This window comes from Sceloporus occidentalis, unplaced genomic scaffold (genome assembly GCF_023333645.1).
Source record: "Sceloporus occidentalis isolate IW3139 unplaced genomic scaffold, rSceOcc1.0.p SCAF_166, whole genome shotgun sequence".
Taxonomy (NCBI): Eukaryota; Metazoa; Chordata; class Lepidosauria; order Squamata; family Phrynosomatidae; genus Sceloporus; species Sceloporus occidentalis.
In genome coordinates, this window is record NW_028317146.1 from 1249596 (window position 1) to 1321684 (window position 72089).

Here is a 72089-nt window from a genome sequence, read left to right on the forward strand (position 1 = left end):
AAGAGAGAAGCGACTGAGACTCCCTAAATCCATAGAAGAACCGGGGTCAGATGTCGAAGACAACCTACAGTAACTGCAAGAGTACTTAATAAAAAAACAACATCCATTCTTTTATCTTTTTATTGTTTTTTTAATAGATACAAAGATACACAAATGAGTTAAATGATGTAAAGTAACAAAGTACAAATATACAAATGACATACAAATTGATACCCAAGCTTCCTACGTGTATATGGCGTTATTAAAAATACTTAAAGTGAGGGATATGAAGAGCCTCGCTTGTCGAGCCTTGACATGAATCACTTCTGTTCTGTCACAGTTTTTTAGAGACCTATCTTGAGAGCGGTGGCTCACAGTGGGGGTTTTGTTGAACTATATTTGGAAGAGAATACTTTGCAGCATAACAGACATGGGTCAAAATAGTTTGTACATTTTGAATGGACACCAATATCGCAGTACACACAAGTCAAGATCATACGCTCATCATCATCTCAGGTTCTGAAACGTATTACTTCTTACTAGGTTATTAGACATCGCTACATCCAGACAAAGAATTTCCTATAATAATACAGCATAGCACCATAATACAGCAGAGGTGAGAGAAGTAACAAATTGGCTAAGAGCTTCCTTAGGACTGACCCAGAACAGCGCGCCAGCCACCCTATGCGCTAGCCTCCATAATGTAAATGGGCCAATTCCAAAGGAGATCTCCCCAAACAGGACATGGAGCAGAGAAGGACAATGAAGCCTGATAACCCAACAAGATGATCTACTCCTGGATATGCAGCAATGGGGCTGCCACTCTGCGCCTAGACCAGAATATGCCAATGTATAAGAGATATCGCACTGAGAATCATGGTCCAAGGCAGTGCTCCTCGACCCTCGCCTGACAGTCCAGGATTTCGGTATTACCCAGGTGTGTTTAAGGCGGTTTTGGTTGTTAATTAGACACGCCTGAGTAATACCTAAATCTTGGACTGTAAGTTGTGCCTTGAGGAGCACTGGTCTAAGGGGCAAATCCCTTTTTAATGATTTAATTCAATACGCTCTATCATTGCTAACTCTGCTTACATTAACCTCGTATTCTAATTCATGTAATACATCTGACATAACATTAAAGGAAAAATGAAATCTTTGTATTCAGTAAACATTGCCAAATTCAACATATTGTTGGTAGATAAATATTGTAAAGATGTATATGTAACTATTCAGTAACATGAGTGAATCATTTCTTTACAACAATACATTGAATACTTTAGAGTCCAGTATGCAGTCAATTACATATACAAATTGCATAGATAGTGATCAGAGTATAAGAGTTTGCCTATTGATAGTTTGCGTATGGGAAGTCGTTACTGTGGATGTGGTTTTCCTAAGTCAAAGCTCTTCGTACTTCTCCATCTCAACAGTTTGATGAAATTAAGGCTTGCGTTGAAAACTTTATCATGGTGGAAGACCATTTTATAGAAGGTGTCTATGGGCAGGTCCCCATTAGGATCAGCGTACTTAAGTGTTGTCATCGGGGTGTAAAGAGCATTCGTCTGATGGCGAAAAGGAGGATTTTCAGCCAAAATTATCTTCATGGTGTGCTGGAAACCAAGAAAATTAAAATACTAATTAAAACAGTGTATCCACTGAATGTGAATCTGCTAAGATCGTTATTGTTTAATGCCATACTAAAATGTGGTCATTCATTAACTACATACAAAAAAGAGGTTGTCCTTTGTTATAACGTATGAAGGTTGGTGGACGAGGCAAGGAGTATTTGGTACAATAAATCATACAGGCTGACACAGGGCTGGACTTTCCTACCGGGATAACATTTGCTCATCTGCAGGAGAACTTTTATTAAACTTCTTATGTCTACATTCCTCTGCCATGTTTTAGCGTTGTTTGCAGCTTGACTGAAACGGGTGGAAACTGGTGGGTTTGTGCTCACCATTACTTCTCCATGTGTTAGTTTGGTGGCATATAAAAAGGCCAGATTCTCCAGTGCTAGCAATTTTCACTATTTACCCCTGACAACACACGTCTTTACTTTTCATCTAATAATTCAGATTTGATTTGTTCCGTCCGGAAGTGCTGCTTCCCTTAACCCCTTCGAGACAAAGGCTGATTTTACTTTTTGTACCCTTTGTGACAATGGCCTTTTTAACATTTCTGCGCTGCTTGTGTTTAGCTGTAATTTTCTTCTTTCCCGTTTACTGAACCCACACACATTAGATATTGTTTTTTTCAGGACAAGAAGGGCTTTCTTTAGATGACATTGTTTTGATTGTATCATATTATTTACTATTAAAAAAATTATAAAATATGGTGAAAAATTTAGAAAAAAATGACTGTTTCTAACTTTTAGTTGAAAAATCTTTTACTCATCTATAAAAGGTAATGAAAAAACCTGCTAAATAGATTCTACTATTTGTCCTGAGTTTAGAAATACCCAATGTTTTTATGTTTTTTTGCTTTTTTCTACCCATTATGGGGCAATAAGTACAGGTAGCGTTTTGCTATTTCAAAGCCATTTTTTCCAAATCTGGTAATTCTTCCCCCCATGTGCCATTTCGGGTATCTTTGAACCCGGCCAATGCAATTTACCCCATCAAGTCATATATTTTTGAAAACTAGACAGCCCAGGGTATTCCAAATGCTAGTATTTTAACTCTTTCCATGCACCATATCTACCACCAGTCTTTGTCAAACTTTATGGTAGTCATTTTTTTGCATTTGTTTTGTCATACACATTTTACTTCAGGTATGAATTAAAATGTTCTAGTTTATGTCACTATCACAAAACACCCCAATATGTGTTCAGCAACATCTCCTGAGCGCAGCGATACCCCACATGAATGATTTTGCCTGGCTGTTTGGGGGCAAAAGGGCCACATTTGGGGCATGCGCATTTTTCAATGTTGAACTTTGGCATATGGGGATCCACTGCCCATGCCCTATTTGGTACATCTTTGAGCCGGGCCATTTCAGTGTGCCCAATAAACCCATATATTTTTGAAAACTAGACACCCCAGGGTATTTCAAATGCTAGTATTTTAACTCTTTCCATGCACCATATCTACCACCAGTCTTTGTCAAACTTTGTGGTAGTCATTTTTTTGCATTTGGTTTTCCACACACATTTTAATTCAGGTATGAATTAAAATGTTCTCGTATATGTCACTATCACAAAACACCCCAATATGTGTTCAGCAACATCTCCTGAGTACAGCGATACCTCACATGAATGATTTTGCCTGGCTGTTTTGGGGCAAAAGGGCCACATTTGGGGCATGCGCTTTTTTCAATGTTGAACTTTGGCATTTGGGATCCACTGCCCATGCCCTATTTGGTACATCTTTGAGCCAGGCCATTTCAGTGTGCCCAACAAAACCATATATTTTTCAAAACTAGACACCACAGGGTATTTTAAATGCTGGTATTTTAACTCTTTGCATGCACATATTTTACCACCAGCATTTTTTCAAAGTTTGCAGTAATATTTTTGTGTGTGTATTTTTCCCACACACACCTACTTTATGTATGAATTTACAGCTCCTGGTATATGCCGCTGTCACACGACACCCCATAATGTGTTCAGCAACATCTCCTGAGTGCAGTGATACCCCACATGCATGGGTGTGTCATTTTTGGGGGGAACTAAAAGGCCACATTTGGTACGTGTGCATTTTTCTAATTGGAAATTAGATGTGTGGCCATCCTTCCCCCCGTGTTAATTGGGACGTTGTTGAACCTGGCCCATTCAATTTACCCCATCAAATCATACATTTTTTAAAAGTAGACACCCCACGGGCATTTAATATGCCAGTATTTTAACTCTTTCCATGCGAGAATTGTTTTAAGCTAATATGCTAATTTTAGGACTTGCTCACAAAAATATATTTTTTATATATATATATTTTTTTTTTATTATTTTTTTTAAAAAAAAATTTAACATTTTTTTTCAACTTGGAGGTTCCCCTGATAGTGACATCAGTGGGAAATGATTTTTACATTTTACTGTTTTTTTACTATTTTTTTCTAATTATTATTAATTTTATTTTATTTTTTAATTTATTTTTACTAATCACACTGTGATTAGAAAGCTGGGCTCCATTGACTTGCATGGTGAATGCAGTACCTGTATTCAACCTGCAAGTGGAGCCAAAGTTCTCTAGATGGTCTGGACTATCTAGCGAACTTTTAAAATTTGTGGTTCCTGTTACAGGACGGCAGCCATCTTCCTTGATGGCGAAGATTGCCGGCAGCTGCGGCTGTGACCGCTCTCCGGAGCGGTCACAGCCCATCAAAAGGTTAGTGTTTGGTGTCGCTGGATGCCTCCTGATCGAGGCATTCCAGCGACACCATTTAAGTTTAGGAGGCGATCGTCGATCGCCTCCTAAACGCTTTTAAAACGGGCGTCCGCCGCCATACAAAGTATGGCGGATGTTGACGCCCCGTGGAGGGGCCAGAGATGGCCCCTTCGTGCCGATCGCGGCGTTGCTGAATGCCTCGAGGTCGAGGCATTCAGCAACGCTTTTTGGGTGCAGAAAGCGATAGTAGATCGCTTTCTGCACCCGTTTAAAGACGTGCCGGTCCTGGCACGTCAATTGTCGTAAAGCACATGCTTTTCCGTGCCGTGCCAGGACCGGCAATTGTCATTAAGGGGTTAAACAGTATAATTTCTTCCAACTCTGAGGAGGGGTTCCCCGCTTGGTTATACACACACTGCTTTTCCAGGTTCTGCCCACGTCCTACCCATTCCTTGCCCACTACCCACCCATTGTCTAATTCCATTCTTTAAATGAAGCCATGACCCTACAAAAGTGGAGCCAACCGTGGATCGTTCCTGAATACACACCTCATATCCTTTCAGAAGCCATAAAGTGAATGCCACCTTCATAACATCATTATCCCGTTCAGTATCGCAACAATTCATCATCAAAAATATCCTTACATTGCAACTATTTCAAATAAATTAACAATCTTACATAATCTGTGTTAATTTTTCAGTAATTACTGCTGGTTGCTGTCAAAATAATTGCACTCAAGCCACATTTAAGTTTTTAGCCATTGGTGGTGCTAAATCTGGATTTAATTTAGGCATACTAATACATTTAAATAATATTTAGGAATACTACCTCTGCCACATCCTCTGCTGTCTGACCCAGACTTTGGAAGATAGATTTGTAATTTTTAAGATACACATTAGTGAACATTTCCGCGGTTTCCTGGTCGACAGCAGAAAGGTCCATTTTCATTCCATCGTCATAAACTTTCCTTTCAAACTCTGTGATAACAGGTCCGGGTTCAATGAGACTCAGGCTGTGGAACAGAAAATGAACACGGTTAATGAAAGCTGCATTGCAATTCCTAGGTTTAGGAATAGCGAGGTCTGAGTTTCCACAAGTTTCACACTAGTTGCACAACCCAAAGAGACACTCCATGCATTTCAATAGAACTGGGTCTAACCCAGCAACGGACCATGGTGTGTGTCGCCCGGAAGAGCGTCTGAGTTGGGCCATCTAAGTGTGAGTTGGGGATTGGGGAATTTCAAAGGCTTGACCGGGTTTACTCCAGCATCTTAGCACCTCCAACAACACGACTCGTTGACGTTAACGAGTAAAGCCTTAATGTTCTTACTTGACAATTGACATTTGGTTTGATGGATAGTGGGAATCTCAGAGTGTTCTGACAATCAAACTTTGAGGTTTCCTCAACATTGCAAACAACTCCAGAGATTGTCTTCTTTATTTGGTCAACTATCTGATTTTATATGGATAATTGTTTTAAGAAATGGCCTAAAAGCACACAGAGAGCCAATGACTTACTGCAGTTTGAACTTCAAAGCCTGTATTGCTAGACTTTCACAGAAGCCTTCAACAGCAAACTTGGAGGCGGCATAAACATCGTTAAACAATATACCTGAAAAATACGCAGTGAATGCAGAATATTATCTGGCAATTTAGAGAATATACAAAGTATGCTTATAACGTAAACTGATTTAAAGGCTAATAACTATTTTAAATGATATCCATTATATTAGCTGTCAGAGGAGCACACTTTCATACTTCGTATCTTTTAGCAAAACAAGCAGTGTTACATGTGCATGTGTTCATGCTCTGACATTATAGAAACATTCTGCCAGAACAAGACACAGGATTTTATTGGTTTTTAATTTAAGTAGATTCATATAAAATATACTGCATGCCTATTCCTGTAATACAAATAAATCCCGTAAGAATACAATTTGTGATAGTCCAACCTGATCACACTTGGACATTATTGCTGTAAATGCAGATGCTATGGATTAGAGCACCTTGGTGCACATATCTAAAACACACAGAAGATCAGGGATACTGCTCAAAAATTACTTTATTCATTCTGTCCAACATTGGGTAAGAACAGAGGCATCCCAGGTGACACGGATAAATGCTCTAGCTCTTATATATTCATTTAATTAATATGAAAGCATCAGGAATTAATAATCTGTATTGTAAGATATACATGTGTCCCCTGGAAACTTTACTAGGACTGGCCACTTGGCCTGCAATTACATGTTTTATGGCGCTTAATAATGTAAACTGCTTATACAAATAATTTGGACATTTGGTTTTGTAAACCAAAAAAATGTTACTGTACCTTGTATTCCCATAACACTGCTAATAATTACTATATGTCCCTTTTTCCTCTTCTTCATGTCAGGTAGTATTTCTTTTAGGAGCCGAACTAGACCAAAGAAGTTTGTGTCCATCACAGTTTTCATTTCTTCTATGCTTTGGCATTCAACTGGACCAATAAGCCCCATTCCAGCATTGCTGACTGCAGATATTAAAATGAGACGTAGTTACGGCAGGGCAACAACCAGCTTCACAGCCTAATCGGGGTGCTATCTCTGAAAAGAGATCGCTTATTACAAGAGAGATAGGTTGAAAAGGCCTAGAGGGGAAAAGGGATTGACAAAAAGGGTGGAAATCCTAGGAAAGTTAAAGTATTTGGAAAAGGCAAATAAATATTGTCTTTATCAGTTTTTCGCCATGATCTTCTAACACCCACGTAACAGACATGGCTTGCCCAACAGATTTAATATAAGTACTTGGGCTCCTCTCCTTGTTTCTGTTACTTCAAAAATGGGGAAAATAAATAATAAATGAGGGCTAGGAAAATACAATTAATCACATCACAAAATGTAGAACTTTAATACATTAGAAAAACATAATTTTCTTTCTTTAATCTGGTTCACCCCCCCAAAAACCACATTGTCTTTTAATGATTAATAAGATTATATCTTTTGTGAATGATAAATGTCCCCATGACCTTGAGGATATTCACAAAACCGTAAAAAGCTCTATTCAGACATCAACATCCACTAAATGGGCTCATGGCTTAAAGGGGAGATCAGGATAAGGATTCCTAAGCTTCAGCTGTCGCGACTCAGTACTAATTTGCACTATAAATTATCATTAGGATCAGGCTATTTGCCATCTGGTGGACTGTGCGGGACGGTCTGTCTACTGGAGTACAAGATCTGTTGTGTCTCTGTTACTTGCATGCTGCTACCAACCAAAATTCCCCCCATCACCGCTTTTGACCACGTTTCTAAAATACACATACATTTTGTATACCATAAATTCAAATGACAAACTTGTAATTGAGGTGTGCCTTAAAATAAATATTAATGTTCTTAATTTCTTATTAAATGTATATTATATGCAGAACATAGGGACGGTGGCCCAAATGGGAAACTTATTAAACATTTCTACGTGTATACAGTTAACCAACCCTCATCCTTATATTGCGATTCAAGGATAAGACACACATTGGTATAAAATAATGCATACCCATCAGCATAAAACTATTTTATTAAAGTATTGTAATGGAATATCAAATCCTGGCCAGAGGAGCATCAAAAGCTCTGGCTTCATAGCTCTCATTGACGCGGTTATGAGCAGTGGAGAATTCTGGGCTTGGTCAAGACCTAGTGGGGCACGTCCATTGGGACAGCAGTCCCTGTCCCACATAACAAGGAGCTTGATTACCCTCTTGGATGATCAAGCTGCCTGTAGCAGAACTGTTCAATCTCCCAAACTTGCCAATAAAGGATCGTGTCGGTAGAGGTTAACCTGGGGGTCATCTGTGGCAGAAGATGACTGCTGTTACTAATACTTTCAGCAGATTGGTTTCCTTACCTAGAATATCAACTTTTCTGTCCGGAATGCTATTAACGCAGTTCCTAATGGATTCTTCGCAGCAAACGTCAAGCTGTTTTACTTCCATAGTTTTACCCATGCATTCTTCCGCAGCTCCAACAAGAGCATTCTGTTTTGCCAGATTGCGCATGGTGGCATAAACTATAAAGAAAATGATAGTTAACCAGGATTATGGATTGTTACAATCATTTGGGGATATTAGTGTAGTTCCATGCTATCAAATAAAATTTAAACTTAAAGAATGTGTTTTGTGAGTGATGCAACATCACAACACCTTGAACGAGGTCAGAGTGCATTGTTGCCTTATGAACTATGCCGAGTGTGATGTTATACATAGAGTACAACAATTCTCCTCTATACTATATGGTGTTATTTAAGTGTTGCTCCCCAAACGTTACTACCGGTGCTTAAATGTTGCTGCTATTTGTGTTGATCTCTGGATATTTTCCTAATGGCTATAAAAAAATAATTAAAAAAAAAAAAAAATATATATATATATATATTATACAAGATATATAATATATATATATATATATATATTTACAAAGAACAGTGGTCATGCAACATGTTTTATTTTGTCATTCAGATGTAGTAACCATGTTTGTAATTTATAGAGCAAACAGAACACGGATTTTCAGTCTATTTGAACTCACAATAGCCATATTATCTCAAGCAAGGGTTGCTAGGAAACCAGTTTAAGAGCAGGTGGCATCTACTTCTCCATCCGATTTCACAACACGAGACACAGCTCAGTGGAAAAGCATATAGCAGAATTTAAAATGAGTTAAACAATATTCGTACATATACATTTATCAATGTATATTATTTATTATTTCTTGCTGGAAATATGGTAATAGAGAACCTGTCACTTTATTAATAATCTGTCTGTTGTATGTTTTATGACCAAATGATAGACTGTTACAATATTTTTAATTGATATTGATCATAGCAAAGCCTGCGTCATGATGTCATAAAAAAATATTGCTTAATGGGTCAGCTGTTTGAGTGGCAATGCTGTTGGCATTGCTTTGCAGAACACTCAGCACTCAAGGGTTAATAAAAGGTGAATTTCTTTGCAAATTTATTTGCAATTTTTCTGTCTCACATGAGACAAACATTTAAAAAAAAATAATAATTAAGTATATTACAAATGATACCTTTGCTTTTGTGATGGAAAAGGATTTTGTACCCCAGTGCCACATGTAGATCATCATTTAAAAAGGGCAATATATTGTTATTGTAAGAGTGAATTGGCTAATTCTTTGAAAAATGTTATAAAATTCTGTTGTGATGGGAGGAATATAACCAACATGTCGTGAAGTAGGTTTCGTCATACGTTTGACAAAGCTGGTGCTCCGATACGATTGCCAAGTCGGCCATCATTAATGGAAGTACACATCCATACGCTTGGTATAGGGAACCAATTAATCCCGGCATTTCCTAAGAGATCCCCACCCCATAAAGATTATGTTGGGGCGATTATTATTATTATCAGCTTTATCTATACAGCGCTGAGAATATTTTACATTTACGACTTGGTGTCCGTCTACATAGTACCATGTGCTGTTTTGAGGAGATACAAAAAGTGCAAACTATACATACTTTACAAGCAATATTATCGCACAGACATATCCTGTGATGTGTAAATTAATTTATACAGTATACAAGGTCTCCTGTTTTTAGAGTATTATTCCCTGTTAACCTAGATGAGGCCATTTTTACAGTTACTAAGACAAACAAAAACATACTTAAAAATAATACTGTGTCTTTCTGGTAACCTTATTGTGTTTGGAATATTTCTAAAAAAAAATATATTGGCATTTATTTTTGAAAACGTCAGCTCCCCTCACCTGGAATAAATATAATCAGTTAATTCTTAGCGCATATAGATAGGACTTTTACACACCTGGACTTTTAGGACTTAATTGTACGTCAACATACGACATCATATTTACAAAAGTAATTCCTCTAAATAAAACACAGAGCGTAGTACAGATCACCATGCTGCCCATAATTAATGGAACTAATGAGCGACTTTAATACGATATATACAATACATACTGGTACAAAGCGTGATCTGGTATAAAACACATAAAATGTGACAAAGCGATTACCTTTGAATCTTCTCTGCTCATCCCTGGCCAGTTTTACGGCAATAGCCAAACCTATTCCAGAAGAGCATCCCGTGACAAGGACGTTTCTTACAGGCATCACGGGCTCCGCTTGTTCCTCAGCCTTCTCTAATCATCAAATGTGAATCTTCAGAAGAGCCTAAGGGATGCCTGTGGGGCTTAAGACGCTGCTTTATCTGTGCCCTGGCTGTGTCAGCATGTCTTAAAACGCAATCATGAACATTCTGTGACCAAAGCTGGATAATCTCGCGTGACATTAATGAGAGTCAACAGCATAATCACTGCGAGGATGAAGATGTAAAGAACAGGTTGATTTGGACGCCAGCCTTTTAACGTTCCTAGATGGTATACTTCCACTCAAATAATACCACCCAAGAACATTTTACCCTCCATGTACCAATGGGACTTGGACACTTACAACAGTTGATAGACATTACACTCAATACCAATTGCTTAATAGGGGGCATTACCCATGTGACTAGGGTACTTTATAAATCGATTTTCATTAAGAAATCTTTAATGGAGTTTGCTCAGTGTTTATGTAAACTATGTAAAAAAAAGGCTGATTTTAGCAATGGTCAGAACCCGGTTTTTTATACAGTAATTCTGATATGAATTTTACTACTTTGCGCCAGTTTCCATTATATGGTGTTTATGGTATGTATAGCCTAGCATTAATAAATGAAACACCTGGTATGTACATATAACTGATCAATACACGCCACCTGAATCTGTCGCCCTCAGGGCCGGCCCAAGGCAAAGTGCCGCCTGGGGCGAATTTTAAAATGCCGCCCCCCCCCCTTATCTACCCTTCCTCTCCCTCCGTCCCTGCCGCCCCCCCCCCATTATCTACCCCCCCCCCCTTGTACTTACCTTTCAGCAGTCCTGCGGCGAGTCTCCCTGTTTGGTCTCGGTGCCGGCTTGTAATGCTGAGCGCCGGAAATCTTCCGGCACTCAGCATTACAAGCCGGCACCGAGACCGAACAGGGAGACTCGCCGCAGAGGAGAGAGAGAGGGGCGCCAAGCGGGTACTGACAGTTTGGTAAGCGAAAACCACTCGGAGCCCCTTTCTCTCTCTTTCGCTTTAAAATAAATAAATAAAAAAAATTTTTAAAAAAGGGAGCGGTTGCCCCACTCGGCTCCATTGTCGGGCCAGCCCCGGTCGCCCTCAAAACGGTTGTCTTGCCAAAAAAATAGACTACCTATTGTGTTTTCAATTTTAACTTGTGTGGAAGGCCTGAGACGTGCGTTACCTCCGTCCCGTGCCTTGTTGTGTAATTATTCGCTCACCTGTCCTGACTTCACCTCCCGATAAGCCGCCAGGATGTATCAGCTTTGGAAGACTGGAATAAATTAACGTGAAAGAATAATTACACTGCTGTAGCGAAAATCTAAAATGTGGGTACCTACCAGCCACCTCACACACAGGACGACTTATCCAAACCTCATTAACACCCCATTAAAAAGGACACTTTACTGTTACATACAGCCTCGCTAAAGAAGAATAAGTTTTAAAGTACTTTGTAAGTATACATTCTCTACCAATATAAAACCAAATCAGAGGTAGAAGCTGCAGCTCCACAACTGCCATCCTCCTCAGTGGTCTAACAATTCTTGTCACCGATTGGCTGCTTGATGAGACCCTAGGCATCATTGTCCACCAACTAATGCTGGATCTAACGGGAGTGCATGAAAATATATTCTACCAAGCACATCTATTGCACTGAAAACGGAGGTAGGGGAATGCTTTAGTGGATGCACCACTTAAATGGACCAGAAAAACATGACCAGAAATCACATGCATTAAAGTGCATACAAGGGGTGACGCGTGCCTTCGGCTCCCATGTGGCCAGAACATTCAATGTAAGTGACCCACAGCAGCCGGCCAGGTCCCTCACACATGCACCGTATCTATACACAGATGCATACATCTGCACCCCTCCAAGCACCTTGGGCCCAAGGCCGGTGCCTAGGGTGTGTTGGGTATGATACAGCTGTGGCTTCTGAGTGTGCACAAGGCAATTTAACAGCTCTTTTCATATTCAGTAGAAATGGGCCAGTGTTTTCTGGTAAAAGACACTGGTGTAAGAGCAGACAATTGATTTTTATTTGCGGATGTAACCAACCATGTTTATATGTGTGGACTGTCAAATTATGTTTCCATACTTTAATACATTTAATTTATATAGATACAGAATAGCAGAGATGTGGCCTTTTAGGAGACAATTCCATTAACTTAACGACTTACCTTGCTGAAGCGTGCAATGGCATAATGATTTCTAAGGCATGCTTTAAAAGATATACTCCCTTTCTATACTTACTGTACACAATGCTAAAACAGGACATTTAAAAAAAAAAAAAAAAGCCGAAAAAAGGGAAATGATATTACACTTCCTACCCGAGCAGCCAGGTCATTAAGGAAAGGGTTCGTTAAGGTCACCGCATTTATCTTGATACTCACCAGGTCAATGGCTGGGCATTGAATGGACGTGGAAGTCAACAGCTGGGCAGTTTAATGTCGGCTGCCCCTGCTCTAAAGCCAGGAGTGACCTTAAGAGACCTGTGAGGTTCTACGTCTAAGATGGGATTCTGTTAATATTTTTGCTATAAGCCGGTCTTTGGACAAAGCTCGTCTGTGCCACCGGACAGTAGGAAAGAATCCATTAACCAAAAATCCTCCGCCTAAAACACACGTGGAGTTTGTGAAAAAGAAAACGCTTCTCTGATGTGAAATTACAGGAAGAATTTAGTTATGTGATATATATATACGGTATATATATTTATATATATATATATATATATATATATATGCAAGTAAATGTGAAGCCATAGTTTGTAAACAAAACTTTAATATTTAAACATGATTCACTATAAAAAGTATCAAAAAGGTAAAAATTACTTATAAATTAAAATATTTCTACAACAAAAACACATCCAAATGTTTTCTACATAAGGCGTTGAATAATTTCCTTTGTGATTGCAGATCCAGGAAAAATTTAACTCTGGAAAGAAAAGAAAAAATGCTGTTAGATGGACATATTATGGGAATAGTTTTACAGTAACAACGACAGCACAGTTGAAAATCTCATTAAAATAAAAAGGTACGTATAGATAACATTTTATGATTAGTAACTTATTAGCTGGACCCTTGTAAAAAAATATTCCCACTAAACATAATCTTGATGACATGTGAGGGCCCAAATCATATATAATATATATATATATATATATATATATATATATATATATATATATATATATACATACACACACACCAAAACCCATGCTAAATCACATGGATTTGAGGCTATTTAGGCATACAATAAATGTTTATCAAAGATCTAAAAGTACAAACCTGTTTTCCTTGGCATCTGTCACCATCCCACATATTCTTTGTAGGACTACGTGCCGTGGAGACGGCTGATAATCTCATCTCTTTCTTAATATATTTAAGCATTCCGCTGAGAGTGTCCAGGTTTGTGCAGTCGGAGGCAGCCTCGCATTTATCATCCACCGTGTACTCAAGAGGGTTAAACGAAGAGTCGTTGATACTGTCTGAAGACATGTGGTGCGGCCCATCATTGGGATTCTTTAGCGAATCAGGCAAAATGTTCCTGATATCCTCCAACATGCTTTTGGGGAGATCCAGTGAGCTGAGGTCGGTCAGACTTACATCGCTTGCGCTCACAGACCTTCGTATCTTCCATTCATTAGATGCGTCCAGTGGCTTGAATTCATGAAACGCCTCAGACTGCATAACAGATGTATTTTGTTGTTTGAGGGCTAATGTTCTTTCATACCCTGAAATGTGGGTCTTTAACCTTGTTAACTCAGATTCCTAAAATACAGCAAAAAAGATTTATGAATTAGTCTCAGACATAAGCAACAAAGCTGATATCAATAAACATTATAAAGATTAGGAGCCCCCCTCTTTGTCTTCCTTTACCCGAATGGATCTTCTAGAGCCCCGGCGTCCACCAGTAAGACTAAAGGTTTTCTGATTGGAAAATGAACAGCCTGACTAATAGACAGATTTTTACACTACATGCTACGGCTGAAATACTGGAAATATAAAGACCCGAGGTCTGATAACGAGAGAGAACTCATGAATTGAATGAGAGTTAAGGGAGGAACGTGAAAAGCTCCACAAGCCTTTCAGGGGGCATCAGTAAGACTGTCACAAGCAGTTGGATTTTCTGTGTGTGAATTGGGACTTACACTTAATCAGAGGTCATAATCTAAAACTAGATGGTCAGTGGTTTAGATGTAACGTAAGGAAATGTAATTTACTGAGAGGATGGTTGATAAGGGGAACAGCCTCCCAGCAGAAGTGGAAGAGGAAAATGTAAACATGCACGGGATATGCATAAGACTGCTGAATGTAAGATGAGACTGAGTAAGGTTTGAGTCTTTAAAGTAGGAAAACAGGCAAACTAGATGGGACAAATGATTCTTGTTTGCTGTTAAATTCTGTTTCTATACTACTCTATGTCTGCCAGCAAGACTATCATGTGCATCGTAAGACCTTAACTCACCTTTAGGATAAGAACGTCGTTGGTTGCTTTAATCACCTCATTTCTGGCCTCGAGCTCTATCTTTAGATTGCAGATTGTGTCTTGTGCTTCTTCTAATTCTTGTTTTAGGTGTTCTAGCTGCCAGTGCAAAGAGACAGGCAATTTAAATCAGCGGGGTTTTTTTCTAACTTTAGATATCTTTGTATTATCGTATACTATGCCAGTATCTACTTAACCTCTTCAAAGTGTTCTCCTAAATCTAGATAGTCAAACAGATCTAGATCAGCTCTGGAGTGAAAACAGTCAATGCATTCTAACAAGCCATTCAATTCTATAACATGATCAATTTTATCATTTTCCATATGTTTCCATTATACGTCCATCACTGACAGCAGGCAAAAGATAATCCGGCCCAGGCGGACCTAACTGCATATCTTCTGAATACCGGAGCATACGCGGTGGTCATTTTATTTATTGGGCCCTCCACTAGGCAAACCACTCTCATCACTCATCTCCAACCAAAGTACCGTTGAACGGAATTAAGTTACGTTCTGTAGGCAAATATGTATGGCCTGGCCCACTGCCATTCATATAAATAAATCTGCGTAAATATGTAAGAATATCGGTTATATTTAATGACAACTACAATAAAAGAATTTAAAAGGTTAAGATTCTACTTATTATGTTAGTAGAGTATTATAAGTACTAATGTCCGAAAACTAGGAGTGCCCCAATGAAACAACCGAAAACAAAGCAAAGAGGGTGGGAATTTTCTTTTGCGTATTGTTGGTGTTTTTCTCTCTCACTACCTTCCCCGCCAACCGCTTCCACGCACCCGTCTCCTTTTCGCAGTTCCACTTGTCGTCTTGCCTGTTTTTGTGCTTCTGTCTTGGTTCGCTTCTCCCTACTATTGGCTCTGTTAACCTGGCCTCCCATAGCGCTTTGGCAAAATGGCGGCACCTCGGTGCACTCCCTCACCACCAAGGAGGAATGGGGAAAAGCTGTCCTCATGGTAAGCATGGTACTACAAGATGCCATAAGATTGCAGATAATCCAAGGGGGAAAAAGAAGCGTTTCTGCACCTCTCTTTCTCTCCGAATCCTTCTGTAATATTCTGGCATCTTGGAGTACTTCCACGAAACAGTGGCGCCACTGCGCTCCCCGCAAGAAAAGCCTCTCCCCACTGCTCCAATCGGGGGAAGAGGGTGAGCGTGGAGGCTCCAACCTTTTGCTGAAGTGCTCCGGGTGGCAAGGATAAGGCAGCAGATAGCAGTGAGAAGCTACCAAGAAAGAATACAGAAGACAAAAGAACAAGAACCACAAGAAGTGGAGCTGCAGGAAAGGAGACGGGGACGCAGAAGCGGTTAGCGGGTAGGGTGGGGAAACATTGAGAGAGAGCGTGAATGAGGGCGAGTGAATGAATGTTGTCCAACCAAAACAAAAAGAAAAATGAATCCAAATAGTTATTGGTCCATGTGCAGAACCCTATTATTTATATTGGTACCAACCAATAGTCTTAGGAAAGACCTGGCAGATTGGGAATGTATACCAATGTTCAGTTAAAAGGAGTTTAACAGCAACACCCAGACTGAATACAATCATACATCTGTTACTGGGGCTGAACTAGATTTTTCTCTCTAATCAGACTGAGTGAACATTCTGGTCAAGCTGGAAAAGCAGTAAAATGCACACGTATTTGATCAAGCTATTTGTTCGTCAGGGAGAAGTCAGAATTAAAACAAGGGAAGAGGGTTCTACTCTGTTTAAGAAAATGTGACCTTTTTTTACGGAAAATAAAAGTTTTGTTTAAACCTAGCACCTTACTTATTTACCAATTAATAAAATGGGACATTTTTCTCAAGCATGCTAATTTTTAATAAATAATAAAATGAATCTGTAGGCTGAATGAGCTGTTAAAAAGTAGAAAGTGAAAAAAAATATGGAAATTCCTACCAAAATGTATTACTAATATCGGATAGAAGTTTTGTGCTGTTTAATAGACAAACACCCCGAATCCTTATCATAATGCCTCTTGGTTATAATTTTGGTCACCAGGCCTGACCCTCTGGCTATGGAGGAGAGGGTTTCATTGAACAAACATCACTTCATTAGCATTATTATAAAGAATCAGCTGTGTGGTGTTTGAGCAGGGAAACCTATCCAAAATATCATATGACTGACAGTAATAGTAGCCTCCGGGTCTGCAGTTAAAGGATGGCTAGTGGAATCAAATTTAATAAAAAGTTAAAAAATGATGCTATATATTGCTGTATAAAGAATACAGGGAGAAAAGGGAAAAGTAAGCCAGCCTTTCAAGCTTATGACTACATTACTGAGATCATAATGATTCTTTTAACCAAGACCACTTATGAAGAAATACATATACGATATTACAATTTAAAAAGAGAGCACATTTGTGAGTTGTAGTTTAGCTCTGAAAGTGTCTCAGATGGTGTCCTACCTTTTCTCTGGAGCGGTGATCCGTGTCTTGTGATTCTTTGCGAGCCTCGGCCAGCTGCTGTCGGGTCTCTCGGAGCTCGAGGTGAGTGAGCTGCATGCGCTCTCGTGCCGCCCTGACCTGCTGGCTGAGATCCACGCCGTCCAGGTGCTGCTCGGATATACATTGCTTCTGAGCTTGAAGTGTCTAAAAACACAGGGTTACAGTTATATATACAGTATATATACAAATATACACCAGTGTACACCATTATGTGTAAAGACACAATCGGCATTTATTACGGTATTTTATTTATAGCAGGTATGTACTTTTAAGTTTATATTGGCTTTCTTTTGATATCATGCCCATGTTTTTGTTTTTTTATTAACATTTACCTTTTCTAAATCCCCAATAGTCAGTTGATGTTTCTCGATGTTGTTTTTGAGCTGATGGATCACTTGATCTTTCTGCAGAACCTCAAAATCTTTCTCCCGGAGCTGATTTCTTGATTCTTGCAATTTTTCATCTAAAGATGTAATCTGTGGAAAAGTCGTCAATGCATTCTATATTAAACTGACTTTTTTTTCACGCAATAATCGATCTTCCTACTCTTTATATATAAAGTTATGGGTGATTATGTATTTTTTCATTAACATGTTTTTGTATTAAAAGTCATAAAAGTTTTTCTATAGGGAGTTATAGGGAGACAGGTTAAACTCCTGTGCTACTTTCTGAAAGCTATTTTACCATCTGATCACAGGGCCAACTCACTTGTTTAATAAGATCCTTGGTTTCCAACTCTGATTTTTCCAAAGTGCTTTCCAGTCGAATAATTTTTTGTTGCATTTCTTCCTTGTGCTCCCGGATACTCATGTCCAACTGGGTTAGCTACAAAGTATATCAATATATAGAAATTCTAAAATGAAAAGCTTAAAAAAACAAACATAAGTGAACATATGATATGGATATAAGCGACAATAGATATGGAAACGGTCTATTGGCAAAGTTTCAAAACTTTTTCTTTCACCATAGTGATAAAGCTTCTTTTTTGTTTGCATCAGAAGCACAAAAAAGGAGTATATATTTTTATGTCATACCTGTGTAGCTCGTTGCTTCAGCTCCCAGTTTCTGTCCTTTAGTGCTTGATCCATGTCAAGTATTTCATGGTCTCTTTCCTCCAGTTCCCTTCTACACGTTCTATAAAAACAAGAGACGTTTAATCCTCCAAACAGTAAAATTCACAAGTGAAACACACTGGTTAGGACACTAAGTGCACCAAAGATGATGATAATTCTCACTGCTGGTTTGGTGCCTAGGTAGTCTAAACGATACAATGGTCTTAGCGGATATTCGGTACTAAATGTGTCATCTCTATATTATATAAAATTTCACTTTTATTCACAAAAATAACCATATAAGATCACCAATTCTCTACACGTAAAACATATACCCTGAAATAACTACATAGAAATATAGGGAGATCAAAATAAAAATCCAGTGGTGTCTAGTGGTATTACTATAAATAAAATGCTCCCTCACTTAATAAGTAGTAAGACTGTTATTCAGGGACATATTATTGCGACTGTCCACCATAGGTCCCCCGCATAAAGGGACCTCGGCAGGGAGTCTTATTACATATTTTGTAAAGGAGCAATTTAGATATAGTAATACACTAGATTTGTATTTTTATTTTGTTCTCTGTTTCTTTAAATGTAATTTTTTTCAGGGTATGTGTTTTTTTGTAGGGATTTTGTGGTCTCTTACTGTAACTTTATTTTTTATGAATAAGAGTGAAAGTTTATATAGAGATTGCATATATATATATATATATATATAGTATCTAATATTAGTTTTGATGTCATGAAGGTTACTCCTGGATGTATATCTTCTTATTGAAAAAAGGTGGTTGTTAATAACCCTTGCCTTAGCCATAAAGCTTCTGCACCTGCTACACTAGACGTGGCCATCTGCGCACACGTTCAATAAACGCCCTGGTTTTAGTATCCAATACAGATAGCAAAGAGAAAATATTAAGCATCGACTGGATTGAGACACCAAAGCAAATGTCCCACCACATCATACACTGCCACCTGAGTAATAAGGGGGATGTAGATCTGCTACATTGTGGAGACGTCACATAGGGGATAAGCTGCCTTCATAAGATTCAATTGTTTTTGATTGATAAACGCTTAATGTGACCTGCTCAATGTGCTTGCATACAAACCCTTAATCTGTAAATCCATTTCTCAGTAAAGGACCGTTTTGGATCATGACTTGCCTAAGTTCTTCTGTTAGACCTTGCACGATTGCTTGCTTCTCCTCCAGGGATAAGTGCGTTTTTGTCAACGTCTCCTGAAGCTCCTGTATTTGTCTTGCATTATCCTGCAGTTGTTCTTTCATACGCTGTATGTCGGACTCCATCGCACCTTGTATTTTAACAGTATTCTCTGCACCGTGTAATCTCTCTTCTAACGCGGCCACTGGAAAAAAAGTTGGGTTAAAGAAAAAAACAAAAACGCAAGATATCAAAGCTCCCTTTTAATAGTCTCTAAACATTCATTCATTCATCTCCACCATTGTTAAAAGGCACCAAATATACTGCTACTATAATTAGTATAATCGAGTTGAGAATGAAGAGTCATTAATAATTTTCGGTATACAAGTGGCCTTGAGTCCTCTTCCCACAGGGGCAGGTAGAGGACGGGCCTAAGATAGGTGTACCTAGGTGGAGGAATTTGGCCCTATGGACCAAAATGTCAAACACTGAGTATGGAAGAAATCTTGAGTTTTCCCAATTATGATTGTCAATAACAGCAAAAGTAAACCCAGATACTTGGTCTCCATTACAGAGGTAACTATAAATCATGATTAATGTCTTACAGTGATGACTTTTCTTCTCAAGTTCCGCTTGTGCTTTTCGCCAGTTCATCTCCATTTCCGTCAATGTGTTGGACTTTGTGTCTGCTTGACACCTGGCAGATGCTAGTTCCCCCTCCAACTGTGTCAGCTTCTCCTTCGAACGGTCTAATTCAAACTGCACCTGCCTGAACCACAAACAAAATAATCTGTGATACACACATAAAAGCAGCTTTTATCCCAGATTTTAAGCAACAGACACAGCGCTGAATGAGCATTCCACGTGGATTGTGTTAAACTCATTCAGGCACCTGTGGCCAAGCAGATACCTTAACTGTCTAGTTTACACAACCGTTTGGCCACAGGTGCCTGAATGCGGCTTTTACCAAGTGCAAAATGTTTTAAAGGAAAGCATATTTTTTACACAGACAATTTAACAATTGAGACACAGGTGCAATTTAGATCCACAGTTATATTAAATTGTGAGATACGTTAGATATTTTGCTGCGTATAATATCCAGCCACTCTTCCAGCATTAGGAGTAAGGGACCCACATTTTTCTAAATGTGTACGAAAAGAATTCTGAACACGTTTGTCCCGCATAGGCACCGTGAAAGTGAGCAAACATGCTTTTACGGCAGAAATGTAGTTTATACTACAGACATTAACAGGTTTTATGAAATTATCCTAAAAGACGGTGTTTGTAATGCACACTGCAATTATGCATATGCACAACTAAAAAGTACTCGGCAAAACCAAACAACACTTTTGTGAACCTACTTGAGGGTACTGCAAAGATCAAGAACCTGCCGAGTCTTTTGGTTTAGCTCCTGAGTGGCGGCAGTGAACTTGTCCCCAGTCTTTCTCATCTCTTCTTCTGACTTACATCTTTGCTTCTCCATTTTGAGTTCAAGATCGGACACCTACGTTTTTAAAAAACGATTATTATTACACGTATGTTCACGCGGTGGTGCGCGCCTCTGCAGGGTAACCTCACAGCAGGACAGGACATGGAGATTTCAAAATAAAGCCCCTTCCTTTACTCTACAGCCCACTAGACACAGGCTCCTGACGTCGGAGACTCTCACATAGAGGGTATACAATCACATGGAATCCGCCAACCTGGAGACTTCTTTTCACACCGGTCTCTCTCTCAGCTTCAAAACTGCGGCACTTTTGAAATGGATCTACTGTATCTGTACAGCTGCTGTCTCTGAATTTTAAAAGCCCACCTTCCAGCCCTCATTTGGAGGCTTTAACCCCTTGGTGCCTTGTTAGGGAGAAGTGCTTACACACTCCCATCAGTACTTGTGGATTACTATCAAATATACCAGTAGGGTTTGGGAAATTGGCCCGGTGTGGTGCTTGGGCACAACCCTCTCTCTCGCTGTCAAGACTTAAGACCACTCTGGCAGCCAATATAATTCTCTAGCATACCTGTGATCTATAGGCTGAGGGCGCATTCTGCATCCCAATACAATCCCAATGGAAAAGTTATATTTGGACAGAGACAACTATTTTAGTGGAAGTCTCACTTCAGGCAAACGCCTGAAGATTTCTTTCTAAACCGAGCAGTCCCCGTTCCTGATTAGTGCTGTACCTGCTTTTCTAGCACCGACTGCGTGTCTTCCAAGTCCCCAATCCGTGAAGTTCCCTGTTGCAACATCTGCTGCTGCCTTTGGAGGGTTTGTTGAAGACGCACATTTTCTTCATTGGTTTCCTGAAGGTTCTGCGATCGGAGTTTGACTTCCTCCTGTAACCGCTGCACCTTGGTACATTATCCAAAAACCTAGTTTTAGTTTTTATTCACATCACTCTAACTATTACTGCTTCAGTATTACAGGAACAGGGTGTAAGTTTCTTAATACTACTCCATCTTTAATATTGGCTTTTGATTCTCATTCTTTTTCCACTGATTACTTAACAAAAACTCTCTCTCATCGTTTTATTTCATCTGCTTTAGATATTCAGGATAAATGCTTTTAAAGGCCCCCTCCCCTTACTATTGCACAGAAAATTAATATAAAAGTGCCACAATGCTAGACTAAGAAGTTTACTCACGAAAGCAGCAGTTAACAGGAACGTATGCAGGAGAGTTGTGGTTTCAACTTACCATGCCTCTCAAAAAGCCATCCCTGGCTATTTTTTTGGCAGAAATTCAGGGCTGAACTGTCCCTTTAATTTGAAGTCACATTCTCTTATCGCTATTTTTTTCACCAATATGCACACAGAAAAAATGTATTCTTAATGTATGTGACATAATGATGGACTACAATATGCCTCGGTATAACTGGATTATACAAATAAATTATGAGATCTAAACAAATCTATTTAGAATATTAGCCATTCACAATAAAATGTACGGAACAATAGCTACCCATAGCTCCTAGTGTCTGTTAACAAAAACATATATATGTAACCTATTCAAAATGTTAATTACCTCTTCTGATTTCCTCTTGATTTGATTTTCAAAGTTCAATCTGTTTTCTTCTAATTGTTGCAAATATAACAACAGTTCTTCCTTACATAGGGCGAGAGCAGACTCAAGTTGCCGGACCTAACACGGAAGAACAGACAGAAACGTACAGTAAGTACAGCAGTCATTGCTGAATTGCAGTAGTTATTGCTGTTGCCGGCTGCTATGCGTGTTTCTGTTACCCGCTGGGGGTAAAGTGAAACTTTAAAACACTCACCTTTTCGGTTTCCTCTTCTACCTGATTCTCGAGTACTTCCATTGCATCTTTTGTGTTCTTTGCCTGAAGGTCCAGCTCCTGGCAAAGAAAGTCCGTTTAACAATAGAAATGAATGTGCAAGTTTTATATCGTTTTAATATTCTCAGTTTTACCGGCCAGTGAAATAAGATATACTAAAAGTCCTGCATTATCCATGATTACAGGAATTAAAAACAATTACAATTCCCATTCATAGAAATGATGTCAAAGGGACACTCTAGCCATCATATGCACTTAAATCCATTTGATAGCCAAGAGGTCTCTACGTTTTCGTGCAGCCCATTGCAAACTTGTGCATTCGGTCCTTTCCCCAAACCTCCTGCTGTCTGCCGTGCGTGTAATATACTTACTACCCATTGGCTGCTTCAATCAATAATCAATAGCCCAATTCCAACTGCTTTTTAGCATTTTTTTCAATATTTCAATAGTAACTATTTTGTACAAAAAAGAAGGGGTATGCGATAGACCAATATAATGTTTTCCATTATCTTTGATCACTCTTTGTACAGACCCCAAACTGTTTCAGTTGTTACAGTTAAATAGTAACACGACAGCACATAAAATCATACGCACCCTTCTCGTTTCAGCGAGGATATGATCCAGAGATTCCAGCTGCCTTTGCTTTGATGCCGTGTCTTGTTGCAAAGCCTTTATTGTGTGGTCTTGTTCTGATATCTGAAGATTCTTTACATCCAACTGACACTGAAGCTATAAACAAATACAAATCGGGGAAAAAAAAGAAAGAAATTTAACAATATAGACTGTGCAGGTACATCTACTGCAGTATGGCAATTTATAACTACTGTATATATATATATATATATATATATATATATATATATATATATATATATATAAACCTCAACACAGCTCCAAACTTCTAAGCTGAAAGCAACTAATCCGGTGTTAAGAATGAGGTGTTATCAAATACAAAAGATGCCTTCAAAGAGGGTCTTTTTTTTAAAGAAAAGAAGAACATACAGAGTTATAAATAATAGAATAAACATTAATATTTTAAAGCTTCATGATCAAGAAGGAATTACAATTCGAATAATAGCTTAGTTTGGGTTTTTTGCCCTCTTTCGGATCAAAAGCAGGAAGGATAAGTAGAAGGGTAGAACTTGATGTACTTAGGGCCCCCCCCCAACATAAATTATTATGTTACTAAGATGAACTTCTACTGAGTCCAGCCTTCTTCTGGTTTTGGAGTCATAATGAAAACTATTGTGGTATGCTGGTTCCAATTACTAATAACTAAACATTGCTATGTTGTATTTGGTGAAAGCCAGTTAATTGTAAAATGCAGAAAAACCTTCCAGCTGTTCAGACAAAATAAACTTGGTGGCATAATGAACAAAACCCAAGGTAGCAGAAGTCTTGACTACCAAAAATCTGTCCAAAAACACCAGACCTGGAAATGTTTGGTTTATACAGTCGCTAGAGTATGACTGATTTAAAAATGTACGTTATCACAAAATGTTAATCTTACATGCTCAATTTGTTCTTGCAGCTCCTTGTGTTGATCCAAGTGGATATTTTTGGACCTCTCAAATGCCAACAGTACCTCCTGGTGTTCTTTACTTATGGTTTCTTCTAAATGATATATTTGTTCTTTATGGTTCTGAAAACATATGAAATATACAATATCAATATTACATAATGGTTTGAGGCTGTTGAGATAGACAAAGATTATTTAAAACAGAAAGCATTGGTTTATAATATGGAAATAAGAAAAATCATAATAAAAAAATAATGACAACACTACTTTTTATAAGTTATCAGGAGAATTTACACTGAACAATTATTTTTGGAAATCATTTCATTTTTTAAAGAAGTTAAAAACAAACAATCTTAGATTCCCTTTAAAGGGAGAAGTGTATTCCTTTATATTATTATTTTACACTACTATTTTGTTCCAAATACCAATCTATTTTTGTGAATCTAAATAAAGCACAGAAATCATATACCTGATTATAATGTTTTTTGAAAACAAGTCCCATACATCTATTTCAAACAACAAATGAGTCCACTATCTACAGAATGCATGCAGATTACCATGAGTTCTTGTTCTAGCTCTGTATTCCGGGTTACCGCCGTGGAGTAAGCCGCTGTCCTTTCTTCCAGCAGCTTCTGGATAGTGGAGATCTTTAGAGCTTTCTGTGATACCTGAAAAACATAGAGATAAATGCCTTATCATAAAGTGTTTTGGGGCAGAATATAACACTTTTATTACTTGCATCAAGAAAACTATAATTTTTACTCATTTTACTCTCTCAATATTTTCTCTGGGGCAACGTTATTCTGGCCGGTAGTCGGGTGACTCAAGGGGTGGCCACTGGTTGCTTCTGCTTTATATAATTTTCCGCAAGGGGCTCAACATGTGTTTACATTTATAAAGATCAGTTTGTAATGTTAATGTTAATGGACACATATGATTGTGTGGCCCCAGAGCTCAATGTACTTGGGACTTCTTGTGAACACTTACTTCTTGTTCTAAAGCTGTTGCTTTTGAAGCCCTTTCCATGAGTTCTTGTTGTATGACTTGGAACTGGCCGGTTCTCTGGGCCATTGCAAGCTTGGCGTTGATGGCTTCGGTCTGCGTTTTACTCAGCTTTTCCTGCAGTTCCTTGACACGCGCAGAGAGGCGCTCTTTATCTGTTTGCAACTGATCACAAATACTTTGGAGCTGCAGATGCCTCTTCTCCTCTAAAGAACAAATCCAGAAAAATGAATGACAAGAAAAATAATAAGTATTTCAAAATTCCTTCGAAAAAGCTGGATCTCATAAGTGATTCTAGCTTTTGGTTGGGTGGATAGTGAACTGCATGGAATAATACTTAACCAGATCATTTTAAATACAGTTTGGACTATTCACAGGTTTTCGTGTGACTTTTTATTGCTTTGTGATAACAGCTGGTCACTACTAACTTCCGAAAGTAATACGCTTTACACTCAGAGTGTGACCTGTGAAGACTAATCCGTATATTTGGTAAAGAAAAAAAAGACATTGCAAGCATATACCTACACACCTGAATGCTGCGAGATTAACTTGACTGGTTCGGTGTCCAGCGCTTGCAATGCAACATTCCCCTTGTAATTATCAGTATTATGCAATCTGGCCTGAAGTTCTTGATCTTCTACAACTTTAACCGGCGACTGTGCCCTGGGGAGGGGAAAAAGACGCATGCTTGACAAATTAGTTGAAACATGGCGGCCGTCACATTTGCATTAAGCTCCTTTATTTGCATGGACAAGTACCTAAGGTCTGCGTTGACACGTTTGCTGGCGTCTGCGGAAGAGCCGGAGATTTCATCAGCTGAGTGTTCAGAATTTTTCTTAAAGACAAAATTGTATAAAAGTTAAAACATGCACACAAATCTTTATTAAACTTTGTGTATCTACTCGTTGTGTGGCTTTTGAAAATCAATCCCCGTAGCACATTACTAGACTCTCATATGTACTGGGCTATTATCATTCAATTATATAGCAGCATCATATTCAGTGCTGCACAATGAGGAAATCGCACAGCCCTGTACAATGAGGAAATCGCACAGCGCTGCACAATGAGGAAATCGCACAGCCCTGTACAATGAGGAAATCGCACAGCGCTGGACAATGAGGAAATCGCACAGCGCTGCACAATGAGGAAATCGCACAGCGCTGCACAATGAGGAAATCGCACAGCGCTGGACAATGAGGAAATCGCACAGCGCTGCACAATGAGGAAATCGCACAGCGCTGGACAATGAGGAAATCGCACAGCGCTGCACAATGAGGAAATCGCACAGCGCTGGACAATGAGGAAATCGCACAGCGCTGAACAATGAGGAAATCGCACAGCGCTGTACAATGAGGAAATCGCACAGCGCTGCACAATGAGGAAATCGCACAGTAATAGTCGTACATAACAACGTGGACTTTTGGAAACCAAAAGGTGAGGAGGCGCCTTGTCAAACCTAGACCAATCTAGACCAAACTACAGTCAAGTCACAACACACGTTTCCTATACACCTCTTTAATGGGACATTTAAATGCAAATGAATAAATGTGCTTGCCAATTAAAGTCTAGTCCCCATGGATTTCTCATGTATATCACTCTGTGGACCTAATGGTATTCAAGACCACTTCACGGTAAGAGAACAATTCTCTCAAAAAGCGAATCTAATTTGCAAAGGTCGGTGTGTTCTATTTTCAGAGACTCAGATACTTGCTTATTGCTTAGAGATAAAGGACGAGACAAAAATGTTGATTGATTAGGTACGTCTTTCAGTTAAACTGATTCTCGCTATCATTAGAAGGGTTCATATAACCACTAAATTAAAAACCAAGAAAGAATGGCAAATGCGCGATAAACCTACATTGATTTAATTGCAGTTTTACTGCTGTATGAGAAGGCAGTTAATGAATAAAAGCACTACAAACACTCCGGTGGAATGACAGGAGACAGAAGTTGATGGTGTATATTTAAAAGAAGGTGTCAATTATAATGACACAAAAGGTTTGCAACAGGGGAAATATTTGGGGTGGAATAAAAACATATAGCTAATGATTTAAGTTAGTTAGAAGAACGGTCAAGCGTATTTTGATAGATTTTAAATGTAGAACAATGCCCTTGGGGCCTACAAATCCAGAGGCAGAATATAGCAGAGGCACTTGGACTACAAAGTAAGCAGGAAAAGATACAAAGCATCAGAAAGAAAGCAAGCAGGCTGTTGAGTTGTATATTTCTAGAGCTGTTCTATGTTTCTAACAGTATATGCATTGGGTTAACACATTTAAACACGGTAAAGACTCAAACCCTATCCCGTGATTTCTAGTTCAACATAGTGGCGATATTTTATGTTTTATTGATTCATTTGAATTCCTTGTGTATGACAGAGAAGCTGCTCTCACCCAGTGGTTGCAAATGAGAAGGTCACAAAACTCACCGTCCGTACTTTCCCATAAAATATACTGAAAGAACGATGCCTTCCTCACCTGCTCCCGGCTCCTTGAGCCTGTTCCAGAGTTCGTCATTCCGTTCTGAACAGCTTGTTGATTGATAAAGTCTTTCAATTCTTTATTCTCTTGCAGCAGAACAGTATTTTCCTTAAGAATTCTTTCCTTACTTTCAAGTTCATGTTCAAGTTTAAGAATCCTCTGATTGGACTGAGTCAAAAGAGAAATGAGTTCGGCATTTTTTCCCTCCACGCACATCTGCTTTTCTTGTTCTTTATTTTTTTCTGATTTCAGGATCCTAAATACCAAAACACAATTAATATCAGTAACTGTAAAAACACGTTCGGTCAGCAACGTATGTCAAACCATTGACAGATTTCATTATATAGGTTAGACGTATTTCAGCTCAAAGTGGAAGCTTACATTACATTAGACAAATGAAAAAGTTGCAAAACAGCGGATATCATTCCAGTGGTTGCCATTGCGATATGACCTATTAGTTAAAGATCTTCTATACCTTACAAGCTCCTTTGTGCTTTCAAGTTCTTTCTCCAACATTGCATGTTGATCCTGAAGATCCTTTCGCTCCTTTTCGCAGTTTGTAAAATTCTTGTTGATCAACCCTTCTTGATGCTTAAACTGAAAAAAAAATAAAAAAAGAAAATTGTCCTAGAACAGGTGAAAATTTCGTATCACATTTCCCGTATGTTTATCGACAAGCGATAATTTATTAAATTTTTTCACTGTAATTTGCGATTATATATATATCTATCTAATATATATATATATATATATATATATATATATATATATATATATATATATATATATATATATATACACAGTATATTTAACAAGTTGACTAAACCTCTCTCATTAACTCACCTTTTCCACTTTCTCGGCTACATTCTGTTGGTACTGCTGAAAAGCTCTGGTCAGTTCTTCAGCATTGAAAAGTGCCTCATTCCTCTGTTTTTCTGCCCTAAAAAATATTTACACATATATTTATTTATTTGCAACTAGAATGCTTCTGCGAGAAAGGCATCAGAGAGCTACAAAACAGGTTGGGTTGCATTACCAAGCAGCGTGGTTTGGCCCATAAAAGCACCAAATTGTATATTATCGGGCACAGCGATCAGGAGATCGAGGAGGAAGCAGGAAAACCTACAGCTTCTCAATCAAATGAAAAAGACTTTCAACACACACAAGTCAAAGACTTTAGGGTTCATTCACTAAAGTGTGAGTTCATAGGAGTGTTGTATTTCAGCTGCTTGACTTCACTATACATCATGAAGGTCCATCCCCAATAAGCCTTAGCTGCAGGTAGAGCTTGGCTACCCCTGTATAATGCAGGTAAATCAGTGTGATTTCTTCAGTCTCTACAAGCACAACTCTCCTGCCAACTCCCTTTAGTGAATAATTGTGGTTGTACTCTTGTTTCACCTTTTGCATTGCTTGTTGGATTCATACAGGTCAACTTTCAGCTTCTTCACCTCTTCTCTGAACTTTTGTAATATACTCTCCTTTTCGGCCAATATATGGCGACTGTTTTCAAGTTGCTCTTCTGTTTTCCTGAGACATAATTTTGATATATATTAATAAAAAGATAGCAAAATATAAATGACGGTGGCTTTCCCAAGATTGTATTACATTCACAGCTTTTCCTCTAAACGCAGCAATTAATATCCACTATGGGCTAAAACTGGAAGATCATTTTCCCAGGCTATTTCAGAATTCTCAAATTTGCGAGATAGTATTAACCAACGTATGGAACTGGCTGCTTCTGGGTCCACACACATGGTAAGGCAGTGTGGCTTAGATTCATGCTTGGGCCCCTATGTTAATAAGGGTTTTTTACATACAAAGCAGAGAATGTACTTAAATAATTCATCTGAAAGACTGCTGAAATGAAGGCAGCTTTCTAAGCCAGAACATCTATTAATTAGATAATAAAGACATTTCACTATAGCCCTAGATCTGTATATTTAAAAAAAAAATACTCAGGTTTAATCTGAATTTTAAACAGAAGACAAAGCTAAAAAGAAAGATATTGTACTAATCTAAAAAAGTCTGGATTTTATATTTTTACACACTTACCGCAAAGCTTTCTCATTAATCTCTGCTTCAGCTTCTAAACTCACAACACGCTCCTCGAGTTCTGGGACATGAGAAGTGTGGGCTCTGAGATTAGTCTCCAAAAAACGAACCTAAAACACACATTTATAAAGAAATTGACATTAGAAAGGGAACAAAATAAAGAATACACAGAATCTAAATTAAATGTAAAGCTGGGTTACTCGCGTCGAAGCGCGTAAAATGTAAGGATCTACTCTCACGGCTAACTAGGAGCTACAAGCAGAGGTTTTTACGGGAACCCCTTTGGAAGCCACATTGTCAAATAGTATTTTCCTACAAAGGATGGCAATTAAGATCTCCAATACATTCAGCATGATTTTTAAATCTATAAATGCAAATAACAACCAAGATTTATTCCTCCTCCCACCACCCTCAACCCCTATGTCGAAATGCTGCAGGTCAATTGATATACAGTTTACAGGACAATCATAACTAGCGACATAGGTATCTTCCATTGCTCCGCTCCCAAACCACATATTGGATGTGTGAATTTACTCCCCCTTGACATGGCTTAAATGAAATCCATCTCAAAATACTGTACATACCCGTGTTTTGGACTTTATTAACTCAGCTTGAACCGCCTCCATTTTATTTATTAGCGATTGGTTTTTCGAGGACAGGGATGCATTTTGCTCATGCAGAGAATTCAGTTTTAATCGTAACTGGTTGTTTTCTTCTTCAATGCTTAGGAAGGACACGGATTGAGATGAGAACGCCTAGAGATTAAAATGACAACAAATCCATCAAAATATGGAAAGAGCAAATTCATTTTTGCTTGTGATGCCTAATAATAGTAATAAAAAAAGAGCGATAAGGCAAAGACTGTAAAAACATTGCAGGTTATGCATTGTTTGCAATCTACACTACAAACAAATATTACCAATGTTAGGAACCACACTATAATAACACGTTATGATAACCTTATTACTTTAGTACCATTACTTGGTAAATCAGGAAAATATGACATGGTCTCTTATAAGAGGCTACTTAATATACAGCTGAGTGGAGTAGAGACAGCTGACCTGTGGATCTGCAGATTCTATGGTCTAGAAATCCCTCCATGTCAGCGAAGATGGACATCCAGAGCAATAAACTATCTATAGACAAAGTAGTTACCATGATCTCCCTCGATCTGATACAGCATAAGCATCTTACATCAAATATGAAGGGGTGCAGAGTAGGCAACTTTGTAATTAAATCTGTCCTTAACTCTGCATTGGATAACACATGATCATCGTTTGTGGTGATGCCGTATATACCTTTTCTTTTGTTCTCCTCAAGCAATCTCTACTATTTCCGGGTACTTTGTCCCTGCGTTCCCTCGGCTCAGGATGACCAGTCTGCTCAAGATCTTCCATCGTTAGGCCCAGCGGTGCTCTCTTTAATGAACACTTAGAACTGCTGTTGAAAAATACACAACAGAACGTGAATATTTTAAGTTATGTAAATGTAAACCACTTATTACAATATACATCACTTTCAGCAATAGATTAACAAAAATAATATATTATGTTTTTAAAAAAGGTAGACCTGCGAATGTAAAAAAATGCATTATTACTACAACTAGGGTGTACAGCGGTCTATTTCCACTTCTGTCACGTTCTACGCAAACCCATTAAATATATATAATCTTGAAAATGTCTCCGCTATTTGTCACTGTGCAATTTAACAAAATTTGTAGAAAAGGTGATTCTGGCACAGTTTGAAAAGTCATCTTATTACCATAGCAACCAATGAACTAACCCTGCTGGATGGACCATTCCAATGGTTGTCATGTTGACTTTTTGAAAACAATTTGCACCAGAATTATTTTGCCGGTAACCCCACTGTACTCCGCCATAAATCGACGTCTTGGTCATTCATAGCTCTCATCAAGAATCACGCATCTGACACTTCCCACATCTTATTCTTCTATCTCCCATTAGAGGTCATATGAACCAAATGGTTATTAATGCAGTGTTTATTCTGAGGCTTTAATATTCATTTTTTTTAGCAGCATCATGTAGGACGTCAAACATACCTAGCCAACTGGTCAACCAAGCTCTGTAAACACTGCTCTGGATGCACTGATTTGCTCTTTGATGTCCTAACATTTTTCATTAATGGTGCTTCTTGCTGACTTTGGTATTTTTGCAAATACGGCTCCATTCATTAAATCTGTATCTGTTGGAAATATAAAGTAAGGTCCTCGTAAAACACTTAACACGGCAGGAAAAATACGCGTCTTGCACTAACATTATCTACAGGTAGTTCTAATACAAATTACTATAGTATCAGGATTCGCAATGTTCTAGAAGGAACCTCTGCATCAGGGAATAGATCAACGACAAAGACACAGAAACCTACTTGCGGCTCTTAAGAATCACAATGACAGTGGTTGATCTCGTGTCCCAACACTAACAGCCACATAATAGTTCTGAATTAAAATTTTCCATCTTGGGGGAATTTGCTAAAATGTTTGGTCAACTCAAGGAGTAACCGACCAACAGCTCAAACTCAAGGAAGTTCCCTCAACATCTCAAACCCCAGAGAATCTCGCTTAAATGCACAAAGCATTCCAAAATGTAGTAGCCATTGAGATCAGGGAGACTGAACATGGAAGACACTGGTTGGCGCTACTGGTTGGCGCTACTGGTTGGCGCTACTGGTTGGCGCTACTGGTTGGCGCTCCTCCACCCTGCCGTCGGCTCGGTTGGGACACTTTTCTTATGGTTCCTCAGAGAAGATAAAGATTTTGCTCCATAATCTATGACTACCCAGTGTCACTCGATTCCTAGAAACCCACAAGGACTCACTGAGCAGGTCACAAGAAAGTAGGATGGTATTCACTGTCATGACCTACCATGTTCTCTAGTGCAGGACAAACATACCATGCCGGCAAAAGACATATAGCTCCCAACCGTCCTAAATTTGCAGAAACAGTCTGCTATGCAATTCTCAGGATTGGCAGCAGTTTCGCCGGCAAAGGGTCCAAAGCATGCACGGTGCAGGGAAATGACGAACCGCGAAGGATGTGACATTGTCATCTGCATTATGTTAGCAGATTGCCCCTGATACGGAGACCTTTGTGTCAGGGGAGCGGGCTACATCTGCTCATTAATAACACAAACTCATTGAAAGAACACAAAAGCTTCCGTCTGAATTTAATTTCACTGTTTAGTGAACAATGAATGAATATGTGTCTGTAACCAGCCCAGCAAGCCCGATCATAATAATAATAATAATAATTTATATGTAATTATACTTGACGAGTAATTAAAAATTAATCATTGTGACTGTTTTATTTCACTAACCTGGACATATGAAAAGTTACGTCAAACAATCATAAAGGCCGGCAATATTTACCAACACATACCTTTAACTCATCAGATCAGACACAATCTACCCGGTTCCTTTTAAAAATCCTCCATAACACGATCCTTACAACTTCCACAACAAATATGGCTCCGCCCAAACGGACACCTCAATTCCAGGAAGCCGATTGGATAAAACAATGTGACGTTTGCCTCCCGCCTTAATGACAAGCCTAAATTCTCACTCGGTCAGTTACAGATTCTTTGACAGACGCCGTAAGATCTCTATGGCGACAGAACCCCTGTTTGTAAAACTTTATTGACACCCGCTAGTCATAGTCGAAAACATGAATATGAATAGTGGCGATACCTTCTATGCGCGTTACGTGGGTACTATATCTAATGTACCGCGAGTACAAACACGAGCATAGATATCATAAGGGGCGAATACACGAATTTCTACTTCTTATTGTAATTTGCATTATTGAGGGTTGTTTTTTTTAAAGTGGAAGGAATTAAAAAGACATTTAACGTAAACACCGCAGACAAGAATTTCAGCCGAGACGTCTGAAATACCGCGCGTTGTGATGACTAAACATTTTGGGGAGCGCGGTGGTTCTCTGGAACTTGTAGTCCGGAAACGCAGTAAAGAAATATGTTTGACAGCTCTGTGGACTTCATTACCCAGAATCCTATGCAACCCTTTCTTTCATTGAAACCCCTGTGTGTGTGTGCAAGGAATACCCTATGATAGAGGGATCGACCGTAGTTAGCGGGTCGGCTTTGTACCGATCATCGCTGCAGAAACCGTATTGAATGAAAGCCCGTTGTAATATGACCGCTGTTGCTCACACACTAGGAGTGGTGTGTGAGATTTCTGATTGGCTGAACTGTTTCTTCCGGACACACCCCACTTTTGGAGGCGAAGTTGCCTCCCATGCTTTTTTGGTGCCCCTCACTAACCCGGGACAAATCCCATTAGCGGACTAAAATATGGGCACAAAAATCGTGGGCTTCCTGATCTTTACATATTACATTATACAGGACAGTCAGGGGTTCTCCCAGTCTGTAGACAGTGATTTTACCTTCACCCTCCCAGCAGGACAGAAGGAATGCTTTTACCAGCCCATGAAGAAAGATGCAACACTGGAGATAGAGTATCAGGTAATCTCTGGATCTGGTGAAGGTGTCTTTAGGGGTTATAGCTGTATACTATTCTCTGTGTACTTTTATACATATATACATAGAACCCCTAGCAAAAAAAGGAGTTCTACGCAAGCCCTTATATAAAATATATTATTTTATTATACAAAAATTTGAATCCTAAAAAACTTATAATGCATTTCATTGTATAGACAACAGAGGTTTGTTTAAGAAAATAATCAGAGCATATGGAGGCAATATGGCTATATATATATAAAGTGTCTTGAGTGCATGTAAACCATCATAAGAATTATAAAGTGCTGAATCATTCAAGTATAATTATATCTTACTCTATATAGAGTGCACCTATCCATTCTGTAACCATCAAAAACATTTTTTGGTTAAAAATACTCACTATGGAGTTAATAAATATTTAAAGCACTTATTGACATTTATAATAAATATCCAGGCAATTCCAAAATTTAGAATAATATTCAAGAGCAATATGCTCCTTACCCATATTGTCATCCACTTCCCCAACGCCGTTTCGGTTCTCCTTTGTCAAGGGGTCGCTTTTTTTGCTAGGTGTATAAGTTTACAGGAGTTCCCCTGTTTTCAGGATGAGATCCTTTATACATGCCACAATATTTATACCGTTATGTTATTTGTGAAGAGTGTGGTAGGATTCTTTTGTGTTATAATATATACATAGAATCAGAATGCTCAGTTACATCTTTACACCTCTATAATAAGACAGACTTGGGTAACTAGGTGAGTAACGCAGTATGGCATTGCATCCTTTTCAAACTGAAGAGCTCGGTAACGGCTTTAATGGCGTTTTAAAGCTCAATTAACGGCAAAACACCAACTTACCATCAAAGTAACATACGCTGTTGAATATAATTCATAACCAGTGTCACGCCCTAGAGGCAATTTTACTGCCATTTTGCCCTTATGTCCTTGAGCCGGTTTTACTGCATTATACCGAGATTAGCATTTTTGGAAATGTCATGTAGTCTAATACAGAATCTGTGTCGATTTGGCCCCTCAAATAGTGATTTTCTTTTCATTTTGAAACAAAGGCAGTTTCCAGTACATTTAAGTTTTGCAATGAGCTGAAACAAAAGTCAGGGTCAGACTTTAGGTAAGGCTCAATATATATATGTCCAGAGCCCTATTTAGTCCGGGACAATTGGATGCCACCATTTCTACAGCTAAAAAGGCAGCCAAGGTGACAATTCTTCATGCTCTCGCTACCATTTATACATCCTGCACTTTGTATTGTTTTTTTATGATCTGTTTATTTTTTCTTATGGTTATGTTCTCTTACCCAACTTGTATCTCATTTTCTCTGGATTTGCTTTGCGCATTTAAATTATGGGAGCTGCGTTATGAATACCTTGTTGCTTCTTTTGAGGAGTTGTTGCACAATGGGCCATATGCCCAAGACCCAATTTTGGGGCCAAATGCAGAGAATATGTTTTGCTCCATATTTGACACTTCCTCCCAGGAATGCTGTCTACAAATTATTCTTAATGACTGCCACATATCACATACATAAATTAACCAAACAGAGAAGTTCATTGCCTTACCAGCAGATTTGTATATCATAGAGTATTAATGTGTTAAAATTGCCTTTTATAATGATTCGTATTTTGTGTAAGTCAGTGTTGTAATTTGTTGGGGAGGAATTGGGAGCTTTCCACTTTTGCTGCATACAATGTGAAATCTGTAGTCTGATTTCTTTTTTTGATCAGGTTTTGGATGGTTCTAGCCTTGATGTTGACTTCACATTGTTATCGCCATTTGGAGATGTTCTCATCTCTGAGGAACGTCAATCAGATGGTGTCCACACGTAAGTAATATGGTTTAATGAGCAGTGGATTGGGAGGGTGACCTTACTTGAAGCCTCTTCTACATAAACTCTTCTTGCACAGGGTGGAGACGGTGGATGGAGATTACCAGTTCTGCTTTGACAATACTTTCAGTCACATGTATGAGAAGGTGATATTCTTTGAATTGATCTTGGATCACATGGGTGATGAGGGAAATGAACAAGAGGACTGGAAGAATTACATTATAGGCACCGATATGTTGGATATGAAGCTGGAGGACATATTGGTAAATCCTATCATTTTCATTCACAATATATCTAAATAATTGTTAAATAGACATTGTGTCAACCACATACTCACACGTCCTGATTGGTTGTTTGCCACGTGCGCATGAAAAGGGAAATCACACCATTTTTTATTAGATTAACAATCAATTTTCAAAAAGTTTTCTTTAAAAACTATTTTTAGAGAATTTAATTCTTATTGTTATTAGTAGCTGGAATACTGTGGATTGTAGATTGCCAACTCTTAAAAAGGTGTATTGAAAACCTGAAACGCATGAAGTGGTGTCACATATGTTTTGTCTTTCTTTCCTTCGCAGGAAACTATTAACAGCGTGAAAGGAAGGTTGAGCAAAAGTCTTCAGATTCAGACACTCCTGAAAGCCTTTGAGGCACGCGATCGGAACATCCAAGAGAGCAACTATGACCGCGTTAACTTTTGGTCTACCTTCAACTTGGTGGTAATGGTCGTCGTGTCGGTTATTCAAGTATTCATGCTACGGAGTCTCTTTGAGGACAAAAGGAAAAGCAGACCATGATCATCTGTGGGACAATAACCCAACTTTCAGAAGAAAAAAAAATAACTGTGAATTGAATAAAGGATTTTGGTTACATTTGGGCTTTTCATCAATATGAATCAGTTACAAATTGTAAGTTGTTGTTTTTTAAACCAAGAATCTTTTTTTTTTTTTTACTCTCTTCTGTGCTTCGGTGAAGTTTAGGACCTTTTACCTCTTTGGAATGATTAACATATGTTGCACAAGAGTACATTTCATATGACGTGGTATTTGCCCTACTTAGTACTTGTTTAAGATGACATTCTTCCAGAAAATAACATTTGTGGAATCTTTGTTTATTATGTCAGAGTACTAGCAACATATGTAGTTAAAAGGGAACTGTGGTATAATAAAAGTCTAATATACTTTTTAAATGTAAAAACATGAATGCATTTTTTCCTGAAACAATTGGGAAATCTCATAAAACATTGATTCATGAAACTGACAGTTTTTAAAAGAGATGGACTGGACTTTGAAATGCAACATTTAGGGGGGCTGTTATAAAGGTAGGTACTCCCCCTCCCCCCAATAACAATACAAAAACTGAACATTGGCCCTTAAAGGTATTCCTAAGGTCTATGTGAGAACGTTTCTCTTCCATGCCAACAATATTGTCCAAGTTCATTTAGTGTAGGTTTCTTAGGGAGATACAGATCCCTATGTATCTCAGGTATTGAAATATGACTTGTGCTAGATGAGAGTTTAACGCAACATTGTACAAAAGTTGTTCTAATTTAAGCAGCTGGTACCCCTACCCCTTATATGCATTCTGGGGCATAAATAACTGATGACTTACTATCCCAGAGAAAGATTCACACAATTAAGCTCAGACCGCGCTGAAGCTCAATCCGTTACGTCTTTTCACCAGGTTGGACCACTGTTTTTCTTATGTGTATTGAGTATTGAATGGCTGCCATGGTGGCACTTTTATCTCTGAGTTTGGGACAGCAAAGCAACTCAAAGATTTACTGCGATGCCATTAATAGATCAAGTCCATAGAGATGCAATGGAAGGCATTTGGCCCACTGAGCCATCGTGTAATGCTTGCAATTGTACTATATGTGCAATTTATTTGGAGGGAGGGTAATATTGATCAAACAATGGAAACAAGTACATAAATGTTGGAGTTACTAAAGTATAACACACATAGCATTTAATGATTTGCTACTAACCACCTGTGGCCCTGTTACTCTTCAGTCCATATCTCGCATACACCTACATAAATAGTTAGCACATGTGTATTTTTCAATTTTGTTTTAGTGATCAGAGTCGGAATATCTGCCTTTTTCGTGGTGACTATTGCCGATATTTAGCAGACCTTGTGTTTAAAGAAACCCCATCTGCAATAAAGCAAATATGAAATTCATTTCTTCTCTGCAACAAACCCACTGAAAAGGCATGGGCTTTCTCGCATCAAATAAAAAGAAACTTCAGCCATCACTTTTTATATTAAACTTTTTCTGTGCTTAAGTAGTGTGTTTTTGTTTGTTTACAGTGTGCCGAAACTGAGAGATACATTTATGAGAAATTCCATTAAACAAAAATGATCCAGCAGAGATACCAGAATCATTATGCGCACACATTCTATTCTCAAACATGGTTTGAGTATCTAGAACATTTGCCATTGGGTCAAAAACAAACACTGAAGATGATCTATTCTAAAGTACTTTAATGACATACAGAGATAGTAAAGCTGTTAGAGGGCAGCAATTTACTTCATCGTAAATAGGATGAAATGTCACAATCAGTGGAATTTAGAATAAAATAAAATAAAAAAATCATCTTATGAAATGGACATTAAAAATGTACTGTATACAATTTTTACAAATGTGTATGTGGAAATTTATACAATAGAAAACTTGATCAGTAGATGAAGGGGACATTATGATGCCAGCATTGAGACTACAGGGCCCATTAGCCGAGAGGGAGCTGCAGTGCAATCACACGTGGTAGGCCACGGTTGCAGAAGTACTTCCAAACATCTCAGTAACAAGGAAAAGAAAAATGAGGAAGAGTAATGTCAGATCCTTAACCCTTTGAATACCACCGTCGTAAAAAATTTATTCCTCTGCACTCCTGGGAGAATTCTGTTACATATACATATAAAAATAAAAAAATAGCACCGACTCTTCATGGAGAAGAAAACTAATTTTTTGCCTAATTGTTATGCCCGTGGACCAGTTGGGCCGTAGTCCTGCTATTGGGCAATTAACTGCACCAAGAAGCCTGAGGAAGAAAGCTGTTGTGTAAATATTGCAGCCATTACGGAAATATTCTTTGCATTTGTAAGTTTAACGGTTCCATAAAATAGTAAAATATTGCATAGATCACTTTATAAAAAATAAAAATCCCACAAAAACAAGACTAACTACTTACAAAATTAATCTCTTAAATACATTTTGTAAAGCAACAGTACCAACCAGGCTCAAGGATACAGTAAGATGTGTGACGGCTACTTATTTGCTCGTAGTTGATTTGAGATTCTGGGATCTTTCAGACGAGTCTGTAAACAGCATTTCTGCACCAAAAGTACTTTGGCACAGGATGGGGTCTTAATCTGCCATATTAAATGAAATATAATCTTTCTGGGTTGATTCTTTCCAAACAATTGTGCATAAATCTTTCATGCGGCTTTACAACATTTTTTAAAAAAAAAAAAAGTCTTAATGAGAAAAACCTCTAGCTAGGTCATTTTATATCTCCAACCTGAGAAGTCTTGGAAACAAGCTCTTGATAACAGTAAGAAAATTCAGGGGTCTATTAAAGTTAAACATTTGAAAATTAAAAACTCCTTTATAAACTACAAAGGTACCCCTAAAAGATTTACATGAGACACAGTTTTTGCATCTCTGGTTTGTAAACAAAAAGTCTAACAGTGTGTAGTTTCCAGACAAACAATATGAATTTAGAGGCGCCAGGTGGATGTTTTCTTATAGATTTGATCAAGGCCTACCTTAAGCATTAGGCACAAGGTGTGCTCTCTATAGTATATTTGACATTACAGAAAGAACATTCGATAAATGCCCTACAGTTCCTTAAGTATTCACAAAGTGGCAGATACCAGATCTTTGTTTGTCAACCAGACACCCAGATATGATTATGCTTTTGTAAGTAATCAGACCCCCTCCCCACCCTGACAGCTAGATGTTACCATTTCTCAAACCTGCATATCCAGTGGCACTGTCACTTTAAGAGACCCCAAATAAGTGTTCTTGGACTTTTTGAACAAAATTATTTAAACAGCATTCCATGAACATAAAACCCAAATTACATATAGAATAAATCAAACAGAACACTTCATCATGAAATACTGTAAACTGCACACCATTCTCAGATATGTGCACTGTTGCGGATATTTGGTTAGAAGCGAAGGTTCCTCTCTGATAACCAGTGTCAAAATTATTAGCAAATACATTAAAACAGACCAGAATGGAACACAAACCCCAGACAAATTGGACCCACCCCAAAATCACATTGGCAGTATTTCTAAAAGTGGCCATGTAATCCATAAACTTGTATCAGAGCCATTACTCAAGATTAGTCTACCCACATACAGCCAGAAGTCTTACAACATGCATATCTGAAGACATGGCAGGCACTTTGGCTGAAAATAAATGGGTTAATTTTTTTTCTTTTCTTCAAGGAACCTTGATGAAGTGGCCATTAAACTGTTCAGTGGTCAAGAAGCAGTCGCACCGTCCCATTCTACAAGGTACTGCACCTTTCCATCAGGTGTAACTCGACGTGCAAGCACACGGTATTTTTCACCACATGCTATTCTACCTGCAGCACCAAAATAGCTGGTAATGGAATTTTTCAGATGATGCATCTGCAAATCCTGGTCAGTTAAGTTTTTTACAATATCTGTATTGAGTCCAGAAACATTAGAATCTTCTTTTCCTTCATCAATTTTTCCCATGTCTGAATTGTGAGCTTGCAGAGCTTTACGTGGATGGCGGCCTCGCTTCTTAGGTAGTGGCAAAGTAGCTGACCAAGACCTCCCTGTGCGTGTGACTCTTCTGAAGTCTGATGGGGGGCTAGAGCGGAAAAAAATAACACTCAGACAAGGCACTAAGACTTGATTTAAGAGAAAAATAGAAAAGGAAAAAAAACAAACAAAAAAAACCAGCATTGGTGATCAATAACCGAAACCCAAACAAAGAAATATGACACTTTTAGGTTGCATTGCTTACCTCCATTAAGGGCTCACTTTCTACCTTTGTCCCAATGTCCAATTACCCTATGGTCCCTTACCGTCTAATGTTACAAACCATGCTCCATTGTTATGTACTTAGAGTCGCACTATGACATTGACATGCATTACAGTGTACTAGTGTAAAATAAATACAGGGGTTATTGCAATATAAAATGCAAACACCATATTCTATAAACATGCTTGGGAAGGGGAAAAATAAAATCTTTCACGATAAGCAACAACCCATTAAAAAGGCTGCAGCTTACTATGTGTTGTTACCTAGAAACAGAAGTTGAGGTAGTTTCTTTTGAACTGGAAGCACCACTGGACTCCAAGTCTACATTTTGCGAGAAATTGGTAACATCTGTTTTTCTGTTTGGCAAAAAAAAAAAAAAAAAAAAAAAAGATTTAACATTAGATTACAAAATTTTATTTACACAATGCAGTTAAAAAAAAGCAAGGGATTGGCATCTTACCGAGACTGATCTTGTAATTCTAATACAGAATTTTCTGATACCGCGGCCGTTTCTGTATTCTAGAGACATAAGCCAAACGTTAATTAAAATGTACAAAAGAGTACAGTTAGTGGAATGAAAGGAAGTACAGTGGTGCTTTTTGATTTAAATATTGTTTTAATCAAGTTCATCAATTATGGGTACAAAACAGCCCCTGCAGCCCAAGTGCTCAGTTGTTTTAGATATGAGTTTATTGACCTGCAGTTCCAGATAAGGTCACAAGGCTTAAAGCATCCTCTCTTGCAGAGTCCTTCTCGTTTCCTTCCATGCAGTGAATAGTCATAAAAACATAGGGATGGCAAAGTGTATGGGACTATCAGTATGCACCATGCATATTTTGGGCTCTTTAGGGAGGTGGTGTTCTTTTAGATAAATGTTGCCACACTTTTAGAAACTACAACAATGTATACTTTGTATAATAATGTTACCTGTTTATAGCTCAAAAATATCTTCTAGGATGTGAGCATGTATGAGCAGGGTGCGCCTCATTTTGCAAGCACTAATTAGCTCCTGTCAACTAAATGCACAGCGCTGCATAATGATGATTTTGCTGATCTTAATGTATTCCAAAAAGCCAATCATTTTATTATATTAGAATATCCAATAAATTACACATATATACACACACACGCAGCTGGTGTGTAGTTTGACTTCTACATATATAGTCTAGTATACAGCTTTTTCCCCAGGATGAGTAAATCTGAGATATATCCGAGATATTAAAGAAATTGCAAGACTATGATAAAAAAAACCAAAAAAAAAACCAAAAAAAAAACACAACATACGCTTGCCAATATGCATGCAGTACTACTAGCTCTTTGCAATAAGGTCCCTTAATAAACCGGAGATAATCGATGTGGTGCTTGCACTTACCAAAACCTGCGTCTTGCACATTTCAATCTGCAAAATTTTTCTTCTGTGAGAGCCTGGAGGTCGACCTACAGGTTTCCTCTTTTTCACTTCACCATTTGTTACTTCTCTGTAGAAATAAAAAGAAATAGTAAAGTAAATAGTAAAGATCAAACAATTAATGTAAAACAGTTGTATTGCATTACAAGACACTACCTACTGTGACAAGTTTCTGAAAGTTCCTTGCATTAAGAAGCTTAACCCCTTTAGTCCTCTATAGACGTACCGGTACGTTCATAAAACGCATCTCAAGCAACCCCTATGGACGTACCGGTACATCCTGACATTCTTGTAGCGGCAAGAACACATCTGTGCTCACGGGAGATCAGGCTGTCAAACCAGATCTGCTGCCTGATCTCCTGTAACAGCCGTCAGCAAGTCGCGTCACTGCTGACGTTACCCGAAAGGTCATCGGAAGACAGGATATCCACTACAAACACAAGGCGATTGTGGCATTTTAGGGATTAATATCTGTTTTGTACAGGGCTCTGCTGCTGGTGTGATTGGTGGCCAAATAGCTGCTTAATATATATGAGAAAAACAAATGTTCTACCTGCTGGAAAAACATGCTAGTTAGAAATTATAAGACATTAAAAATAGCTGAAGGTGAACACTTGATCAGCCATGAGAATGATGAAGTATGCTACAGATGAGACAATTACTTACTTTGTAACAGGTACAAGTTTTGAAGACTTCCTGCCCTTAATCTTAAACTCATGAGAAGTGCTTTCTTCCTTTTCCATTTTCACTGCTGCATTTGGAGGAACTGGGGGGACACGGATTCTAAGGCCAAACAAATGTTTCTTTTTCTTTATTTCTTTCCCAGACATAAACCTGTAAATATAAGAGAAAAATCACTCAATAAAAGCCCACTGTTAGTTAACAGACTAACACGAGAAACCCTATAGAGCCAGCTGAAGAAAAAAAAACGAGGGGAAAAAAAACACTTTGTTTTTATAACCAAACATCATACAAGTATGTTAAAAAATAAAATGGAAATAGGATATTCCCCATATTTCAATAAAAATAACAAAAAAAAAAACTTACATTGTTTTATTTTCATTCAACGCCTCCAGAATTCGTTCATATCTCTCTGCTTTGGGTGTGTCAGCAAGCTGAAAATGAAAACGGATTAATAAAAAGATTTCTATGATTATGCACATAATTGCATATTAAGTATTAGGGTAGTCACCTGATATATATACTTTATGTTTAAATTGTTTATTCATGAAAGATGCATGTCTATTGCACAATTGTTGCTGAACTGGATGTCAGATGAGACAAGTACAGGTAACTGTATGAGATCCTGCTTTTAAAAAAATAATGTTAAGGACAATAACCAAAAGGGAAGAAAAAAAGTTATTTCATTGTCACACTTACCTCACCAGGGTGCAATAGATCCCAGTTATCATTTATGTATGTAATTAGTTCGAGCTCTGAATCAAAGTACTTCTTCTTATGAATTACACTTAGATTGTAAAGGGAAAGGTGTGCTATGTCTACCCTAAAGGCAAAAAAAACAAAACAGAACACCAAATTTGTTTCACTTTTATTCCCATAGATCTCAAGGAGCACTATTAAACTACTTATAGATTTTGTTCTCTGTCAATCTGTGTAATCATTTTGGAGATACTTAGTTATAAAACATCACACCTTTGTTATTTTCAATAATAAACCGTATGCGAGTCGTTTCTTTCCCTGTCATGGTCTTTTGAATAAGAAAAATTAAGGAAAGAATAACCAATAAACTATTAAAAACTGCAAAATCAACAAGCGACAAAAAAAAAAAAAAACGGGAAAAAAGGGAACAGGCAAAGACTAATTGTTTTCTTCCAATTTTCAGCAGACAGGACAGTGGGTGCATTTCCAAAAACAACAAAAAAACTATAGTTGAGCTATCTGACAGGTATCTCTTTTTTTGAGGGGGTCCAGGGATATGTAAATTTTAACAGTTTAAAGACACTGCTACAACGAGGAACTCCCATCATACTGCTATATGCTTTTTTTATTGTCCTTTTATAAGCGATATATATTTATGTAACATTTGTCTCAAACATCTCATAACCAGTAACTTTTATTTACTGTCCATTAACCCGTTTGCGACGCTAACAGGCAAAGTATCTGCTGGCCAAAAATAAATTTGCAAAGATACTCTGGAACTTCCCCCTTAAGACTCCTTAAAAAAAAAAACCCCAAAAAAACATTTCTACGTTAAAATGTAATAAAGCATCTTAAGCGTCTTACCATCGTAAAGATAGACGTTTGAGGTATTCTGGTCCTGAATTGCAGACTGAACAAATAAATGTATAAAATCTGTTGAGAAGAATGCAGTATGAAATTATAGCATGAATATTCTTCAAATCAATGTTCCATTGCATTCCCAAATAACGCAGTCTCAGGGCATTGGTAAAGACCACAAAATAAATAATTTCAACATTTAGAGCACCGCATTTAAAATGAAATTAGTTATTTTAAAGGTTTGCTTGAGAAATGTATCTCAGTTCAGCATTACTGGGTAGTTTAACCCCTTAAGGGCATAGCTGTTTTTGTATGTACCAGTCGTGACAATGGCTTTTACATTTCTGCTGTGCTCATGTTTAGCTGTAATTTACTGTAATTAATTTAGTGTACCCACAATAACACACTCTTTTTCAATACAAGAAGGGCTTTCTTTAGATACCATTATGTAACTTACTATAATATAAATACTGTGAAACAAAGAAAAAAGGCTGACTTATTTGAAAAATATTTTATCTACGAAAGCTATTTCAAATGCCATTAACTTTGTCAAGATAAAGCACTTTTAAAGCAAGTTTATCCCTTGATCATTATATATATATATATATATATATATATATATATATATATATATATATATATATATATATATATATTTTCTTGTTATTTTTGGGGGCTTTTTACATTGTGTTTGAACCGGATAGTTACCCTGATGGTGGTCATCACTGTTGCATACTTTTTTCACTTTAGCAGATTTTCATTCATTTTTAAATATTTTACTAATACAATAGAGCAATCAGAGGGGGGCCCTGTTGCAGTTTCCTGTGTTGCTGAATGCCTCGATAAAGCAACGTTTGGGAGAAGAAAGATCTTTGATCACTATCTAAACACGTTTAAAATCGATGTGCCAGACACGTCAATTGTCCTCAAGGGGTGAATGTTCATTGCTAGTCTCATTCTTTAGTTATTTTGCTGAAAACTTTCATAGCTTACCTGTCACCAAAAAGCATCGGTTTTTGCAAGCATTGCACACAGGCTTCATGGAACCACTGCTTACATTTGCAGCACTGCAGCATCTTTAAATACCAGCTGAAATAGACAGTAAACAAATCAAAAGAAAAGCAAATGTAAATATGCAGCCTATCACATAGAAAAGAAATCCAAACATTGGCAAGTACAGTAATTGCTTTCAAATGGGCGCCTATCATAGTTTCATCTATACATTGCACAAGCCAATTCACTACTGTACCATACAGTATCTGCAGTACATGCATAATATATATTTAACACAAAATATATTCAGTACCATTGCCACCTTTTTTTTTACAATCATGTTTGTATTTTCATACAGAGAAAATCAGAATATATATAACATTAGTGTGTGTGTTACTGTATGGTTATTGTGTAAGCATATTTTACATTTTATTAAGAAAATTACAAACCATTACATTGGGTAAGGAGGGCCCCACTCGTAAGCTTACAATTATTTATTCAAGTTCATCATACTTTCACAAGCTATAGCATGAATACACAACACCTCTGCTGACTGCACCATACTGAGTACATTGCATCAGATTCACTCCACTTAAAGCTCACTGATGATCATGCTGCTCAGCTGTCAGGTTGGTTACCTCAATAAATAAATAGCGTTTCATTCTGTAAGTCATCAGTTTTGCAGTAGCTGAAGTTACATTTCACTTACTCTCCGGGTCCTCCACAATAGCAGTAGCATTGCTGTGCATTGGTCTTATGGCCTATATCCCATTCCAAGGCTTCTACATTGTAAGGTAGACTCTGCTTCATGACTTGCAGGGCTTTGGCATTTGGACCTTTTTTCAGAGCTCCTCCCCTCTTGAATCAAGAAAATTACATAGCATTAAACATACCACAATGTGTTAGACTATATGTCTTAACCCACTCAGTAAGTTAATCAAATTATGAGTTTATCTACAATACACAGGAATAAAAAAAAACCAAAAACATGCATTATGTACCAAATGTAATTTTTCCACAAGTACAGTAGTTATGTAGTTTTCATGTTATAGCGATCAAACTGTTAAGGGCAGGCAAGGGTTAACTGTAATATACATCACAATCTGCAACAATCACTTGTTTAGAAACAACTGTGTATCTTCAACACACCTGTTTCTAAAAAGTTGAAGAATCTGTTGGACAGCTGTAAAGAAACGGCCATGTGAGTGATTACAAGTCCAAACAAATGTACCTTGCAGACAACACCACAACCCAATGATGCTGAATAACTGAGAAAAAAAAAATCAGACCTGTTATAACAACTCGCCTACCTTTGTTGTAGTGGCAAAAACACACTGCCGACATAGCCATTTCTCATCTGTGTCTATAATGCCCGGGTCGATCTTCGGAGTGTGGCACAACTGATGATAACCTAACAACATTAGAACGTATTTTAAACAAACTGGCATAACACAACCACCAAATGTGACAAAACCATTGCAATAAGTCACACAGTAAAACCAAGAACTACATAGAGATGCCACGTTTGCCACTCAATTAACCATTGCATACATAATTATATTTAAAGCAGCACAGGTAATGTGTTAAATAGCATATCTTGAAGCAGAACCCTTGTGAAGTGACTGATTTGTCATGATCAACAGATATTGCGCTATCATACTAACATGAGGTATGATATGGCACTCATTCCCAAACTCCATTATAAATAGCCTAAGGCTTCCCATTTCATGGGAAATGAACATTTGGATATTAAACAAACAGCAGCTGTTTTAATATTGGTACGAATAATTGCTGCAAATAAATACATATTAAGCCAAAGCAGTGAAATCACACATTTTACCTTGTCCACATTTGTCACAAATAACAATTTCATTTGGTGCATCAGAATATTCTTCTTGGCATATTGTGCAAACCATTTCCTCGCTTTCAGCAGCTCCTGGAAAAAATAAAGAGGTTTGCATTTTTACTTCACACATGCTTCACCACCAAAAAATTACCAATAAGTTAACATATGACAAACACAAGGTGGGTGTTTAATACACGTGTGTGTATACATATACACACACAGGGCAAGGTCCTCAAAGTGGCATTGTTTGCTAACTAATGAAAATTAAAACTCTCAAAGTATAGTTACCCGTCTGAATGTCCTTCCAGAGCACCCACGATTTCGAGCCGTCTTCAAACAAGACAAAGCAGTTTTGTCTAAACTTATTTATCTGTAACAGATGTAGATTCAATGACCAAATGCTTTTGTGATAAGTGAAGAAAGCTGTAGTTAAGATAATTTGATGTAGTATTTATTTAGTCAAACCATCCACAGACCACCAAAATAATTTCACAACTAAAATTCACCTTGTGGGGCTTGAAAAGGAATCTATTAATAGAACAGCCAAAAAGAATCAAATGGCAAAAACTTACATAAAGCCAGAGATCTGTTGTCTTTATAGAAATATAACAAAACATAAGGGGAAGAAATACAGCCACGCTTCTTGGTTTACAAACAGGTAGAAACGTTATTGGGTATTTTCCTGGATGAGTCAGTTCACTTTATCAGAGGCAATATGGGGGCATTTTAACCTAAAAAACCCCATTGAGGATGTACCATGAGGATGTTACATCTTCACCAGGGAAGCTTACTAATATCAACCCTATGGACATATGGGGTCTGAAAGTCAATGTGGCAGAGCCAAGAGATAATAGTATTCTTTCAGTTGTTACACATGCTCCAGGAAGCACATTGCAGCTTCCCCGCATGCTAGTAAAAACAGGAAGCGTGTTTTTTTTCCCCCCCTCTAAATTAACCGAACAGTTTACGAGGGCAGAAAAAAAAAAAAAAAAAAAAAAAGACTTTTTTTCTCCCGCAACACTGAAACAAATATGATCTTAAAATTAAAACAGTTTAATATCCCCTTTAAGAATGCATAAAAAAAGTAGTACTCAATATGCATTCTGCAAAATAAAAAATACCTGACCTGCACTGCCGCAGCTGCCCTCCCCTATGGTCCAATAGTTATTGGGTTCTTGTAGTTTGTCCACTTTTTTTCCTTCTATTGCATTGAACTAAGAGTTTGCAGTAAATGTTTGGAATCCACAGCTACCTGGCACGTGTTTTGTTCAACCATAGTTTGATACTCATACACAAGGTATAAAAACTCCAAGGGCTACATCAGTACCAATTGCAGAAAGATAGTAATACAATTCAAGGCCTTTGTAACTTTCTTATACAGCAACGTAATGCGGATATTAAATCATTTATTAATTTGTAGAATAATAATGAGTACTAATTATAATAAAAAAAAAAAAAAAGGAAACCGAACCTTTTTGATAGTTCCGAGATAAAACAATCCATCTGACCATCTTGCTAGGACATCTTGACCTTCTTCAAAGTTACACACTCGTCTCTTGGATTTCTGTCCATGCCGTACAGACAGCTTGGTCAAGGACTCAAAGGTCTTCAGACGCCGGTGGATAGGGGATCTTTTGAAGACCAATGAGTTGCCCACAACAGTTACGTCTCTATTTGGATAATAACAGATTTAACAAATGAGAAACAAATACAACTCACAAAACAGATTGAAATATATATTTCTTTAAAGCTATTTTGCTTGCAAAAATGATAGCAGTGTTAACCAGTTAGTTTTACAACAGCTGAAAAGTGAACACATCAGGTTTAACTTATGCCGTTTTAAACACTACAAACATATCGTGCAATTCCCTGGAGCAGGCACAAGCCCCTACGGCTTCCACAATAAAGTGCCAGAGGTACCGACACAGAATGCCTCATCTTAGTCTAACCTTCTGTAGCTGCAGACTCCTTGACTTGATGATTACTTACTAATTAAAGAAATCAGAAAACTGAGTTAGTACCATAGGGGATGCAAAGATACGCCGACGCATTCAAAACAGATCTTAAGAACGTAATAATTGTAGATACTAATGAACGTCATCGATCCCGGCTTCCGCAGATGCCAGATTGTATAATACCAATCATTTATTAAACGCTTCTGGTAAAACCTGTACAGCAACACACTGTCATCCTTACATAAAAACAGGACTAAATAATATCATTTACAGCATTAACATAGCTTACCTTACCTAAATTATATAATACACATTTCAGGGTAACTACAGGAAAAACAAATAGAGTTCTAAGGAATGCTATGGTCTGCCAAAATAAACTTTATTTTGTCATTTTTAATGTTTATTTGCTGCTTCTTTCTGCTGACCTACAACAGTTTAAGCCGTGACGCAATATTGCACGTGGATTATTTTTTCTTACTATACGTTCACTATTTGAATGAATTTTACAGCAGATAACCATTCGGCCCATCTCTGCTGATCAGTTATTGGTCTAATCTTAGATTGAGGATAACTTCATGCTTATCCCACGCATGTTATTACCGACTATCAGCCTCTATAAAATCTACCGCTTAAAGTCAGACTTATATTAAACCAGTGGTTTAGGGAAAAAATACTCAATACAATATATGAAAGAACATCTTAAATATACTGTAATTGACTTATTTAAAAGAGTAAAAAAAAAAAAATAAAAAAAAAAATCTTTCAAATTCAAACTATTTAGAACATAAAAAATACAGGTAAAATACAAATGTAATGTTTTAATAAAAAATTAAAAGGTAAACAGAATTAAAAATAATCTTTTATGGAATACATTCAAATTAAGGGGAATAATGAATAAGCAGCACGAGAAGCATGGATTCCTAAAATAAATACATTTACAAACAGATCAGCAAAGCCACAGATCTGGAGGACACTGTGCTGGACTCGGCTAAAGGGAGAACTGAATGGTACAAAGACAACAAAGCCCCTTCCAACCTGGCTTCCCAGCAGGACACAAAGCGGTGTCGCCCTTCACTTTACGGAACAGGAAGAATCACCCTGCATGACCCGATTAACTCTTCAGCTGCCACAACCCACACACGCCTCATAGAGCAACACCAAACCGATCTGTTGCACACAAACGATACTTTAAAACAAACACGGCCATATCCAAAGCGCTAGATTCCAAGTACTGGACAACTCGCATCGGCAATATTTAATGGCATTAGCTTTCTCAAGCCTAACAGCGACCCTATTCCCTAGCCCATGGAGCTTGCAGTTTGGGGAATTTGGGAATATGTAACGGCGCGTAATTGGAGAAATAAAGAAACCATAACAGGCACCTTCCAAAATCAGAGCTGGGGCACATAACCGCAGAGCTGACAATCTAAACGGAGAGCTCACAAAGCAGCGGCACTGACCCTTTTGTGTTCAGACTCATTAATAATCGCTTTGTTTGGAAAGAGCCAGCGTATACATTATAAGTGAAGCCGGAAAGCACGGAGCAGGTCACGGGGGGTGGGGGGGGGATATGAACTCCGTACACGAAGCCAGGGTCCAGGTTTTGCTCTAAAGTCCATGGCCCGCTCACCTCATTCGGTCACTTTTGTGGTGCGGAGCGCTTCTCACAGCGAAAACACAGCGGCGCACACTAATTAACTCCGTGGCAGACGGCTCCCTCCGCGGAGAGCGGTGAACGAACACCAGGAGACAGCTTTGCCTTACATATTATACCCAAACGGGCCGGTTCGGTCGCAGACCTTCGCCATTTTGGTTTCCCGCGGAGCGCGCATAGCATTGTGGGAAACAATACAAACGCCTCTCTGCAACCCCACGAATCCACCAGAGAGGGCGCCAAAGGGCCTTGATCACGTGACGGTGTGTGGATAGCGGCCATGTTTAAAAAGGTCAAAATCAGAAAAACATAGTTATGATATTTTATTTAGGACGATGACAGTAAATAGCCTAGGAAGCTAAGCTTATTTCTCAAGTGTACTGCGTTGCAAGCCTGATAAGTAACCTTGCTAGCAAAGTTATAATATACAGATGATATACTCTTTTCTTAGCCAGAGTAAATCAAATAGCTGCCAGCACTGCAGGAGTTATTTTTAAAACCCCTTTTCAGTGCAGTTACCCTGTCTGGTCACTCTGCAGCTGGATTGTCACGGGGAGCAACCGTTACTGGGCTAGTTTAAGCCAATCAACAGCATTCACATGTTATTCAGCCAATGACAGGAGAGGTTCTAGACTAGAAGTTTGTGGAACAAATGTTCCAGTCCTATATCTGGAGACAGGGCCGGCCGAAGACTTAACGCCGCCTGGGGCGAAGTTTAAAATGCCGCCCGACGCCGGGGGGGGGGGGCGGCATTATCTACCCGCCCCCCACCGGTACTTACCCTTAAACAGTCCTGCGGCGAGTCTCCCTGTGCTGCCACGGTGCCGGCTTGTAATGCTGAGCGCCGGAAATTCGCGTCACTTCCGGCGCTCTGCATTACAAGCCGGCACAGAGACCGAACAGGGAAACTCGCCGCAGAGGAGAGAGAGAGGGGCGCCGAGCGGGTATGCGAAAACCACTCGGTGCCCCTCTCTCTCTCCTCCGCTTCAAAAAAAACCGCTTGTCTGGAGAGATGCGTTAAGATCTACCGTCAAGGCGCCACTTTTTGTATATAGTTTTTAAGCGCGGTTAGCTCATTTTTTTGTTTTCATATTTGGAATATTTTTTTGAAGCAAACGCACAGTAAACCAAATTTTGTCTCACCTGAATTGCCACGGTGGAAACGGATCCCCTACCCAGTTTTTCTGGTGAGGAGGGAATGAGGTAGCCCCTGAGGGCGCTCCCCCTAAACATATTTCAGTGGTGTTCTGTCATCAGGTGAGGGACCAAGAAGATCCATCCCTCCTGCAGGCATTTTGGCCAGGGAGGGAAGGAAGGGGCCACGTATCCTGGACCTGACTGATGTGTCCAATTATCGTCCCATCTCTCTACTTCCTCTTTCCTCCATTCTTATTGAAAGAATTGTTTATACCCATTTAACTAATTTTCTTGATTCCAACTCCTTACTTGACCCTCTTCAATCTGTTTTTTGCCCTCAACGCTCCGCTAAGGCAGCCCTTACTAAAGTTACAAATGACTTACTCATTGCTAAGTCCAAGGGCCACTTCTCCATGCTAATCCTAGTGGACTGTTCTGCTGCTTTCGGCACTGTGGACCACGCTCTTCTCCTTCAAACTCTTCTTGCTCATGGTCTTCATGACACTGCTCTCTCCTGGTTCACTTCCTACTTCTCTGATCATACCTTTAGCATCTCTGTCTCAGTAACACATACCCTCTCTCACTCCTCTCAGTAGGGGTACCACAAGGCTTACCTCTAGGAACCCTTCTGTTCTCTCGTTACACTTCTCCCCTCTGTCAGTCTCTTCACTGTCTGCCTATGCTTTTCTGCTGCATTTCAAAATTCTGACTCTTACTTTCAAAGCCCTTCACAGCGGCTCCCTTCCCTACATCTCTTCACTCATCGCTAAATACACTCCTAACCGGTCTCTCCGCTCATCCAATGATCTCCTTCTATCCTCTCCTCTGATTTCTAGCTCTCTCATGCACACTTATCATTTCTCAAGGGCTGCTCCTATCCTCTGGAATGCCCTCCCCCGGTCTATTCGTCTCTGCCCCTGCCTTCAGACCTTCAAAAAATCCATCAAGACCCACTTCTTTAAGGACGCTTATAATATTGCACATTAACACCCCCCATATTCCCTTAGCTCACCTCTCCTATTCCCTCTAATGCAATACTTACACTAGTGTGGCTGCTTCATCCCTTACAATGGCACCTTTTCATATTGCCTAATACACCCTAACTCCCTCTAGATTGTAAGCTGTTTTGAGCAGGGCCCTCCTCACCTGTTGTCTCTGTAAGTCAAATCATTAGGTTATATACTACTTGTTATGTCCTGTCTACCCGAAGTAGAGCTCAACGTAATTTGATGGCACTATATAAAACCATAAATAATAATAAAAAATGAATATCCCTTCAGAGAGTGTGACTCCAAAGTAAATAAGAAGGGCATCTGGTGACCACTGTGGTTTTTGTCACATTTCGGCACTTTTTCTCACTTTTCTCTTTTTTTTCACAGCAGAGCCACTGACCTCAGGGCTTAACAAAACAAGGCAATGCAAACTACTTTTTCTTTTGTGGCAATGAGAGATTATTGGAGTCTCCCCTTTACTTGGTATTTCAAGTAAATGAAATATAAAATTATAAAATATATAAATTTATATAAAATTTAAAATGTTTCAACAACTTTAATCTTTATTGGTAAGAATTGTTTTGAAATTATATTACTCAAACACAATCAATTTTTAACACTCAATGGTGAATGGGCATTAAGATTCTTTTTATAGATCTATTTATTTCCTGATCATTTAAATCTTACAGAAACTGAGCCTATTTTGGTATCGTTATAATTAATGGAAATTAGAAATGTTATTATTTAGTATATCTGGACATTGAATAAGATTTTATTAATTGAGGTATGTACTGCATCCACCATAGTACCTGGTGATTTATTAATATTATCAATATGCTACTTTGATTAAAAAAAAAAAATAGTTGGCAATGGTGTTATGTTGTTTTAATTAATAAGTAAAATTCATTTCTTGAGACACAATAATACAATGGAAATACCAAGTGAACTTTCAAGTTCTCATCTGAAACTTCTTCTAAAATATTAAATCACACTAGAAATACATTTTAAAATAAAAAAATATGAAATAAATACAAAGTAAAAAAAGAAATATAAGAAGCCAGAGTCCTTAGGAAATTCCCAAAGTAAAGGGGAGACTTCAAAAATATAATATTAAAAGAAAAGAAAAAACTTTTAAAAATCCTTTTAATGGCAAACTGTGTAATTTTCTGTAGAGCAGAAGAGGCAGCTGTCCCAAGCAGCAGCCATCTTACCTCCTTCCTACATCCAAATTTGGATTTGTATGAACTGTAATTTTAAAAAAACTGTGCCTAATTTGTGTATTTATAAAAATCTCCAAAAGCGAGGAGGGAACCCCAATGAAACAAACAAAAACTAACAAGAAACCTCAGAATTTTCATTACAAATTTGTTTCATCCTCTGTAAGGTCAGTTTTGGCCCTAGCTGACGTTATCATAACCACTTACATTTTAATACCATTTGATATATTTTATTGGAGTCAAACAATCTAAAAAGCAATAACTGTTTCTTGGTTATCCAATTTTCTCCAAGAAAATTTCAATGAGGTTCCAGGTGGTTAAGATAAGGAAGGGGGAAAGCCAGCCAAATAAATAATTCAAGGCATGTAGGTAAATTAGGTTTTATAATATTTTACTGATAGGGCTGCTGTCTCAAAAATACCTATTCCTTTGATATGTATTATTTCATTGAAGTATAACAATGAGTCTTAATTCATATGTGATTATAAAATCAAAGGATGCGTTTGTAAATGTATTACTGAAGTAAGAACAAAATAGAATGGTTATCAATTTCATTACAGAAACAACAAACCACAAAATACATTCACTGCTAGAAAGGTATAATGTGCAAGAAAAAGCTATCAATCAACTTGTAAAACTATGAGTGCCCTCTCATGTTCCTAATGAGAAAACTATGAAAATGTGATTACTTATAGTATGTGTAGCAGCAGCAATACTACATTTGTTTTCCCAATGACATTATCTATCTTATCTTATCTTATAGTTTTCAAGCTGAAGGCAAAAATGTGAATAGAACATTTCTATAGATGTACCCCTTTAACAGGTATGTTGTATTTATGTCACAACGTATATGAGGCATTGGAAGTTGTCTGCATCTGTAGGAAGTTTGTACAATATACAATATTTGAAGAACATGATCATACTAACTTCCTTATTACTGACACAACGCTACCTGAACATACCTGGCAGGTACAGGTAGGAATCTGTAGCAGGGAATGGCCAGTACCCTGCACTGAGGTTTATTTGAAGTTTGACAGTCTCGGTAGGTTAAGGCAGGTCCCAGCAGACCATCAGACAGAATCAGAGACCCAGGCGTTTCAAGGGAGTGTATGGTGGGGGTCCCAAAGGCACTTGCACAGGTGTAGAAAGGTAGAAGTAAAAGAAAATTGGCCTGACCTTAGGAACAAGTTATCAGTCCCACAATAAAACCAGAGTTTATAGTTACATTTAAGTGCAATTTACTCTTAAAAATCTACCCAGTACTTCCAGTAACCACATTTGCATGTTGGCACATTTCAGAGCTTACGGCCCTTTCTGTTAAAAATATATTTCTCTGTTTAAGATGGAACGCAGGGAATCTTGCACATAAATTATATGATTCCAGGAGAAGATACACAAAATTACAATTACAGAGATTTATTTTTTTGTCAGAGGCAAAAAAGGATTACAAATAAAATGATTAACATCCATTCAAAGACATGGCAAGTCCTATATTTTTACCATATCTGATAAATTCATAAGTCTTAAGTGTGATTTTGATACCAGGCTCAAAAAAGGATATTTTAGATATACAGTGGATATAAAAAGTCTCCATACCTCTGTTAAAATTCCAGGTTTTTGTGATTTTAAAGAATGAGACAAAGATAAATCATCCCACCGTTAATGTGACCTATAACGTGAACAATTCAATTGCAAAACAAGCTGAAATCTTTGAGGGGAAAAAACACTCACAATAACCTGGTTGCATAAGTGTGCACACCCTCTTATAACTGGGGCTGTGTTCAGAATTAACCAATCACATTCAAACAGAAAAAGTTCTGATATGCTTTATCTTTGTCTTATTCTTTAAAATCACAAGAATCTGGTATTTTAACAGGGGTGTGGAGACTTGCTATATCTACTGTGTGTCAAAAGCATTAACACAAAAAGGCCTCAGTTAATGAATGTAGTTAGGTTTTTATAAAATAGTTGCAATTCTTATCAGCCACATCACTGCTTTGATTGAAATTATACTAGATAAAAAATATATATACAGAAAGAGGAGCTCATTCTGTAAATCTGTCAGAAATCTATTGAGTAACCCGTTGAGCAAGTTTCATGTAAACGTGGAACTTGTGTCTGTATCTGATCATGTGCTATATATTATCCTGTCCAAGGACTACAATAAAGATTCTTATCTTATGGACTTATTGCCTTATGGTCTGTTGTCGGCTGATGTGCGATTTATTATGCCAAGCCGGTCTCTGCCACAGACAGAAATCAAAACGGAGCGTGGAAATATCATGCTGGCCTGATTTAAGTGCTGAAAGTCAGAAACACTGTACCAGATGCTTCCCCATGAGGGGAAACAACCGTTATTGCAAAGTATCAGTTAGAGATAGTTCACTCACACTCTTATTCACTCTCTCTCTCAGGTAAATACATGCAAATTATCTAACATTCAATTGATAAACCCATTTCCTGCCATTTATATGCACATCATTATGAACAGATAATGTTTAATAGAGTGAGGGAATCTAAACATGCACAAGATAAGCAGAAGGATATCCTGAATATAGGACAAGACCAAGGACCAAAAAATGTTTGAGGTTTTTCTTACAGCAGGAAACCTGGCCAGGCTAGATGGGCCAAATGGTTCCTATCTGCTGTCAAATTATGTCTCTCTTACTTTCAGGGTTGTAGATTGCTCATACCCAGCAAACATTCTGAACACATAGAAAAGATTAAAATAAAAAAAAGTTAAAGGAGGAATAGTCACTCCTAAAGAGGGACACTGGGGAGTTATGCTTCCTCTATTCTGCTATTTGGTAGGTAGCATTATTCATTCAACACACACACCGCACTATTCATTATGCTGCTCATTATGTTAGAGTGCCAGTGACTACCGAGATGCTCTCCAAAATGTAGCTTTTTTGTTCTTTGTGGAATCCAGCCAGCTTTTCGTTTTCACACAGGATGCCAGTTAGCTTGTGATTGAAGTTGCTTCTAGCATTTAACAGTTTTTCATTATCTGAGCCTAGATATCAGCCTTTAACCGCAACAGTTTATAGTTTTAACACGGGTCAGTGGGTTAACGGACAGCAGTGGTACCTTAAGCTACCAGCAAACCCCATGTGATGTTTGCGGCTGCTGTCTCTCAATGAAGCCTCGCTTCTCAGAAACACCATCCAATAAAGGCTGAATGGAGCTCTAAAACCACATTCGTGCTTGGAGGAGTCCAAATCCCCTGGAAACGTTTGTACTTTATATGCTGTTAAGATGATTTAGCAAATAGCTCTGTATTGGCTTGGTATAATATTTCACCTTTAAATGTCTCTTTATTCAGATGCATATTATCTAACTTAGCTTTATTATTATTTTAGGGCATATTGCTGATTTTCCCTTTGACTTCAGTCTTCAAACTAGTTATAGCTTTTGCTTCAATCCTTAAACCCAAAAAAATAAAATAAAAACCGTACTCTGAGGGTCAACCATTACTTTGAATATTTATCAACAATGCAGTAATAATGATATCAACATATAAATATAGAATAAATAATATAAATTTGGGCCGATATGTTTTAGTGCTCATTTATTAAAGTTCATAAACGTACCATTAATTAATATTATCCGCAAGTATAGTGTAATGTGGGCCAAAAGGATGCCACACTATCTACAGGGCTTAGTGATGTCCGCCCCAACCTATTATTCTACACATATTATGAATGCTCCCTTTTTCTTTCGAGCAGATTTGCAGAAATATTATTATTTATTCATTTTTATAGTGCCATCATATTCTGCAGTGCAGTACAATGGGTAAATACTGACCTGCATGTAAAACAATCACTGATCATTTTTAATTGCTTTCTACTGTAGCTCTGAGTTTACAATTTATTAAAAAGAACGTGCAATTATACAGGATTATGCTGCTGTATTTTGCCACCTTACCCGTTACTGCAGTAAAATAGCATATTATGTGAAAAGCAAATGATTGAAAAGTAAACACAAACTAATCAATCTATATGTTGCTTAGGTGTCAGTACCGTTTTAAGATCCAGAAGGTTGCCAGGCAGTTTAACAGAAGCATCTTATTATTACAAAAGAGATAGGCCATTTAGCTGGCTCACGTACGTTTTACACACCATATAGCTGCTTTTATGTAACAGACAATTTCAACTGTTCTTTTCGACAGGAATCGGGAAATAGTAACATAAATCTGCTAGAATATATTGGAGTATTGCTTAATATAATAATTAATGATTTTGCCACTTTGTACTGGATATAATATTATCTATGACATCATATTCATTGTCTGTTACTATTTCAATTAATTATTATATTTTAATGAAATTGACACCTTAGTTATGGTAATACTGTTACATACGACACCTGAATTGATTAGTAAAAACAAGTTAATAAATTAACAGAAATTAATAAAAATAAGGTAGCGCTTCAATTTTAAACAAGCTTAATAATCGGGGGGCTCGAGCAACAAAATGCCACAAAAATACAGTTTAAATAAATAACTAAATATGGTTTGACTGTAATATTGCTTTAAATGAAACATTTTACCTTTAAATACCATAGAGGTGCAATACCTTGCTTTTTCCTTTGGCACTCTGAAGGTTAACACATCTACATGCTGTTTTACCCAAGAGTATGTGATACGCATAGCTCTTCTTTAACCCCTTAAGGACAATGGGCGGTCCTTTAACCCATTGAAAACAATGCACGGGCTTTGTCATCAAGGGGTTAAATCTAGTGTAAGGTAAACACTATCGCTGTTTAACAAACACATCATAATAATGCAGACTCATTTTATTTAATTGCTTTCATGGAAGACATAGGAGGAAAGCGTAATTACAGATATTAGTTTAAATACCTTTGTCTGGCAGAGCTCATTCTTGCTGCTCAGAAACCATAAGCTGCATTTTTCTAAAGCTTTTGCTGTCAAGTGGTTTAAAATTATCCACAATGCCTTAAAGAATTACTTTTTTCATAATGACATCTACTGCGGGATCTGACTTACTGAGAAATGCTCATTTAAATAAGATTCTGTTTTGTTTAATCGAATGCCTATAGAAACTGTAAAATGTATGTTTTTTCAAAGCAGCAGGGGAAATTGTTTCCATTGTATACATACTCAACAAAGTCAACAAAAATTCTATGTTACTTCTGGAAGCTTTGTTTTTTTCTAGGCTCACGGCAGGGTGTAACTAATAATCATTTTTTGTTAACTGGCAGCTAACTAGATATAAGGGTAGAATGACCCTTTACATACCAGGTTCCCCTAGTTGCAAAGAACACTAGTGCTTATCCTTTGAAATAGACCTAAAGAACATCACATAACATGGTGACATTAGATGGATGTGGCTCAGAACCACAATCAAGTAAACATGAGTGGGTGTGGACATAACCGGGAGCTCTTTCTATTTCACCAGGAGGCTCTGGAAATCAAACATAATCATAGCTCAAAATGAGCTGACACAGAGACTTTTTAATAGACCAATGTGAAGATGACTTGTAGTGACTTACCAAATGTATTAACCAAATAACTCATGAAAAATTTGAATTACCATTTTTAAAGGTACACTTAATTGATTAACCTGCACTCAAGCAGGGATATCAGCCATGGCATACTTGTAGAAGAAGCACCAGTTGGAAGTCCTATGGATCTGCCCCTTCACCCTGAAATAGGACAAATAACCTGAGATTTGGGGTCACTCTCTGAGAGTTCCCAGGTATGCAAATGATACCGGACTTCTGGGTCTGTGTGTTTAAATTTGGCGATTCCCAGTCACTGCTTGGATATACCATTAAGCCACTCTACTTTTGCTTACTGTAGCTCCCCTAAAAACATGGCTCTCTGGAAGCATCCTTTACCTGCCTAGGGTGCTTACATCAGCATCACTTATTAGCAGTTACTATAACTCTGATGGAGAATCTAACTCTAACCCTGAATGCATCTGCAGACGCAAGCTCTCGCTTCACCCTCACATCAGAAAAAGTGGCTCATTATTTCCTTGTGCTTCCGTTTTCATTTACTCATCCCTTTTTTTGATAATACCAAAATGGATATGTTAATATTTATTTATATACCCCACAACCTAGATCTTTTTTATGTTTTTAATGACACATTTAGCTATGATTCCTGTTTTTCAGTTTTAGTACCCATACAAGTTATGCTATCAAGGACAGCTGGGGCTTTCCGTTGAAATGACATTTAGATGTATTTTTAGGTTTTTTAAATGCTAGCACAATTATTATTTTTGCATGTTTCTATAATTTCAAATGAAAGCCATATTTGTACTGAAAAATATGATGTGTAATTTGTATGTGTACATCAAACACTGAAAAGGATAATCTTAATTAAACCCACCTATGGTAAAAATGGCTAAGTAGCTCTGGGACATGGGGTGCCAAAACCCCCTGGGACTGAAGTGGTTAATTTCAGGTGCACATTTCAGATGTCATCCTGCCCCCATGTCCTATGTGGAAGTTCTTGGATACCGTTCAATTCAATTTTCCCCATCAAACCATATATTTTTGAAAACTAGACCCCCCAGAGTATTTGAAATGGTGACACACGTATAATTACTCCCACTGCACTTATGCCAATCAGTTCCGTACTGAATATGATGGCATATTGCGTGGCAATTACTGGCAGACGTGACCCTGAGAGGCTGTTTGCACAGCGTGCGAGCACTAGTGATGTAAGAAGTGGGCCCATGGCGTGTAGGCAGAGTAGCTTTAAAGGGGCAGATAGGGAGAAAGCTGCAGTTGAGGTGAATGTGTATGTCAGCGTGAATGTGTATGTGTACTTGTGCCGGCATTTGTGTGTGTGAGCATGAATGTGTAAGTGTTTGGGGGCAAAGATGGCACCAGAAGGCTGTTTGGGGGACTGACATGCAGTTAAGCAGAGGTGGAACAGGCAGGCTGTTTGGGGACAAATACAGCAATCTAGGGACACAGATGGTACATACAAGCTGTTTGGGGCACTGACAAGCTGTTTGGGGACAAAGAGGGGGCAGACAAGATACTTGGGGCACTGACAAGCTGTTTGGGGACAATGATGGCACAGATAAGCTGTTTGGAGGCAAAGATGACACATACATGCTGTTTGGGTGCAAATATGGCAGTGGCAAGCAATTTAAGGGCATAAACAAGCTGTTTGAAAATATGGCACAGACAAGGTGAGACATGTTGCCTGTGAAGTTGGGGGCCCACAGCAATTTTCACACTGGGGCCCTGTGTTTTCTAGTTATGACCCTGTGTTAAATTGTATAAATTATGGAAAATTATTGTAGAATATTGTATGACTATTAAGGGTGGCATGCTAAGTGAAGATGATGGGGAAATAAGGGATGGGTATAGAGATGATGAGACGTTATGTTAGGGAGCATGAAGATAGAGGGGGATGATTGTGGTACGGTGGGGAGGAATATGAATATAATGGTTGGCATATAATGATTGTGGGTGGGTAGTGGAATGAATTAGGATGTTGGGGGTATGATGATGATCAGGGGCAGCTCTACACTAACACATACATACAGCCGGTCTAACACCATAAACATGCATACATATACACATGCCCACTAACACTTTACACATACATGCATATGAATACCCTTACTACACATACAATTGCCCGTACAAACATACACAGCCACTCTAACACTATACACTTATACATACACATAGCCTCTCTAACACCACGCACTTACACATACATGCACACACTAAAGCCGTACACTTACACACACAGCCACTCTAACACTATACGTACAAATATATCCATACACATATATCCATACACAATTCCCCCTCCCTCAGCCTCGTTTTTTAACGTTATTTCTTTTTAGGAGAGCTACAAGTTTCTTTGCAATGGTTATTACATACTGCGAGCGTAATTTGTCTGTTTTAAATAACTTTACTTAAATAAAATTGGAAATGTTTAATTTGGTACTTATGCAAACTATATCATGCTCTCTCAGTTGGCCCCAGTCCATTACGATACCATCAGCCACAGTAATATTGGCAACTATATGTTTTCATGTGTATCTTATTTAAGGCTAATGTGTTTTTCTTATATATATTTTAAAATGCAGGGTTTGTCCCTATTCTGAAGGAAAAAGATTGAGGGCAGAACCCAACATGTGCAGTGTGCCCATAAAACGGTGTCAAGAAGTACGGGGCTGGCATTCAATTATACCCAGGACTGGTTTTAATTCTCCGTACGGCCTGGCAAGGCGCAGAAACAAAATAAAAGGCCCAGTATCTGCGGTCTGTGTGATCTTCTCCAGAAAACTAGACTGAAAAGAAATGCGACGGTTCGGCCTCTAATTAATGCCGCATTAAAACACGCATTACTGATCTACATGGAACCGCCGTCTCCAGAACGGTATTAATCTTCTAGAGAGTGTTCACAGGTTCATTTACTAAAATGTGGAACTGTCTGCTCCTATCACTCTGAGACTTCCTTTTGGGAAAAGCCATGGGAAAACTTGGGGACTCCTATCAATCTCAGCCAACCAAAGCCTAAGCGTAATGGGAACAGCTCGGAGGCTTAAAACTGGCATCCCAACGTCACTGTATGCATGTTGGAATATACTCCATTGGCATTAATTAAAACCTCGTCTCTTTACACCGGCTCAGAGCGCGGTCACACCGTAGCCAGTACTGCCTGCAAAACTGCGCCACAGGCCGTTACATTGTAACTATGAGGAGAACGTAGCGCTGGCCGCAAACACCGCGAGAAGCCGGTTGAGCAGCGCCATCTCGCGAGATTTTCCTGCAGCTCCAGCCGAGAGAGGGAGCGCTTTTTCAGAGCGCCTGTACGCTAGGTGTAGGACGGTATCGGCAGCTGCAGCTCCTCAGTGACCATGCCAGCTACAGCCCAGGTAATCCTATAGACTTAAGACTATTCTCCGCTGTAATTAAAGCTCCCGCCTCCTCCGCGGGCATGCCCGGCTGTCAAGCTGAGGTAACGCCGCCGTCATTTATTGCACATTAGCATTGCGTTATTAGAAGGCACTTTGTTGCAGACTGTCTCTCCATCACAGGGTCTGTCACTGGGGGGGGGACTCGTGAAATGCGGGGCGATGTGAGACAGCACCATGCGTGCATCGTCAGCCATTAACATCGGATGCATATGTCAGGAATCCCTCTCCTCCTTTCATTCTGCATCAGCCGACATAGCGGGACTCTGATTCAAGAAGCAACTTCTGTCCATAAAGTGCCTTGGAGTTTGGGGATTTGGGATTGCGTTTACATGTTATTTAAAGAGACCTAACCCACTCCAGATATTTTAGAGCGCTAGTTCTTCTGCTTTGCGTTCCTGAGGTGATTTGGCTTTCAGGATCACTGACCATCTGTGGAGAGAATTCTGATACACCTGGGCAGATGTTTCCATCTTTTCACTTCTTTTCTTGGCTTTTAACTGTTATTGTAAACTCAGACCGTATAGAATCCGCTGGTAGATAACACCCATTCGCCCGTCTAGTCTGCCCAATTTTCCTGCTGTAAAGACTTCTGATGAGAGGCTGTTCCATATATCTACCACCCTCTGAGTATAATAACCTCCTGACCCTCAACTTTTAGGCTATGATCTCTTCTTTGAAATACTTTCCTCCTGTACTTTGTTAAATGCCTTTAAATATTTAAATGTTTCTATCACATCCCGTCACTCTCTTCTTTCCTCCAAACTATACATATTGAACTTCCTTAGTCTTTTCTGATCATTATATATATATATATATATATATATATACGTCATACATGTTAAAATTAACCAGAAACTATCCTGTCGTACAAATTAATTTCTAGTCTTGTTTGCTTGTATGATAAATAGATAGATCGTGTATTCTACGCAGACAAACCCTGTGGTTCTGGACTGGTTTGGTAAACTCCTAGATTGTTGACAGCATTCCTGTGCATTTATAATAACTGGGTATAAATCAATTTTCACCAGTAATTTATCCTAATGAATAGGATTCTTTATGGGTCTCCAGTGATAAAAAAACATTTTTTATATATATAAAAAAAGAACCAGTGTTTTGCAAGAATTCTAGTTCTGTTCACCATTTGCATGTATGTTTTATGTCTGTTTTATATTATTAGATGATGCTCTTTTTTTAACTGTTTAACGGTGAGGAAGAGTGTGTTGTGTTTGCATAAGAGGTTGACTTTGCAAAGTGAGATGGTACAAGGGGAGTTAGGGAGTTGCCGTTAGTAACCCATCTTGATGTATCTTAAGTTTGTTAATTCTTATGTTTGGTATTGCTTAGCCAGTTGAACTTGGGTGAGAGCTAATCTTTGAAATGTGGTTTTATGTTTAGGTCTTCAGTTGTGGCTTAATGAACTTTTACAAAATAGAGTTGGGCTTACTATCCGGAAAGGTATCGGAGAAGTGGTATGTAGTGGAAACATTTTATTGTAATAGAGAACTTATGTTCTGTGTAAGATCTGGCTCAAATGCTTAGTTTAAAACATGCAAAGTACATAAATCTTTGTCACCACAGAGATCACCAAGGTATCTGATGACGCTTTGTCGGTAACCGGCCAGCCCCTTTTTTCCAGGTACCTGGTCATTGAAGGGAATGTTGCCAGGGGAGTTTGTTCACTATGAAGGGCCAATGCTGGCAAGTTTCTCCAGCCAGAAGTTGAGCTGTTCACGTATAATGCATAATTCAATGAGTGAGAAGACCTTCTAGAAATGTCTGACTAAGGTATACATTATACAAAGCCAGCCAATCCCTTTCTGCAGCATAAGCTCCTCAGTGGGGCTGGATCTTCTTAACGTATAGCAAAGTGACGGAGCAGAAACACAACTCTTCTGCAAACTCTTTTGTTACTATCCCTGAGTAAGTAAACCCCGTTGTGTCCAACTAAAAGTTTGTTGACAAGCTAAAAAGTTTCCATGGCTCCTTCACTGCCGGCACCTACATTCGTCTGCGATCTTCATTGATTTTTGTAGCTATACCCGTCCTTCTTTCACAAATATCACAAACTGGCATTAAATATTTCCTCTGTCTCCCAAATTCTACATAGATGCCTTCGTCGTTTGAGATGTTGCTTCAAATATACAGGAGACTCTGTTGCCATAGCTTTTCGTTTGGGAGAGCCTACGTTTTTTTCCATTAGAAAGGTCTTGTATATTAACATGTTATCGTGCATAATAGTAGGTGCCGGATTTATTATTTCTCCCAGCTCCATTTTCAAATCATTTCCTAGCGTACATTTTTCTCTATCACAAATTTCACTTATTACCACCATTATGCCTAGAGCAACTTTAGAATGAATTGTTTGATTCGCCAAAGAATATTCAGTTATCGGCAAGGAAAATATATTGAAAGAGTTTTGTATAAAAGATAATATAAGAATTTAACCCTGTAATGATCAAAACAGTGCAAAAGAAAAAAGAACGCACTATAATGTAATCCCTTAGTGTTATACTCTAGCCTATAGATATATATGCTCCCATGTTGTATTAAAGTGTCAGGATCATCTATAATAATTCATGGACGTGAAATAACTCCAGTCAATGTCACCAAATACTAGGAAGTATTGTGCTTTTGCCAATTCATTTGCAGAGGTCTGCACTGCCCGTTGGCTGCGCGTCTACACAGAACTGTTCAGAAACTGCGTACGCTAATAAGAAAATGTGAATATCTATTTTTATACTTCTATATAAAAGCATTGTTATTAAATTCTAGAGTTTGGATTATGAAAAAGGAATATACTACCTAATGAGATTAAAATAAGGGAAACAGCCAGTGTCGGAGACTTACATGCACAGGAAGGATTGTGAATGATATGCAGGCATATGCAGCGATGAAATTAGATTTTTTTTTTTAAAATAGATTTATTATTATTATTATTATTTAAAGATAACATCTTAACATGGCATGTTTATAGAATGTGAGCATGTCAAGAACCTTTTCATGAGCTCTATTCTTATTTGAAAAGTATTTTATAAAATTATATTTATATGCATTACGCGAATTTTTTTTTATTTGCGGTTAATGTTTCTAGAATAGTGCGTTTAAAAACAACCTAAAAAAATGCTTACCTCCAGTAGCAGCCAGCTTTCATCCTCTGTGGTCTGACTATTCTCACCACTGATTGGCTGCTTAAAACATCAAGTCAGTGGCAGGAAAGTGCTCCTATTGAAATCAGTGGGACCGCTTTCTGCACATATGCACCCCCCCACCGTGTGAATAAACTCCTGGTTGCAAGTAAATCAGGACCAAACACACCCTGCGTGGAAACTAGCACATGTGGGGGGTGCGTGAATGCAAATGGGTGATTGTCTAGAATCCCCCCTCATGCATTTGCAAGAGAGACCCCCGTGGAAGTTTAAAGGGACTTCTCAACTATCGTATGGATTCAAGTGCATATAATGACTAGGGTGTCACTTTAATAACATATATACATGTTGGTGCCAGTGAGTAGTTTTACCAGAAATACAATTGAATGAAGATGACAGGCAAGAGACTTAAGGCGTATCTGCTACGTTTACAGATCAGCGATATTGTTTACAGATTGAAACAAGTGATGAATGATTACCAGAAACTAACTTTATGTGCACGTGGGAGCAGCCATCTCAACTTCCTTCTGTCAGGAAATGCAATCCTTTGATTTTTTTATTTTTTTTGTTATCCTCTTTACACAAATTCTGGATGGGGTATGCAGTCTTTGTAAGGGTATGGCATGAAGAAAACAGATGGTCTAAATGTGTTTGTTTTGCCACCATTTGCCACATTTCTTCTCTGCCATTTGGCAACAAAATAAACTCACAAAACAAATACACAGTGTGACAGAAAATCAAATTAAAAAATATGAATTTTTATTTTGTCAAGTAGCTAAAAATATTTTAATGTACCTGTACTAAAGATAATGGGAGTGTCAGTTCTCCTTTAAAGGAGAACCACATGGATATGTATTTACATCCATCCATCCATGCATGCATTTGCCCCTCTCCCTCAAGATCTAGCTCTGTGAGATATCAATGGGAACACTTTCCTCCCGCTGATTGGCTGCTTCAGAAAGCCAATCAGTGTTAAGAGATTTAGGACCAAGGAGTGTAAACTGTCTCTTTAAAGGCTTTTTAAATAGTCACCTAGAACTGTCCTCAGCCTTGTAACTAGTATTACCTTCCATGTATTAGCCTTTTTCCCCTGTAGGGGACATCCATGAGGACATTAATACAAGAATACATTGTGAAGAAGTTTTGCGTACAATCCAAGTTCAAAGACAAAAAATTGGAACATTCCCTGACCATTCATGGGTTAAATTAGTAAATCAAAGCTGTAGTGTGAGTTCTTCCATTTCTGAGTATCTGATAATACCGTCAGGGTGAAACAATGCGGTGAAATTCTTGGTTTTATTGCCTGTTCCAATATTTTTGGCAGCTATGATTACATTGCTATGCCGAAAACTATTCCTGTTTGACACCACATGTTCTTTTGATTTATATTTTTAATTTATTGTCACCGGATTGTGGTTCAAGAATAAATTAGATTTTCTAGTGACAAAGATTTAATATGATTATATGAATGGTATAATCATAACGCAGACACCAATACTGACTAAAGATGCTAAATACCTTGTTGTCATATATGTCAAGTCAACATCCGAAAAAAAAAAACACAACAGGAAAAACATGTCATCCCACAGTAGAGTATTGCAGTATTCAGATTCATATACCTGTTAATTTGTGTTTTTCATTGTATTCTTGCAATAAATCCTACCTATGATAGTTTAAAATGTATATCTATCCAGCTAATATACAGATTCAAGGAGCACTTATATCTCTGGCTCAAAAGTTTAATTGCAAGCACCTATACTTTTATAATAATTTAACGCTTTGCTGTGTCCCCCCCCCGTATCTACATCTCCTCATCTTAACCCAGTTATATCAAGACTTTTTGATAGATCCCCACATACAAAAGAAACCCCATTCATTTGGGAACATATCCCGAAAACCTGACCTATTGTACGGACTGAAGATGGTGACCACAGGAGAAAATGATATGCTCTTCTGTATCCAGAACACTGAGTGACCCAGCAACTTTTTCTTCTAATTGCCAAACCCAGTTATATATATATATTTTATTTTTTTCCAGGACTTACTAAAATTGACAGTGTTACCAATGCTGTTAATCTTTACGTCAGGGGGCGCACCATTCAATTGAACCGGTGGTCTTTCTAGACCATGTACCATGTACACAGAAGCAACCTGCGAGTAAATGTGAGCAAAGTTTCAACCTTACTAGGTATTTTCCAAGGCCCCCCCCCTCTCTTTTTCAATACATACATAAATCTGGACAATATTTTGCATCCTTATAACTGTAAATTTACTACCTCCTAATTGAGCATACGATTCCTTAATTTATTTGTCTGTTTACATCACATTTATCGATACCTCAGCCATCATCCTCGTGTAATGTGGATTTAAATAGCCACCTTTTTTGTTAATATGGGGCAATTTGCACTTTAAATTGCTTCTCTGGGAATTCTAAAGACCATTAACACTCAGGTGATAATTGCTTAAAATAAAATGAATGGCGGCACAATTTACACGACGACAAACCGAACTACTGAAGCATTAACTATGGAATAACGGTGTCAAGTGATTTTTGCATAAATTGCGTTATTACAGGATGAATTCAATGTTTCATTACAAATTTCACTACAAACCCAAAGACAGATATATAATTTTAGTTTGTTTCACACGTGCTGAAATCAGTGCTGTATAGGGGAATTCCTATGCTGTGGCTCGGCGGTTTATGAACGTTTTTCATTTTTGGTAGGTTTCCTGGAAGAATGGGGAAATGTTGGTAGTTTTTACCTTGGGTTTCTGTTTCCAATCAGATAATGCAAAAATCACTCATACACGCAGTATAAGTTCTTCTACTTATTCTTAGTGAGTTGTACTTTCTACTAATTTGACACGTAATGAAGCTAATCACTTAAGAACGGAAGAGACCCTGTTGGTCGCACTTGGCTTCTCTTTGATGTTGACGCAGGGACAGTTCTTCTGGTATTCCTTTGCTTTCATATATAAACGTAAGTGTAATTGAATTTGTTGCATCTTAATTGTGATATTCTGCTGCCATCGGTGCTGACACTAACACTGCGATGTAACACTGCGATGTAATGTTAATTTTCACCGTGTCCCCCGTTGCAATGGGGCGTTTCTTCTGGATCTCTCATATGGTTTTGCCCATTCCCATGTCTCGCTACTTGTTGGGCGAGAAATGTGTTTGGCCTGCCACATAATATACTTACTGACAGTCAGTTCCAGGGGAACAAATACTTTAATATTATTTGATGAGACGCCTGCCCGGGGCAATGGAGTGTCCCTTAAATATAAAACTCGCTTAGCTACAAAGTGTACATGCACAAAGGAGTGACGGGCTTGTGTTTTGTTTGTTATATTGTTTATATATATATATATATATATATATATAATGTTACATTCTATTTATCATTTATTCTGCTAAAGCATTCTTCTTGTCCTGGAGAAGCATTCTCGGGTGTATTTTAGCTCACTAGAAGGCACTAAAGAAGATTTATGCATTTGGACGCGTTTTAAGGAGCATCATCCATGGAAAATTGTGTTCTTTTTTGAGCCCCTTTTGTACCATAGTTTTGTACGTAGTTTCTGTGACTCACACAGACATCTGGTTTATTGTTTAATAATGTCCGTTTACTCATCCGCATTCGTGCAAAAGCAGCGCGGTTACTTATTTTTGTTCTCCCGGTTATTTTATTCTTTATTTTTTTGATAGGGACTTAGCACGATAGTCAGAAACAGATTTTGGGCCAGCCAAGTGTGGTATAAATGCGAGTGACATGCAGAAGCCGGGTGCCTGTGCATGGACACTTTGCCTCCTAGCGGAAACAAGTGGCCAGTAGCTATAATGCCAATGAAAAAATGCAGGCTTTTTTCAGAAATAATTCTGCACTACTCTATTCACATAAAATTACTTTTTATCTTAAGTACCTTTTTATATTTAATATGTTAATATGATGTTTTGTGACTGATAAATTGCCCTGAATACCTCTAAATTCATCAAGACCCCACCATGCCCTTTCCATTCTTTCTGGCAATAACCGGGTAATGAATAATTCTAGTTCCATTATCGTTCTCAAAGTCGTAGTTGGTTTCTCAGTTAATATTCGCATACAAAATAGAAAAAGGCTCCAGGCACTCAAGGGTTCCACTCAGGCAGGTTTATTTGAAGGAGAAGAACAACAACGTTTCGACCTCACGATGAGGTCTTTATCAAGTATATTCGCATACAGACAGAAACATACCACCTGTACGGCATCACATTGAACAACCTTGTTCTTTCTGTATTGTTATGCCTACCCTGTCCCAGACCTGTGTGGCATTTGCAAAAAGCATACTTTATCATTAACGCCTTTTAATATCACTAATAAAAATATTTATTTAAAAGTATGGGTCCCAATACTGATCCCTGAGGTACCCCACTAATAACATGTCCTCTTCCTCTGCATCTACACCATTAACGCCAACCTTCTGCTTTCCATTCAACTATCTGAACATCTAAACAACCTAAAATATATTTATCACGTGTATATATACACATAATTACACTATTTCATTGGTTTACATATCTGTCCCAGCACAGCAAACTATGTAGAAGTGTATAAGTCCCATTTATACTGTAACTTGTTCACAACATTCCACGCTTCTGAGCCAGTGACTTGGCCAGGATGCAGCTTCGTTCTGTAATAAACCAAGCCCCCAGGCAACATGCATAAGGAACGTGAGTTTGGTTTTTGGAACCTCTGACGCAGAAGGTGATTGTGGTACAATGATGGGTTCTTATCAGGAATGCCGCATAGGCCCCTATCTCTGCAAGGGGAAGGTGGGAACGTTTCTGTACGTCATATTGTTATGTTACATACCACTTGTTGTGTCCTGTCTACCCATTGTACAGCGCTATGGAATTTGATGGCGCTATATAAGACAATAAAAAATAATTACGGGTCGTTATAATTCTGTTTAGAACATGATGGGGAAAATGAAGTAAAGCTTTTAACCAAATGCTGCATACCTTGCTACTTTGATTAATTTGCTAACCTGCAGATCCTCTGCGGTATTGCTTGCAGCAGCTGTCTTTCTTCCCCTGTATGCTCAAGCCAGAAATACAGCAGCGTTTTTGATGCCGAGAGCTCGGATGTTGTAAGAGAAGATTACACGGACTGCAGTAATTGCTTGGTTTCCAATAAGTGTAAAATAAGATTCTTAGTTCCGGAGTTGCTAGTTAGATATGTGTAAGGTGTCCTGCCGCATGGAAGCTCAGCACTCTGGAACATGAGGCCACATTTCCGTTTTCCTAACAATGTTTGTTTAATGGGAAAACGCGAAGAA

General features: G+C 38.2%; 4 protein-coding genes across 4 annotated transcripts; 1 reads left to right on the forward strand and 3 right to left on the reverse strand.

Moving 5' to 3' along the window:
• Nucleotides 1-1352: 1352 nt before the first annotated feature.
• Nucleotides 1353-10409, reverse strand: LOC149279431 (retinol dehydrogenase 8-like). Its single transcript, XM_089501207.1, has 6 exons — nt 10313-10409; nt 8178-8339; nt 6631-6810; nt 5820-5913; nt 5130-5313; nt 1353-1589 (listed from the first exon to the last, which is right to left on the reverse strand). Exons 1-6 carry the CDS (start codon nt 10407-10409, stop codon nt 1353-1355), a joined length of 954 nt encoding a protein of 317 aa, XP_089357333.1.
• Nucleotides 10410-13326: 2917 nt separating this feature from the next.
• Nucleotides 13327-32091, reverse strand: LOC149279432 (cytoskeletal protein Sojo-like). Its single transcript, XM_089501208.1, has 28 exons — nt 31964-32091; nt 31203-31344; nt 30489-30659; nt 29905-30014; nt 29251-29379; nt 28693-28789; nt 28325-28446; nt 27847-28105; nt 26128-26204; nt 25897-26032; nt 25355-25573; nt 24925-25035; nt 24359-24490; nt 23443-23577; nt 22831-22908; nt 22578-22694; nt 22515-22520; nt 21738-21899; nt 20918-21060; nt 20162-20325; nt 19560-19761; nt 18379-18478; nt 18053-18169; nt 17677-17820; nt 17306-17488; nt 14866-14982; nt 13686-14168; nt 13327-13332 (listed from the first exon to the last, which is right to left on the reverse strand). Exons 1-28 carry the CDS (start codon nt 32089-32091, stop codon nt 13327-13329), a joined length of 3990 nt encoding a protein of 1329 aa, XP_089357334.1.
• A 2138-nt stretch (nt 32092-34229) lies between these two features.
• LOC149279433 (transmembrane emp24 domain-containing protein 5-like) lies at nt 34230-37034 on the forward strand. Its single transcript, XM_089501209.1, has 4 exons — nt 34230-34400; nt 36137-36234; nt 36317-36500; nt 36816-37034. Exons 1-4 carry the CDS (start codon nt 34230-34232, stop codon nt 37032-37034), a joined length of 672 nt encoding a protein of 223 aa, XP_089357335.1.
• A 3697-nt stretch (nt 37035-40731) lies between these two features.
• On the reverse strand, nt 40732-49414 carry LOC149279434 (metal-response element-binding transcription factor 2-like). Its single transcript, XM_089501188.1, has 14 exons — nt 49220-49414; nt 48037-48118; nt 47743-47838; nt 47213-47313; nt 46612-46760; nt 45903-45998; nt 44916-44984; nt 44052-44175; nt 43719-43786; nt 43338-43505; nt 42630-42741; nt 41724-41782; nt 41527-41619; nt 40732-41089 (listed from the first exon to the last, which is right to left on the reverse strand). The coding sequence occupies exons 3-14, from the start codon at nt 47816-47818 to the stop codon at nt 40732-40734; spliced, it is 1473 nt and encodes a 490-aa protein (XP_089357314.1). The 5' UTR covers nt 47819-47838; nt 48037-48118; nt 49220-49414.
• Nucleotides 49415-72089: the final 22675 nt, after the last annotated feature.

Bases quoted from the DNA above. Each gene is read 5' to 3' on its own strand.
- LOC149279432 (XM_089501208.1), bottom strand. From the start codon at position 32,091: ATGGAGCCGTATTTGCAAAAATACCAAAGTCAGCAAGAAGCACCATTA. The intron at 26,205-27,846 runs GTGAGGAAGGCA...TTTGTCTTTAAG, and splicing joins GCTCAAGGAGCCGGGAGCAG to AAAAATTCTGAACACTCAGC. The intron at 22,909-23,442 runs GTGCGTATGATT...TTTCTTTGCCAG, and splicing joins TCCTCGCTGAAACGAGAAGG to GAGCTGGACCTTCAGGCAAA.
- LOC149279433 (XM_089501209.1), top strand. From the start codon at position 34,230: ATGGGCACAAAAATCGTGGGCTTCCTGATCTTTACATATTACATTATA. The intron at 34,401-36,136 runs GTAATCTCTGGA...TTTTTTGATCAG, and splicing joins CACTGGAGATAGAGTATCAG to GTTTTGGATGGTTCTAGCCT. The intron at 36,501-36,815 runs GTAAATCCTATC...TTTCCTTCGCAG, and splicing joins TGAAGCTGGAGGACATATTG to GAAACTATTAACAGCGTGAA.
- LOC149279431 (XM_089501207.1), bottom strand. From the start codon at position 10,409: ATGCCTGTAAGAAACGTCCTTGTCACGGGATGCTCTTCTGGAATAGGT. The intron at 6,811-8,177 runs GTAAGGAAACCA...TAATATCTGCAG, and splicing joins CAGAAAAGTTGATATTCTAG to TCAGCAATGCTGGAATGGGG. The intron at 1,590-5,129 runs GTAGTATTCCTA...CTTGGTTTCCAG, and splicing joins CAGCAGAGGATGTGGCAGAG to CACACCATGAAGATAATTTT.
- LOC149279434 (XM_089501188.1), bottom strand. From the start codon at position 47,818: ATGGTTTGCACAATATGCCAAGAAGAATATTCTGATGCACCAAATGAA. The intron at 45,999-46,611 runs GTAAGTGAAATG...TGTCTATTTCAG, and splicing joins TATTGTGGAGGACCCGGAGA to CTGGTATTTAAAGATGCTGC. The intron at 41,090-41,526 runs GTAACAACACAT...TTTCCGCTCTAG, and splicing joins ACCTCAACTTCTGTTTCTAG to CCCCCCATCAGACTTCAGAA.